General features: G+C 38.9%; 1 protein-coding gene across 1 annotated transcript; it reads right to left on the reverse strand.

Moving 5' to 3' along the window:
* Positions 1-6,055: 6,055 nt before the first annotated feature.
* KDM5D (lysine demethylase 5D) lies at positions 6,056-43,612 on the reverse strand. The gene is made up of 27 exons (XM_023201908.2): positions 43,358-43,612; positions 43,072-43,240; positions 41,858-41,935; positions 40,396-40,518; positions 39,977-40,147; positions 38,204-38,338; positions 34,017-34,146; positions 33,749-33,894; positions 30,996-31,154; positions 30,457-30,576; positions 30,185-30,343; positions 20,083-20,264; positions 19,825-19,987; positions 16,034-16,153; positions 15,718-15,912; positions 15,262-15,443; positions 15,054-15,178; positions 14,789-14,936; positions 10,991-11,087; positions 10,050-10,408; positions 9,493-9,631; positions 8,861-9,040; positions 8,550-8,687; positions 7,766-8,365; positions 7,419-7,488; positions 7,066-7,265; positions 6,056-6,970 (listed from the first exon to the last, which is right to left on the reverse strand). The coding sequence occupies exons 2-27, from the start codon at positions 43,219-43,221 to the stop codon at positions 6,770-6,772; spliced, it is 4,470 nt and encodes a 1,489-aa protein (XP_023057676.1). The 5' UTR covers positions 43,222-43,240; positions 43,358-43,612; the 3' UTR covers positions 6,056-6,769.
* Positions 43,613-54,914: the final 11,302 nt, after the last annotated feature.

Below are 54,914 nucleotides of genomic sequence, written 5' to 3' on the forward strand. Positions count from 1 at the left end.
CCAGGCTTTGGTATCAGGATGATGTTGGCCTCATAAAATGAGTTAGGGAGGATTCCCTCTTTTTCTATTGATTGGAATAGTTTCAGAAGGAATGGTACCAGCTCCTCCTTGTACCTCTGGTAGAATTCAGCTGTGAATCCATCTGGTCAGACATTGGAAGTAGTGCTCATTTTTGCATTTTAGGAACCATTGTAACGCTGGAAGTAACTATAGAATTAGTCTTGTATGCTTTGTATGAAACATTAATAGGCAACATGCTAGACCATTTGGGCTGTTATAAAAACTTACCGTAGACTATGTGGGCTACAAGCAAAAGACATTTATTTTTCACAGTTGTAGATACTGCATTTATTTCTCATAGCTCCAAATACTGGCAACCGCAAGGAGGTGATAAACTTGGTTATCTGTGGAGTGTGAACTTCCTGGTTCACAGTGGATCTTGCTGTGTTCTCACACAGTGGAAGGTACAGGAAACTATCTGGGGTATCTTTATAAGGGTACAAATTTGATTCACAAGAGCTCTGCCCTTATGACCTCACCACCTCCCAATGGTCCCACTACCAGAATGCCATCAAATTAAGGATTAGGCTTCAGCATATGAATTTTGGCGGGGCATAAATATTTAATCTATAGCAGGAGATAATATTTTTAAAGAAGCTGAGGAAACAAATTCAGTACAATCTGGAGTTGAGTATGCTAAGATGAGCTAGAAACTGGAGCAAAAATAGGTGTACAACACAGACATTTTACAAGCCGTGTGCAAATATGTGATGTTTAAAGTCAATAGTTGTTCACTGTATTTCAGTTATCTGCAGGTACTATGCAGAAAATATTTGAGCATAACATGTTTCTGTAACAATAGCATTGTTTCTGTAACAATAGCATTGTGAACTTTACTCACTTGTATCAACCTAAACATTATCCATTCCATAAAATTTCATCAAAATAGCAGTTGAAATATCCCACTTACCCTACCATACAGTTTGATAGCATTCATTTTGAGACTCGAAACTCAACATGACAATATTAAGTGGTAGATGAACAGATCATCAGGGTGGAGCCTTCATAAATGTATTAATCACCTCATGCAAGGGGTGAAGGGAACAAACTTGCTAGTCCTCTTGTCCATCCACCAGCCAGGTGAGGACACAGCATTCAACGTACTGTTGAGAAAGGAGACGGCAACCTTCACCAGACCAACCAGCTGTTGTGCCTTGATCTTGGACTTTCCAGTCTCACCTGTCACTATTAAATTTATGCTGTTTATAGATGACCGTGTGTAAGGCAATTTGTTATAGCAGCAGGAAGAGACAGAGGCAGATATTGGTAAGCAGAGTGAAGTGCTGCTATATGAAACACCTGAAAATACAGAAATATCTTCAAAAGGAATTATAGGGAAGAGACTGGAAAAATATAAAGGAATATGTTGCAGAAAGCCTATTTTGTCATGAACAGACCATGAGGATGACTCTCATGAGGACTCAGAAAAAGAGCTGTAGACACAGCCTCAGTCTTCTTACACGTTATGTAAATGGTTGTGACTGGAAGTCTGGTAGAAATACAGCCAGTGCTAGCATCATGCTGATACCAAATCCTATCAGAGGTACAATAAAAAAACTCAGGCCAACATCCCTGATGAACATAGACACAAAAATCCTCAATAAAATATTGGTAAACCAAATACAGCAGCATACCAAAAGGGTTAACCACCACAACCAAGTCAGCTTCATTCCCAGGATCCCAGGTTGATTCAATATATGCAAATCAAAAATGTAATTCATCACATAAATAGAATCAAAGGCAAAAAACACAGGATTACCTCGACACAGAAAAAGCCTTCAATAAAATTCAACATCCTTTCATATTAGAAACTCAATAAAGTAGGTATTGAAGAAACATACCTCAAAACAGTAGTAACAATTTAAGACAATTCCATAGCCAGTATCAAAGTTTGAAAACCTGTACAAGGTGAGGATGCCCTCTCTCACCACTCCTATTTAACAATGGGAAGTTCTGGCCAGGGCAATCAGGCAAGAGAAAGAAATGAAGAGTGTTCAATTAGGAAGAGTCTGGAATTCAAATTGTCTCACAGTCTCAGGCTAAAAGCTACTTAAACTGATAAGTAACTTCAGCAAAGTCTCAGGATACAAAATCAATGTGAAAATCACAAGCGTTCCTATACACCAACAACAGGCAAACCTAGAGCCAAATCATTAATGAACTCCCATTCACAAATGCTAAAAAGACAGTAAAATGTCTAGGAAAATGGCTAACAAGAGAAATGAAGGATCTCTTCAAGGATAACACAAGCCACTGCTCAAGGAAATCAGAGAGGACACAAACAAATGGAAAAACATTCCATGCTCATGGTTTGGAAGAGTCAGTACCATGATTCTTACTGGGCACATACCGCAAGGAATATAAATTACTCTTTTATACAGATACATGCACATGTATGTTCATTGCAGCACTGTTCAAATAGCAAAGACATGGTAACACAAAAGCCCATCAATGATAGACTAAATAAAAATAATATGGTATATATACACCATGGAATACAATGCAGTCATAGAAAGTACCAGTCATATCCTTTACAGGGACATGGATAAATTTGGAAGCCCTTCTCCTCAGCAAAACGAATGCAGGAACAGAAAATCAAACACTGCATGTTCTCACAAGTGGGAGGTGAATGGTAAGAACACATGGGCGGGGAGGGTGGAATAACATGCATGGGGACCTGTCAGTGGCAAGGGGTTCTGGCATGAGGGAGGGACAGCATCAGGAAGAATGGCTAATGCATGCAGGCTTTAATACCTAGGTGATGGAATGATGCAGGCTTTAATACCTAGGTGCTGCAAACCACCAGGGCACAGGTTTACCTATGTAACAAACGTGCACATCCTGTGCGTGTACCCTAGAACTTAAAAGTTGAAGGAAAAAAGGAAGGTTATATGCAGATAATTTTTTTTTAAAAAAGAAAACCAGTTAATAGGGTGCACAATACCTGAAATTATAAGGCAGTGCAATCATAATATATTCCTCTGATAAGAAAAAAAAAAAAAAAAAAAAATAAAAAAAAAAAACAGTTTTAAGACATAGTCACTATTTCTTCAAACATCTTTAAAAAACTGTCATTGTTTTCCAAATGCTACTACAGTCCCTTTGGTGTTTTTTCACGCTTTCCTGTTTTCCTAAATCCCATTTTCTTTGAAAAAAATAATTAACAAAGAGAGAAAAATAGTATCTTCCATGTATATCATGGCACTATAAGTTGAAAAAATTTAAGTACTTGCATATGTATTATTGTATCGGATTTGCCAACATTTGCTACAGCACTGTAAACTTGGAGGGCAGCAATACTTCTTATTCTTTGAGAGGCTTACAGAGAGCATACCTCTGGCAATGCACCTTGTGAAGTAGGTAGAGTAGAATTTATCAATTCCATTGAGTGAATCCTATGTTACAGGGAAAACAGGAACCATTTTTCTCACTGGCTTATGAAAATCATAGCAATTGGGAGATGAACATCATTATCTTAAGGATGAATGAAAATAGGTAGGAGAATGTCCATCTTAGGAAATAATTAAGAATTTATGAGTGAATTACACTGGCTTTGGAACTTCCTTACAAAGGGTTTATCAAAAAATGTGTATGTCTGTGTTTGTGTGCATTCAAGAGATATATAGAGGACACAGTCAATGTGGCACAGAGTATTAACTGGTACATCTATGTGAAGGACAGAGAGATGTTCACTGTCCTGTTCAAATTATGAAATCTTGAAACTTTTCAAAATAAAAAACTGGGTGAAGAAAAAAATCTGATGGCCAGTTAGATTAATAAAGATTATCTTATGGGAAACTGGAGAAAGGCCACACTTGTTATAAAGTGTCAACGAACTTGGCTGAGTTTTGTGTCCTAGTGTTTCTGAAAGGCAGAAATGAACAGTGATGAAACTAAGATGTGGAAGAAGTAACTAAGCAAACAGTTAAGGGTGTGGCATGGTTCTCTTGATTGCTTACAGTAAAATATGAGGAGAAACAAATTGAAGATGAAATTTGTAATTTAGATTTGGAAAATTCTCAGCTGGGCCATGTTAAGAACAAAAAGGTGTGTTCAGGAGAAACAGGTGTGTGTCCATGGGGACATTTCATAAGATTAGCAGATACAAGGGAGTCAGATGCTATTCTTCATAACAGAATTATCGTAAGACATTTTGGAGTTCTTTGATAATGTCATACCCATCACAGGCCCAGAGTGTTAGTATTTGAAAGCAGTGAGTTTTAAAGGGGAGGCCCAGGGTGCCCTTGGACCTGGGGCTCACTGTGAAGTACTACCCCAAACCTTGATTTCCTGAATTTTGGAGCAGCACTCCTCCGCTCTGTCAGCTGTGGCTGAAATGGGCCCAGGTATGGCACAGGTTTGTGCTATATATATTTACGATGTGAACTGTGAGCAATACATTAAATTTATAAATTGCCCAGTCTGAGATATTTTTTCTCACAGAAGAGCCTAACACAGCTGGCTTACCAGTGGTAAAGTTTTATTACAACTTTTTTAGAACAAGATTAAATTCTTTTTTTCTAAATTAGAATTATCTCAGATAATACTGTATGCCCTGTGAAATTCAGTTTTTGTTGCAGATTTGATGATGTTTCTTAATGAACATGTAACTAACCTCTAATCACAAGGTAAATTCTAGCCTATGTGCAAAAACTTTGTGCTGCATTCTTGTGTATGGTTTCAAAAGTGTCAGAATTGGCCCCTCAAGTCAAATACAGCCTCAATTAGTGGAGGCAACCTAAGAAAGGTGTACAACTGTCCTGACTTTGGATTACCTGCTCACTGCGAAGTATGTGAACAATTTGTGACTTAGAACCTTAGTGAGATTTTTGTAGGCAGAAGTTCTCATCAATGCCTCATCAGAATTTTCCTTTCATAAGTGTCAGAGATTCTGTAATGGCTTGAGAATCATGAATGTTTCTTCCTATTTATGGAGGAGAAGAAAAATAAGTTTAGAAGACAATTCTCCTATGTAGATAAATTATCTTAGGATTTTCTATTTATCTGTTTCCTACAGTGTGGTAAGGTATAGCACATTCTGTTTAGACAGGTGAAGAAATTTCCACTCTACTAGGTCATCATCAAGCATAGCTTTGTTACTGGGAAAGCTAATTACAGTTACCTATGACAGTATCAAAGAAAGAGGTGAAAAGAGTAGACAATAAGGAAGATAGGTATGATTATAGGCATGAGAAATTGCTATGGGAAATCATGTGATCTACACTGACTGAGGTCAGAAGGAACAGATGGAAAAGCAAGAGATTCAATCCAGGATGACAGAATGTGTTCACTAAAAGGGGTTAAGAGAAGTATAATACAGTCTATATTATTAAATTACCAAGAGAAACACAAGAACCATGAATTGATTTAGTAGTATAGTGATATAGTGGTTTCACCTGAAATATGTACGCATCAATCCCACTGAATTCTTACAACAAATGATTTAGATTAGCTATTATATTCACCATATGAAAGAACAGAAAATACTGAGGGAGATAACTTTTGTCAGTGCAAGTCTATCAGATTTAGGACACAAAAGCAACTACACACTTAAAAAGAGAGCTGGGAACTTAATTTGCTAAAACAATCAGAAAAAGAATAAAGTGAGACAAATCTGTCTACTCTATTGCAAGACTTACTATAAAGCGACTGCAACCAAGACATTGTGATCTGGCCACAAGGAATAGACACACAGTTCAACGATGTAACACAACAAATAACTCGGATACTGGCACACCCAAGTCCAGCAAACAGATTTTCAATAAAAAGCACAAAGCAATTAAGTGTAGAACAGGTAAGTTTTCTATTGCTGGTGTTGGGTCAACTGGACATCCTTTGAGAAAACATTAACTTTGGCCTAAGTCTCATGTATGTTTTCTACGTAACATCTACCCTTCCCCACTATTAAAAATTATGTTGACCCATGCTACTGTTGTTTCCTAACCTCAGTCCTTCAGTCTTATACTTTAAGAAGTTTAAATCATATTCACAGTCTCCAAACACACTTAATGTTTTATTTTTAAGAAATCAAATTAAAAATAGACCATAGGTAGAGTCATGAAATTCTTTTTTCTCTATTCTTGTCGATCTTTAGAAGTAATTATGCCATACACTGTTTTCTTTTACAATAAGACTCAACGAGAGAAAAGGAGGTACGATGAAAGTATAAGTTTTGAAGCACCAAAATATTTTACGACAGGGACAAAAAGACAAAAAACAAACAAACAAAAATTGAAGTACAGAAAGACGGTGGTGGGGAAAAAAATAAAGGGGTGCAGCTGGGCTTCCTGAAGATTTGTTTGTCCCTATTCAGATTAGAATGAAACTGGCTTACAAAATCACTCCTGTATGCTAGCAGGAATGTTGCTGGCAAGACATTTCTGAGCATCAGGGTCTGGACTTTAATAACCAACCTTAAGTAACTCTCTAGGAGTGAGGATATCAAATATTGGCAGTGAAAAATCAACAGGCAAGAAGCTCCTTCTGAGGTCCAGGCCAGAAGACAGTAAGACTTACGAAACAAACAAAAACTACCAGAAATGACCTTTGGTGCCACTGTTACAACTCTTGCTCATCATGGCAGGAGAGTTGTAACAAAGGCATTAAAGAAGGACAAGCAGCTGAGGAGCCTGAATCCTTGTGTTGTAAGTTATTTTGGTTTCTTTTCAAGAAAGAGCTGTTGTCTGTGGAAGGTGTCAGGAATATATTTTCACAGTCTGCTTTCTCCTGAAAATGTTCTTTTTTTTTGGCCCTCCTGAGACGTAATCCCTGAGCTCCGAGCCCTTTTTGACTGCAGCTCCTGCTGAACAAGATCCTCAACCTTTCCACCCTGATCCACCTTCTGCCGCCGCCGTCGCCTCTCCAGAGCCTGGCTCCTTGTCTGACTCCCTTGATGTTCAAGCTTTTCCAACTGCAATCATACCCACACAAGCAGAAAAAGGTCAGTACTGGGATCCCTGCCTGCTGGAACCTAATCTCCTGCCCTGCCCATGACCCCCTTCCTACCTCCAGAAGTGTGCGAATTCTGTCCAGGTCTGGAGGCTGTCCAGCCTGCAGCAGCTGCCAGATGCTGTGGTTTTCATCCAGAGTCACCTCAAGCAGGTCCCCTTCCATCATGAGCTCCTCCAGGGAAACCTGGATTGCCTCAGGCAGCTTCAACACAGGGCCAGTCAACTGCGGCAACAGTGAGGACAGTAGCTCCAGGTCTGGGTGGAAGGTGATGGGGTTAGGGGTGCAGGGACAGACTGGGTTAGAGGTCACTCTTGGTCTTATCTTCCATGGCCACAACAGAGCTGACAAATACATGGGTCACTCGGTTATGTGTACCCAAGAGGCTACCCAAACCACACCAGTCTTACCAGAGCCCTTTGCTGGAGCTATGTTCTCAGGAGTGGTCACACTGTCTCCATTCTCCAGCAGCCCTTGGACCTATCAGGGAAAAAAGAATGGGTAACGATAAATGAGCTGATGGATCAGGTCCTATCTTTCCTCCCACAACCCCAAAACTTGGGAGCCTCTACCTCCTGAAGGATTGTAGACCCATGCTTCCAACAGGGAGTGGAGTCTAGGGATCTGGATAGATTTAGAATGGGGCAAAGAGGCTAGGCCAAAGGAGACTGAAAATCAAGGAACAGCGACAAAACTGGAGCCAAGAGGAGGACAGGGGCTAGAAGACCTAAATGTGAGGCCAGCCTGGAAAGCTTACCTTAGTAACAGTGTTGCCACTGCCTCCTCTGATAGGGTCACAGGCAGTGGCTAAAGTGTAGACCGAGGCCTCCTTTGATGTAGGTTTGGCCTGTAGCTGTTGGCGAAGCTCAGTCAGCTGTCCTAACAGAGCAGTCACATCCTCAGAGGCCAGAGCCTTTCTGGCACGGTCTTGCCAGCCAATGGCCCTCTCTGTGAGACACTGAAGAGCCTCACCTTCAGGAAGCCGCACAGGCAGTCTCTGCAGGGCAACCAGCAAGGCTAGGATTGTCTCTAGGCGTGGCCGTCGTGAGCGCATACACAGTGGACACAGGAATTTTGTGTCCCATTCCCACCAGGCCAGCAGTGGAGATGAGGTGAGACTGGGCCTTGGAGAGGTGAGGAGATGGGGCACTGACACACATTGCCCATGGAACCAGTCCTGACAGAGGTCACACTGCAGAGCTCCCACCCCAGCTGGTACCTGCCCACACACACACACAGAAGTCGCAGAGGAGGCCATGAGGGATGGTGTCAGTGGACTGGGCTTGGCTGAGTTGATGCGACGCAGCTGCAGGATACCTTCCTTCTCCTTCTGTTCCCCTTCCTTGAAGGCCACAATCTATCACGTCCAGAAGAGGGGGAAAGTAGGTCAGCAGTCCACCCTCACCCCTGTCTGGCATCCTAATGCCCGGCTCCCAAACCAGAACTGTAACAGGGCTCAGACACCCTATCATCACTGGCTCTCCTCTTTTCAAGGAGACACCTAGAACCCATTTTTTCCCCATCTGGGCCATGCTGCTTACCACAGAGCCTGGGTCTCTGAGGTCCTGAGCAGACAGCCCCAGCAGCTCTGTGTCACACTGGTACAACCCCAGCGCCTTCTCCATCCACCGGCTACGCTTGGTGCTGTCTGAGCCAGCGTCTGCACATGGGCAGAGCACCTAAGGCAGGTAGGCAGACAGAGAGGAAATGCCCAGGCTTCCCTCACCTCCCACACCCTCTCCTTCCTACCCAGGTGCCCCCTAAAAAACCTATGTTCTCATCATACGTGCCATCTCACAGCAGCCAGGCCAGATGCAGAAGAGGGTTGTGGGGTCAGGGTCCCAGACCTCACCTCCAACAGTGTGTAGCAAGAATTCTTCTTGAGAAAGGTCTTGGAGGCCTTCTCTCTCCAGGAATGTGCTGTCAATACCTGCAGCTCTAAATGTCTCAGTTCTTCCAGCCCCACAGGCAGGTCCCGGCCCACGGCCACCAGGCCCTCCAAGTCATCCAGACAGGGGTAGTGGTCACCATTCTGGGATAGGAGAAAAAGAAAGTTCATTTAAATTATGTCAACAATATTGTGTCTAAATTTGTCCTGAGAAATACTGGGTATTGTATTGCATAATCATAGGGCTGAAAATCTGTAGACGTTTTCTGCAAGGGAAAAATGGGATAGAAACTCTTTTCTCTCAGAATTCCTACTTTCATTGGTTCTGAACAAAAATTACACATCGGCAAGTAACTCTGTTGTATCCTGCTTCTTCTGTCCACTTCTATATATCAATAGTCTCTGCTTAGCTCTACACCCATATTCATACTTCTCTTCCCTCCATTCCTATTCTGATATGCTCAGGTCTCTCAAGGAATCCTCCAACTTCCCAACTTCACTTTCCAGCAGAACCCAACTGAGCAAAAACTGTAAGGTATACCGTGACTCTTCTAATTGCTGGCCTGACATAGCAAAGCAAAAATAGTGATCCTCACTTGGATCTCATCCACATCAGCAATCCAAGCTTGTGCCTTAGTCAGAGCTTCTTTGAGAGTCTGGATGTTAGGCAGGTGAACAGGGATGTTTTCTGTCTCACGAATTATGGCTTCCAGTGTGGCTGGTGGATGCTTTTGCCTAAAATTTTTTTGAAAAACAGAAATCTATCACTACATGTTACAGGTATACATGCCCCTTTTTTAAGTCCTATGTTTCCTTGCTAAAAACCCAAGAAACAAAAGTGTGACAGAGTAAGGGAGCCACACTGAGGAACTCTGTAACAGTGCAGGGGGCATGTAGGTCTCTTGTAAGTCACAGGCTGTATCCATTCACCTAACTAAGTCACCCAAGGAATATTTCCCCAATTGTTGCCTTTACAACAGTGAAACATCAACATGACATGTCATATAGATGGGACTAGATGATAGTCCTTTAGAGTTTAGTAGATGCCCAACTGGGAGTCTGCTGCCTAACAGTACCTATAGAAACACTTAGGGTCACCCCAAAACTCAGAGGATTACAGTCAAAATACAGACAGGGAGAGACTACACCCCACCTGGCCTCCAGGCAGAAAAGGGCCTTTTCTTCCCAGCGCTCTGCAATGGTCAGCAGTTCTTGCAGTTCAGCCCGGGCCTTGTCCACAGAAGGGCTGGAGGCTATCTTGGCACCCATAACCAAAAGCCCCTGCATGATGACCAGAGAGCCCCTGTGGGCTGAAGGGGCCAGAGCCTGCTTCACTTCATCTAGCCATTGCGCCTGCTCCACCTGTTGCTGAAGCTGATGGGCTTCAGGCACCTCTACACCCAGCTGCTGCCCCCTCTCCAACAGGGACTGCAATAGCCCTGGACTAGATGGCAGTGTGGCCAGAGCCTCACGAGCCTCAGCTTGGTAGGCCTCTACCTGTTCCAAGACATCCTGCAAAGACATAGGATAAAATGCAGATTCTTTAGCCACACAAATATTCAACAACCTAGATTTGCTCCACTTCTCATCTTCTCTTATAGGCATTTCCTGTTGCTTAACACTTATTCTCAATCATATCCTAAAACATATCCTAAAACATGATCTACTTGATAATAACAAAGGCCCTCTGTTTACCTAGAATGACACTTTTCTCCTTTAATTACCTAAAATTTCTTTTTCCAAGCCCACTTTAATATAATCTTATCCCTCTAGTAAGCTTTCTATAAGACTCTACTGTGTGGAGGGAAATCAAGCAATCAATCAATCAGTCCTCTCCATCGCATTCCCAAGAGCCAGAGTCTTACGCAGGCTCCTATTTAGAGTTTTTAATTATTTCAGTCTGGAAGGAAATATCCTTACATGCTGTAAAGACAGAGATGGTACGGGAACATTCATCTCCACCACTTCCAGGAAAGAACCTGTTATTATGAGAAGGTTGTTTACAATACCTGGGTTCTCAAGCTTTCCTGACATGTCAGACTTCCTGAGTATTTGCTGTTAACAAAAATTCCATCTTCTCAGGCCCCTCCTCACCTTGACATCTCTAATCTGATGCATGGCACAGGGCAGGCTGCCCATCTGCTCAAGAAGGACCCGGAGTTCAGTCAAGGTCAGCGGTGGAGTGTCCATCCTGTAGGAACCAGAAGGAACACCTCGTAAGGGCACATTTCAAAAAATTACAGAATCTTAACATACTTCCTCCCCTTTTGTATTTCACTAATATCCACAAAGGTTTTTTTCTAAGTTCAGTGATATTGACCAGTAAGTTAAGATTTGAAAAAACACCTGTAGGCTTTTGACAGCAGTTAATATAGACTAACTACACATATCAAAGTGAGAGAATCCAGCTTCCTGAGAAAATGTAACAGTAGTAATCTGCTAACACTATGGCTACTTAATATCATGCCCCTATGTTACTAGATGGCTAGCACTATTTGATAGAAGAATATAAATAAATACAAATAGGTGGCAAAAGAAAACAGACATCTGAATGGTCCCCACATAAGTTACATTTTCATTAGTCATCCAGTTAAGAGTTAAAGAATAAGGAAGAGATGTAAAAACAAATAGCCAATAGGATTCAGAAGTAGTAGCTTTCACAGTGACATAAAACATCTATTAAGCCAGAAACTGAAGTACAAATGCAATGGAAGGGTTAGGAAGAAAGGAGGGATAAGTGATGATAAGAATGGTCAGAGTAATAAATCTACTCTAGACAACAAATGAGAGTTCATTACATTAGAAGCGAAACAGTACCACATGGTAAGAACTTTTAAGACTTACTCTTTGGTTCCAACTGTCTACAACACAAAGAAACTGAAGAGGCCAGGAAGTTTAAATGCATGAGGAAAACTTGAGACAGATTAAAATGGAAACCCAACGCATATTATATGGGTATCATGGATTCAATCTGGAAAAGTCTTATCTCTCTTGTACCTGAGTAGGGAAAGGAGTTAACCATAAAAGTGAAATTTCCTCTAAAATTTTAAGTTTCCAAAGGTTTAAAGAAAGGCAGCAATGAGAAAAGAGGTTAAGAACAAGTAGGACTATTTAAGAATATTTGAAATAATGGTCGGGCAGCCCCAAAGATACTTCAGGAAGTATTCCAGGAGGAGACAACGGTTATCATAACAGATACCTTCTACATGTGTCAGTACCCTGAAGACCTTCCACTAGAATAAGATACAGATGGGAGAAGACGGTGATATTTAGAATCTGACTCCATTTAGGTGTAGCCCAATGTGTATCTTTACATCTTAGATTTTAGCAAAAATGCTTAAAATGGAACACAAACCTAAAAACTGTTACAGAACAATGTGAGGACAGACAGTATTTTTGTACAACTCTACGATGCATTTGTGTTTTAAGCTGTTATTAGAAAGGAGTAAAACATTCAAATAGAAATTAAATGTTTATGAAATAAACAATTTACAAAACAGACTCAAAGACCAATGAAAGAGAAAGCCCAGAAATGAGGCTGCACACCTACAACCATCTGATTTTTGACAAAGCTGACAAAAACAAGTAATGGGGAGAGGACTCCCTATTCAGTAAATCCTGTTGAGGTAACTGGCTGAGTCACATGCAGAAAACTGAAATAGGACCCCTGCCTTATACAAATATCAGTTCAAGATGGATTAAAGACATAAATTTAAAACCTGAAACCATAAATGCGCTGGAAGACAATCTGGGCAATGTCATTCCAGAGATAGCTATGGGGAGAGATTTCATTATGAAGATGCCAAAAGCAACTGCGACAATAGCAAAAATTGACAAGTCCAAATTAAAGAGCTCCTGCACAAAGAAACTGTCTACACACAGAGTAAACGGACAACCTACAGAATGGGAGACAGTTTTTCCAAACTATGCATCTGACGAGGGTCTAATATCCAGCATCTATAAAGGAACCTAACCAAATTTACAAGAAGAAAACAACCCCATTACAAAGTGGGCAAAGGACATAAATAGACACTTTTCAAATGGAGACATGCATGCAGCCAACAGATATATGAAAAAAGACTCACCATCAGTGATCATTAGAGAAATGCAAAACAAAACCACAGCGAGGTACCACCTGACAAGACCATTCAGACCGGCAATTATGAAAAAGTCAGGAAATAGTAGGTGTTGGCAAGGTTGCGGAGAAAAAGTAACTCCTACACAGGGTTGCTGGGAGTGTAAAATTAGTTCAACCACTGTGGAAAACAGTGTGGCAATTCCTCAAAGATCTAGAGGCAGAAATACCATTTGACTCAGCTATCCAATTACTGGGTATATACCCAAAGGTATATAAATTGTTCTATCACGAAGACATATGCAAGTGTTATGTTCACTGCAGCATCATTCACAACAGCAAAGACATGAAATCAATCTAAATGGCCATTAATGATAGACGGGATAAAGAAAAAGTGGTACATATCCACCATGGAATTTCCATGCAGATATTATAAAAACAGGATCATGACCTTTGAAGAAACATGGATGAAGCTGGAGGCCATTATCCTTAGCAAACTAACACGGGGAGAGAAAATCAAATACCACATGTTCTCACTGGTATGTGGAAGCTAAATGATGAGAATATATGGATATATGCACAGAAGGAACAGCACATACTGGGGACTATCAGAAGGTGGAGGGTGGGAGGAGGGAGAGGACCAGGAGAAATAACTAAGGGGTACTGGACTTAATACCTGGGTGATAAACTGTGTTAACAAACTCCCATGACACAAGTGTACCTATGTAACAAACCCACACATGTACTCTGAAAAAAAGTTTAAAAGAACATTTACAGTAGCTGTGGCTACTTTGCCACTAAAGAAAGATATCTTTACATAAATTTAACATAGTCAAAGTGTAAAGTGTTTATTAGGTCTACAGTAGTGTACAGTCATATCCAAGATCTTCACATTCTCTTACAAGTCAGTTCCTCACCCCAAGAAACTTCCTGTCTTGCAAGTTTCATTCATGGTAAGTGCCCCATATTTTATGTCTTCCACAGTTAGTTTATTGTATTAATTATATGTTTGGATATTTTGATACACAAATACTCACCACTTGTTACAACTGCCAACAACATTCATTATAGTATCATGCTGTGCCGGTTTGCAGCCTAGGAACAACATGCTCTACCACACAGCCTAGTTGTGTAGGAGGTCACACCATCCAGCTTTATGTAAGTAGACGGTGCGTGTGCAACAATGACAAAATTGCCTAATGACACTTTTCGCCAAACACGTCTCCATCATTAAGTGATGCCTGACTGTACATAATCATTTACTTGATTTTTCAATGTAAAAACTGTATGTACCTATTGTCATATACATTTGGAAACTAACAGTTAAATAAATACCTAGGATTATTTTAACCTCTAAAGTTTTACGTAACTACACAGCCAAAAGTAAATTTTGTGGAAATTCTGATGTCTGCATAATGTTATGAGATTTCCTAAGAAGTAGGAAAAGATTGCAATTTTGCTAGTATATATTTATTTATTGCCACATTGTTTTGTTAGACACTGTTTACTTCAGTAACTTCTAGTTCATATTATACTGTTTTTTGTCCATGTGTTATCTACTCTTTCTCAGTAAAACTTGACAAGTGCTGAGTCTGTGCTTTTCTTTTGTTGTTGTTGTTGTTTTGAGATGGAGTTATGCTCTTGCTGCCCAAGCTGGAGTGCAATGACACCATCGTGGCTCACTGCAACCTCCAACTCTTGGGTTCAAACAATTCTCCTGCCTCAGTCTCAAATGGGATTGTGTGTTTATAGTCTATCTATTTTTGTTATTCATTTTCACATACTCACACAGTTCTTTGCCTTCTCCTCTCACATACCTGGCCACCTGACCACTGACCAGCCCCAGGACTTGAGATATACATGCCTCCACCTCACTAAGGCAGTTCTTCAGTCGCTGAAGCAGCTCACTATTAGGAAACCTCCTCTCACGAGCCTCAGACTCCAGTGCCCTTAGCTCTTCAAAGCCTAGAGACAGTATAAGTTGCAACAGGTAGGCAGTGTTAGCAGAAAAGGAAGGTTGTGAATACCCAAAAGAAAGAAATAAGGCTTACACAAGGGTTCCTTCCATTTCCCATCACTCACTGCGCTTACGGCCATCCTCCACCTCCAAGGCTACTCGCACTTTGTTGGCCCAGGTGTCAAAAGACTCAGCCCGAATCTTCAGCTTATGCAGCATGCTGGGGAGCTCATCCAAGGTGTACCGATACCTAGAGGAAGAAAGCCAGGAAGGGTACACATCTGGCCCAGCTCTGTAACCTCCTCCACGTCCCCACAGTGTTCCCATGCTCACCGTAAATACTGTCGGCTACTAGAGCACTTGCAGAGGTCATTGATGTGGGAAAGGCATACAAGGCCATTGGGGCAGTCGTAGCAGGCCAGGGCTGACAAGAAGCATGTGGTCTTGCACTTGATGCACTGGCGTTCATCATCTGGGAGCAGCTCAAAAGCCTCTCGTTCAGCCTCCGTGACGCCCTGGGGGTGTTCAACCGACATATACTGTAAAGACTAGGGGTAGGGCTGTGGACACCCCACCTCAGCCAACACTGAGCCTTGTTATGGACTCAACCTTGTAAGGATAGCTGAAGAGAAATTGGAAGAAAAAATATAAACACATACAGGCTCTGTCTTTCCATTTCAAAATGCATGACTTAAAGTTTAGGCACACAGTGGTTACTCAATGTTGGTCTGTGTTTCTGTAATGTGGTATATGTGACTAAATCCCTAAGCCCTGCTCTTGACCACCCACCTTCTCCAAAAGGGCCTTTCGTAGACGTCGCTCCTCCTGAACCATAATGAACATCTCCTTGTGCACAGCCACTGCTAGATTGAGATCCAACGTCTCTGGGAAGGCAGCCATCTTGCAGATGAGCTCCTCATGGGAGAAGACACAATAGCGCCGGAGCCGGCGGTAGTGTTCAATGCACTGGCGTCCAGCAGGTAGCTGCAAGTGCGTTCAAGACTGTGTGTGGCTATCTGGAGACCACAATGCTTAGCTTATCCACAATAATCCTTACCCATATTCTTTATACTTTCTACTGCAGGCCCACTGCATGCCCACTCACCCAGTCAGCAGTGCAAAAGTTGACAGCTTCAGCAAAATTGTATCCTTGGTTAAAACCACTGTGGTAAGCACGAGGAAAAGTGATGACAAATTCCCCTGCACATTGGTTTGTGCGGACAACCTAAAAAGGACAAGAAAAACAGAAAGAGGTGTGGGTCAGAACTAATGGGTAAGACGTGAACTCAAAAATGTCTCTAGATGCTGTAATGGATGTAGGAAGAGTGGAAAGGCTCTATCGTCAAGTACGTGCCCTAAAAGAAAAATAACATTGTGATGTTTAGAAGTGGTATTCAGAGAAAAGTACTCAAAGAAATGTGTAATTCAAAAAACAAATATAGAGGGTTCCACAAACAAGTAAAAAGATTCTTTGCTTCTATAATCAAAGAAATGTAAATTTTTAAAGTCATGGAGTTCAGTCACCAAAAACGATGGAATTAGAAACTCCACAACTTTCTCCCTCTACCCAAACAATGATCTAGTGCTGAAATTTTCAGAGCAGTGTAATAAAATTAAAAAAAAAAAAAAAAAAAAAAAAAATCAGGAGAACACTTAATCCATTTTTAAAAGCTTCTCAAATTCGGTACAAGAGTGTCATAATGTAGTAACTTCCCTTCATACACACTTGCCCCCACTCCTATCTCAGCAACTACCTTGGGAAAGCAACCTGACATGCTGGTGCAGCTGGCTGGTGCCAGGAACCATGATGTGAACCTTTTTCCCAGAAAACTAAGGTGGTGTGTTTTGACCTGTCTGGTGGACCTATGTTGATAGATTAAGAAAGATTGGCCAGGCGCAGTGGCTCAAGCCTGTAATCCCAGCACTTTGGGAGGCCGAGACGGGCGGATCACGAGGTCAGGAGATGGAGACCATCCTGGCTAACATGGTGAAACCCTGTCTCTACTAAAAAATACAGAAAACTAGTCGGGCCAGGTGGTGGGCGCCTGTAGTCCCAGCTACTCGGGAGGCTGAGGCAGGAGAATGGCATAAACCCGGGAGGCGGAGCTTGCAGTGAGCTGAGATCCAGCCACTCTACTCCAGCCTGTGCGACAGGGCCAGACTCCATCTCAAAAAAAAAAAAAAAAGAAAGGGTTTGTTACGTTGGTAGATGACCACCAGGCTAATATAAAGCAGAAAAAGAATATAAAATTAAAAGATTACTCAAGTATACAAAGAGTTGCTCACCATCTTTAGTTGTTAGGAAAATGCAAATCAAAACCACAAGATACTATCTCTCACCACACAAGATACTATTTCTTGCCATACAAAAAGAGGCGGAAAATAACACAGTTGGCAAGAATGCAGACATATTGGAACCCTTGTGCATAGCTGGTAAGAATGCAAAACGGCCATGAAACTGCTATGGAAGACAGTAACTAATTTCCTCAAAAAATTAAAACAGAGAACTACCATATGACTGTCCAATACCACTTGTGAGTATATACCCAAAACTCTGAAAGAATCTGAACAAATATTTGCACACAAATGTTCACAGAAGAAATATTCACAATAGCTAAGTGGTGGAAACAACATAAACGTGCTTTAACAGACACATGCATAAGCACAATGTGGTCTGTTCATACAATGCAGTATTATTCAGCCATGGAAAAGGAATGAAACTCTGACACATGACATAGCACAGATGAACTTTGAGAAATCTGATACAAAAGATCACATGTTGTATGATTCCATTTATAGGAAATATGCAGAATAAATTCATAGAAACAGAAAGTAAAATTGTGGTCAAAGGAGAGAAACAGGGATGAATAAGAAATAATGTAATTGTTTTGAGACCTTTCTGGAGTAATAAAAATATTTTAGAATTTAATAGACATGGTGGATGCAAAACACTGTGAATGTACTAAATGAGACCAAATTGTTCAATTTAAGATGGTTCGTTTTGTATTATGTGAATTTCGCCTTTAAAACATATGCCCCAAAAATAATAGTTCAGAAAATTCAGTAATAAAACTACTACTATTGTACATAAAAGCAACAATGACAAAAAATGTTTTGAGAAGACAAGGGGATAACATGATTTTCAGAGTTGAAGCAATACCAAAAGTGTTCAGTTTAAAACACAGGAGGCATACAAAGAAACCAGAAAGCATAGCCTTTCAGTTAAAACAAAAAACCTCTGAGATAGCCCAGGCTTACGTACTTACTAAAGTCTATCAACTCTCTTAAACAGGCTTAAATGTCTTAAGAAGCAATGCAGAAAGGACTAACGTGTATCAGGAGAATAATGTCCCTCCAAATAAGAGTTCCAAGAAAGGTCTTAAAATTACAAAAATGAAACAAGTCAAAATTCTGAAGCTCCCAGTCCCATAGAAAAAGTGAAAAACTCACAAGATGTTTTCAACAGGAGCTTTGAGCAGGCAAAAGAAAGAATCAGAAAACTCTAAGACATGTCAATTGAAATAATTAAATCAGCAGGGGGCAAAAAGAGAAGAATATTAATCAGATCCTAAGAGACGTGTGTAACACCATCAAGTGCACCCAATATATGCAGAATGGGAGTTTCGTAAGAAGAGAAAAAGAAAAAGGTCTAACAGTTGAAACAAAAATGGTTAAACAATTTCCCAATTTGTGGAAAGCCCTGAAAGTCTACCACCAAGAAGCTCAGGGCACTCCAACTAGATAAACTCTAGGAGACACAATATAGTCGAACCAACAGAAGGTAAGACACCAAGATGGAGTTTGAAAGCAGCATGACAGACATGATTCTTCACATATAATGGATGCTTAACAGAATTATCAACAGATTTCTCATAAGTAGTAACGGAGGCCAGAGGCCAGTTGGATGACATGTTTAAAATCATGTAATGGGAGAAATAAATAAATAAATTGATAAGTGAATAAAAATTGTGGAAGTATGTCTCCAAAAGACATGCCTACAGGGAATACAGAAGGACTCTTTCAGGCTGACATGAAAGGATATTACCAAGTAATTCAGAGCTTTATAAAGAAAGCAATATGCCTGGGAAAGGCACCCATAAAAAAAATATAAAAGTCAGTATTACATATATAGCACGAGAGACCAAAAAATATAGTTCAGAACTAGAATCAGAAAGCAAGACAAATCGTGTAATTAGATTGCTTGATGAGCTCTTATCGATATCTTTTTCTTGTGAGACAAGAGGAATACTAGAAAAAAAAAGGTACAAGTTAGAATTCATAAAATGTATAAAATGTCAGGAAAGGAAGAGGGCTTCTGGAGACACAAAGTGCATTTTGTTCAGATGAGAAAACTGAGGAAGATGGCCAAAAAAGTTATAAAAGCTTATAAAGAGTTAACTCAAAGCTTACAGAATTTCAAAGCAGAAAAGGCACAGCATGTTACAAGATAGTGACCCAGTCCGTGTACCATGTACATATTGCCTTCTTATTTTTTAGCAAAAGAAGCTGATATAATTCAATCCTAGAAACACCCAAAACTCTGAAACCAGTCCCTCATCCTTACGTGGGTTTTGCAAAATAAGAATTATATTCAGAAACATTAAGAGAATACCAATCCTCGATTAGGAGGCAGATAAAAAGGCTGGGATCCAAGTTTCAATTTCTATTCTGTTAAGTAATTATCTAATCTCTCTTTTACTTGTTCTCTTAGGTGTCCCAGCTAACGGTAACGATCTGCAACTTGATGTAAGCAAGGGAAGGCAAAGAGGTGTGATGCTAGGCCTAATCTCCACAGCAAAATGGATATGGTTTTACTTCTTCCAGAACTAAGTTCTCTCTCATTCCCTTCTCACCTCAGTGAAGAAAATTAAAATTGTTTTGATCCTCAGTACTCACTGGCACACCATGGGACATCAAAGTGTTGGGATTCATCAGAGTGACAAGCTGGTGTAGGAGGTCAGGCTGGCTATCAAACAGCTCAGGTGTCAGCCTCTTCATCACCTCTTCCAAATGCTCTGCTGCCAGGGAGGGTACACCATACCAGGTCTTCGGTTCACCCCTGCTCAGACAGAGAGAAAACACATCAAGTCTATACACATCCTTGCATATGAAGGCAGTCTTGATATCCATCCCAGTCTTTGGGGTTATGCTCACCAGTGCAGATAGTTAATAGAGTAACTCCAGTGATCCTCAATATGCCAACAAAATGCTGAGAAAACCATTCCCACGTACAGCCAGGGCACCTTCATGCCTGAGATGTCTGCATTGATGTGACAGAGAACAGACTGATCTAGCACTGGCATCACATTCAGGTTCCAACCACTGGTCGCATATTCCTGTTGGGTCAGAGATTTGCCAGAGTGAGTAGGGAGTAGGATAGGGTGAGGAGAGGCAAACTGAGCAAAACATACGTAAGAAGACAACTGCATCTTACAGCATGCTGCCTACTGGTATGCCTGATCATTCAAGAGGTCTATGTTGTAAATTCAGATATAATGCCCAGTTTTGCCACTGTCGACTAACAAAGTGCCAGAGGTCCCAGCCAGAGCAATGAGGCAGGAAAAGAAATTTAAAAAGCATTCAAATTGGAAAAGAAAAAGTTATGTTATTCCTGTTTGAAGATTTATAAGAAAGTCTTAAAGAAAACACTTCTTTTTTAAGAGGATGCTAAGGCCTCCATGAAAACGCTGTTAGAACTAACAAATTCAGTAAATTTGCAGGATACAAAATCAATATAAAAATCAGTTGTGTTTCTATACATTAGTAGAAAATTATCTGAAAGAAAAATAAAATGAAAACTCCATTTGTAACAGCTGAAAAAAAAAATTCCTAACAATAAATTTGAGGAAGTAAAAAAATCACTACAGTGAAAACTATACAAATAATGATGAAGGAAACCGAAGAAGACACAAATAAATTTTAAGATACCTTGTCCTCACAGACTAGAAGAATTAATATTGCTAAAATGTCCACAATATCCAAACTGATCTAGAAATTCAATTTAATCCCTGTCAAAAAACAGCAGCATCCTTCACAGAAATTTTAGAAAAAGCAAGTGATATGGAACCCCAAAGACTCGAAATATCCAAAGCAATATGTGAAACAAAACAATAAACAAAAAAGCTGAGAGTATTCACATTAATTTTATATCACAAAGCTACAGTAACTAAAAGGGCTTAGTACTGCCAATAAAAACAAAACACACAGATACAAGGAAAATAAGCCCAGAAATAAATCTTTGCATTTTCAGTCTAAAGAAGTTCCACAAAGACACCAAGAACACAGAGGAAAGGACAGTCTCTTCAGCATCTATTGTTGGAAAACCTGGATATCCACATGCAGAGAAGGATGAAACTTTACCCCTGTCTTTCACCATGTACAAAAATCAACCCCCAAAGGAGGTAAAAACTTAAATGTAAAATCCAAAATTATGAAACTACTGAAAGAAGATGTAAGAGGAAAGCTCCGTGACATTGATCGTGGCAAGAATCTTCTGGATTAAGACCTCAAAAGCATAAGCAATGAAAGTAAAAACAGACAAATGGTATTACAATAAGCTAAAAAGCTTCTGCACAATGAAGGAAACATCAACAGAATAAAGAAACGACCTACAAAATGGAAGAATATATTTGCAAACTATGGGTCCGATAAAAGGTCAATATCCAAAAAGTAAGAAACTGAACAAATACAACAGAAAAAAAAAAAAAAAACTAAAAAATGAGCAGAAGATAAAGAAAACGAAATACCTTGAAATACAGCTAACCAAGTAGGTAAAAAAATTCTACAAGGAAATCCAGAAAACACTGCTAAAAAAGATCAGAGATAACACAAATAAATAGAAAACCCTTCCACACCCATATATTGAAAGAACCAGTATCATTAAAATGGCGATACCACTCAAAGCAATTTACAGATTCGATGCTATTTCTATCAAACTACCAACATCATTCTTCACAGAACTTGAAAAAAAATTCTGAAATTTATTTGGAACTAATAAAAGAGCCCCAACCAGCCAAAGCAAACCTAAGCCAAAAGACAAAGATACAGACATCACACTATCCAAATTTTCAACTATAATCTGAAGCGACAGTAATTAAAACAGCATGGTACTGTAACAAAGACCAACAAAAAGACAAATGGAACAGAATAGAAAACTCAGAAATAAAGCCATACACGTACTACCATCTGTTATTTGACAAGGCCAACAAAAATAAGCAATGGGAAATAGCTTCCTATTCAATAAATGGTGCTGGAGTAACTGACTAGCCATATGCTGAAGACTGAAGCTGGACATCTGCAGTTCACCATGTGCAAAAATTAACTCAAGGCCAGGTATGATGGCTTACACCTATAATCCCAACACTGTGGGAGGCCAAGGTAGGAGAACAGCTAGAGCCCAGAAGTTTTGAGATCAGCCTGGTCAACATAGTGAGACTCTTGTCTCTACAAAAAAATATTTAAAAATATTAGCCAAGTGTAATTGCTATTAATTTAAAAATAATAACTTTGTAAAACTTTCTATTCTTATAATTTTTTTTGTGTGTGTGTGGCAGCTCCCAGCTACTAGGAAGGCTTAAGTGTGAGGACTGTTTAAGCCCAGAAGTTCTAGGCTGCAGTGAGGTGAGTCATGACTGTGGTACTGCATACCAGCTGTGTGACAGAGAAATCATGTTTCAAAAGAAAATAATTTGGAATGAACCAAAGATTTATTTAAATGTAAAACCTCAAACTAGAGTAATCCTAGGGAAACAGTCTTCTCGACAGTGTCCTTGGCAAAGAATTTCTGGCTAAGCCCCCAAAAGCAAATGCAACAAAAATAGGTAAGTGGAAACTAATTAAGTGAAACAGCTTCCCACAGCAAAAGAAACTGTCAACAGAATAAACAACCTACAGAATGAAGAAGACATTTGCTATACATCTGATAAAAGCCTAACATTCACAATCCATAGCAAACTTACACAATCAACAAACAAACAAAAAATCACCCCATTAAAAATGGGCAAAGGACATCAGCAGACACTCATCTTAAGAATACATACAAGTGGCTAAGAAGCATACAAAAAGATCACGTCCTTTGCTAAGACATGGACAGAGCTGGAGGCCATAATCCTTAGCAAGCTAACACAGGAACAGAAAACCAAATACTGTATGTTCTCTCTTACGAGTAGGCACTAAATTATGAGAGAATTGTAGACATAGAGGGGAACAAGAGACACTGGGATTTTTGGAGGTTGGGAGGTGGGGAGAGGGACAGGATCAAGAAAAATAACTAATGGGTTCTAGACTTAATACCTGAGTAATAAAATAATCTGTACAACAAACCCCCATGACACAAGTTTACCTGTGTAATAAAACTACACTTGTACCCCTGAACTTAAAAGCTTATCCACCATGGTCAAGTCAGTTTCATCCCTGGGATACACAGCTGGTTCAACATAACCAAACCAATAAACACAATCCATCACAGAAGCAGAACTAATGACAAAAACCACAAGAATAATTATCTCAATAAATTCAGAAAAGGCCTTCAACAAAATTCAACACCCCTTCATGCTAAAACTCTCAATTAACCAGGTAGTGATGGAACATATCTCAAAATAATAACAGCTAATATAACAAACCCACAGTCAATGTCACACTGAATGGGCAAAAACTGGAAGCATTCCCTTTGAAAACCAGCACAAGACAAGGATGCCCTCTCTCACCACTCTTATTCAACATAGTATTGAAAGTTCTGGCCAGGGGAGTCAGGTAAGAGAAAGAAATGAAGGGTATTCAATTAGGAAAACAGGAAGTCAAATTGTCTCTGTTTGCAGATGCCATGGTTGTAGATTTAGAAAACCCCATCGTCTCAGCCCAAAATTTCCTTAAGCTGGTAAGCAACTTTATCAGGATACAAAATCAATGTGAAAAAAATCACAAGCATCCCCATACACCAATAACAGACAAACAGAGAGCCAAATCATGAGTGAACCCCCATTCACAATTGCTACAAAGAGAATAAAATACCTAGGATTCCAACTTATAAGGGATGTGAAGGACCTACTCAAGGAGGACTACAAACCACTGATCAAGGAAATCAGAGAGGACACAAACAAATGGAAAAACATTCCATGCTGATGAACAGGAAGAAACAATATCTTGAAAATGGCCATACCACCCAAAGTAACTTACAGATTCAATGCTATACCCATCAAGCTACCACTGACTTTCTTCACAAAACTGGAAAAAACTACTTTCAGTTTCATATAGCAGCAAAAAAGAGCCCGTGTAGCAAAGAGACAATACTAAGCAAAAGGAATGAAGTTGGAGGCATCACGCTACCTGACTTTAAACTATACTACCAGGCTACAGTAAGATAAACAGCATAGTACTGGTACTAAAACAGATATACAGACCAACTGAATAGAACAGAGCCCTCAGAAATAACACCACCCATCTACAACCATCTGATCTTTAATACACCTAACACAAACAAGCAATGGGGAAAGGATTCCCTATTTAATAAACGGTGCTGGGAAAACTGGCTAGCTATATGCAGAAAGCTAAAACTGGATCCCTTCCTTACACCTTATACAAAAATTAACTCAAGATGGATTAAAGACTTAAACATGAGACCTAAAACTATAAAAAACCCTAGAAGAAAACCTAGACAATACCATTCAGGAGACAGGCAAGGACAAAGACTTCAGGACTAAAACACCAAAGCAATGGCAACAAATGCCAAAATTGATAAATGGGATCTAATTAAACTAAAGAGCTTCTGCACAGCAAAAGAAACTATCGTTAGAGTGAAAAGGCAACCTACAGAATGTGAGAAAATGTTTGCAATCTGTCCATGTGACTAAGGGCTAATATACAGAATCTACAAAGAACTTAAACAAATTTACAAGACAAAAACAACCCCATCAAAAAGTGACCAAAAGTTATCAACAGACACTTCTCAAAAGAAGACATTTATGCAGCCAACAAATATATTTTTAGAAAGTCATCATCACTGGTCATTAGAGAAATGCAAATCAAAACCATTAATGAGATACCATCTCATGCCAGTTAGAATGGCAATCATTACAATCAAAAACAACAGATGCAGGACAGGATGTGGAGAAACCCGATTACTTTTACACTGTTGGTGAGAGTATAAATTAGTTCAACTATTGTAGAAGACAGTATGGTGATTTCTCAAGGATCTAAAACTAGAAATACCATTTAATCCAGCAATCCCATTACAGGGTATACACCCAGAGGATTATAAATCATCCTACTATAAAGACACATGCAAACGCATGTTTAATCCAGCACTATTCACAATAGCAAAGACTTGGAATGAACCCAAATGCCCATCAATGATAGACTGGATTTAAAAAAAAGTGGCACATACACACCATGGAATACTATGCAGTCATAAAAAAGGATGAGTCCATGACCTTTGCAGGGACATGGAGGAAGCCGGGAACAGCATTCTCCGCAAACTAACACAAGAACAGAAGGCCAAACACCACATGTTCTCACTCCTAAGTGGGAGTTAAACAATGAGAATACATGGACACAGGGCAGGGAACATCACACACTCAGGTCTGTCAGAGCTGTGGGGCTAGGGGAAGGACAGCAACAGGGAAAATACTTAAGGTAGGTAGATCATGGATTTACAGGTGCAGGAAACCACCATGGCATATGTATACCTATGTAACAAACCTGCATGTTCTGCACATGTACCCAGAACTTAAAAATATAATTAAAACATAAATAAACTACAGAATAATAGGAGAATTTCTGCTCAAATAAAAGGCCACATTATATTTCTCTTAATAATAGTATCATAAGTTCAATATGTTTATTATTTGAAATAATTAACATGACCCAGGAATATATTTGAAAAAAATCCAAAAAAAAAGCTAAATATATAAGCTAAGAAAATTATATGATTATACTTATCTGCAGTATTATAAAACAATACAGTTTCAAAAACTTCTGAATTACAAGTTTAATACATACAGCTTCACTTTTCAACTACATTGTGGTTAGATGTTGAGGAAACACAAAGTACCTCAACATGCTAGATAAGAAAACCTATTTTTTAAATGTTTTGGTTCAGCTGCTTAGAAAATAAGGAAAATCCTCAGAGGATAAAACTAAGAAATAACATGTACAAATAACAGTTCTGAAACTGATGACATCTGGGTCAACCATAAAAGAAAATTTGGAGCTTCCAAAGAAGGTCATATTAGGGTTTTTAACATAAAACTGTGACAGTTCTATTATCCATTGAGCTGTAAAATTGAAGGAGGTGAAAAACATCCTGAAGAAATAGGTATTAAATACCTTCCCTATCTTGGTACCTTTCCCACAAGAAGAAAAGGAAAGATACTCCTAAGAGTTCTTACTTGTCAGCCATCCACACAAGAATTCATATTTACTTGAAAACATAAGTATTCATTTTCACTTGAAAATGCAAAGCTAAAAATTTTTTATATAGTCTTAGGAGAATCCTTGACATTTAACAGAAACAGTCTATTCTGCAGCTTGACATTAAAATCTAGGTTTGTGAAAAAATTCCCATATATATGGTTCAAAGAAACACAAGCTCATCAAAAAACAAAAACAACAACAAAAACATTAATTAAATCAAAGCCATAAAATATGGAAGGGGAGTTGTAAAATGAGTAAAAATTTGCTGAGAAAACCAGCTGTAATTAGTTCTCAGAATATGCTATAATAACGAGGTATTGAAGGTAAAATCAGTTTAATTTAATAAGAGGATAAAAGAAATGTGAAGAAAAAGGTTTTCAACATTAGGAAAGTCTGAAAAATAATCAGAAATTCTAAAGATAAAAATGTAACATTAAAAATTATAAACTAAGTGGTTTAATAGATTAGGTATTTTAAAAACCGGTGCATTTTTAAGTTGTTTTAAGTAAGTTACTTAAAAAACAATAGCAGCAAAAGAATAAAAAAAATTGAAAGATAGGTGGAAAAACATATAGAAGAGACTAATAAGGTTCTAGTTAACAGGATAAAGAAATTACAGACTGTAAAAGTTGATGACCAAGAATTTTTTGGAACTGGTAAAAGCTGAATTCTCAAGTTTGAGAATTCCTATGTATTCCCAGAAATATTAAGTAAAAAGGTCACATTTCATACATCAAGAAAATCTGCAATACACTAAAACAAAGAGATATTATAGCAGTCAAAAAGAAAAAAAACAGAACACACTACTACAAACTAATGTAAGATTCAGAATTGACTTCTGAAAAGCCAAAACAGATTTATATATACAGAGAAATACCTTTATAAGAATAAAGGTAAAACACATATTTAACAAGTCAAAGAAAAACTTACAAATGCCTCTGTTTAAAATTTTTTTTTTTTTTCCCCTTGGCAGAGACTCCCTGTGTCACCCAGGCTGGAATGCAGCGGTGCGATTTCAGCTCACCGTAAGCTCCGCTTCCCAGGTTCATGCCATTCTTCCACCTCAGCCTCCCGAGTAGCTGGGACTACAGGCACCTGCCACGATGCCTGGCTAATTTTGTGTATTTTTAATAGAGACGGGGTTTCACCGTGTTAGCCAGGATGTGCTCAATCTCCTGACCTCATGATCCACCTGCCTTGACTTCCCAAAGTGCTGAGATTACAGGCATGAGCCACTGCACCTGGCCTATTTAAGAAATTTCTAAAAAATTTACTTTAGAAACAAAGAAAAATGGTTCCAAGAATGGCAAACAATCAAAAGAAAAAATGAAGTGTGGATAAATCTGTAGTCAGTATGAAAACAAAAATAATATCCATTTTGTTGCTGAAAAATCTTTAAAAACATGCACAAAAATTTCATGGGTCAGAAGAGAACTGAACAGAAGAGTAACAGTTATATACTCTAATATTACTTGAGAAAAGTAAACAAAATTAAATGTTAGCTTATCTTTAAAACAAAATATTAAAACTAGCATATAAAAGTTGCTAAACTTAGAAGTGGCTAAAATGGAATGAGGCAAAAAAAAAAGGAAAACAGAAAAGGCAGCAGAAACTAAGTTCAAAACAAGACAGCAAAAAATGGATGCAATCATCAGTTATAATAAATGAAAATTAAAAAATAAAAACTCACTGGATTAAAAAAATTGTGCATTATTTACAAGTTAAACATTTAAAGTCTATATATACAGAAAGATAAACTAAATCTAGGAGCCAAAGGAAACTAGCAGGAATGGGACCAACCAGCAGGATAGAGAGACCAAGGTATACAAAGTAATGCTACGTGAAAACATATCATATCCACAAAATTAGGTAACAGTATGTAGTGCTTTGTTATATATATGGACGACTAGTTCCCTCATTAGTTTCAGTGTAACCTGTCAGAATCCTTTTGTAAAACAATTCAGAGTATCTTTCAATTCCACTTCTAAACATAAAACCTAGAAATTGTTGCTTCAGACCATCTGTAAAATAATGCTCATACACTATTAGTAATAGCTAAACACCAGAAGCAATCCAACAGAAAGAAAGGTAAATGAGATGCAATCCCAGCATGCAATGTTACATAATAGTGAAAAAACAGGTAATTTAAAGCTATGAGCAACAACATACATGAATTTTCATAACACAATACTGACAGAAAAAAATCAGAGTGCACACATTAACAAAGCTTGAAAATTAATACCCTTTGTAAAAATACATACATATGTAATCAAACACTACACTCTTTTTTTTTATTATGACAAACCCATGACAGTGGAACATTTGGGTGTTAGTGGAGAGAAAGAAGGAGGTATGACTAGCGGAAAAGTCTGTAGAGAGATATTACATCACAAAACTTCAGTTCTTCTGTTCAAAAGTTAGTTCATGGATATTACTCAATACCAATGCTTTATACTGACAACAGGACTTGTCTGTGGCTTCAAAATACCGCAGTTTTTTTGGGTTGTTTCAAAAAGGGAATTAGAAAAAGACCAATGTCAACAATGGATACTATAGGTGATTCCCTTCTAATTACTTGATTTATAGTTTCAATTCTCAGTAATTTTAACGTACCTCTATTTTAAGAACTATAAACAAAGTATCTGTAAGAAAGACTTTTAAGTACTATGATGCTCAGCTTACACATCTCTTAACAAAAGGACATATTCTGAAAAATATGTCCTTAGGCAATTTTGTCCTTATGTGAACATCATAGAGTATATGCACACAAACCAAGAAGAAACAATCCACTACATACCTATGCTACATAGTATGTAACTATTGCTCCTAGGTTACAAATTAGTGCATCATTATTGTACTGAATATTGTAGGTCACGTAACACAATGGTTTAAGTATCTATGCCTTTAGACATAGAAAAGATATAGTGAAAGTACAGTATTGCTCCTTTTTTAAACTGAAACTGTTATGCAGCATACGACCGACTATGTAATAGCAGTTATATGGATACAGACATCTCCATAAATACAGTATACATACATAAAAATCAAAGTAAGGCTTCCTAAAAATGTTAGTCACAGTTATTAGCTAAGTTTACCCTCAAACCACTTTTTGTTTCTGTCTAGATCAACCTTGTTGTTAGACTAATCTATATACAATGCCAAATACTAATTCTTTTGGTCCTGGCCAACATGGTAAAACAGCAGTTATAATAGGATTAATTTCTCAAATGTTCAAATAATGCATAAGGATGGTTATATTTTAGCTTTTAGACGGTTACATCTCCCCAAATTATGTTACTTCAGGCATTATTTTGTTTTGGTCTCCACTAAGGGAGAAATGCAAATGTGATGAGCCAGAATTTAGGATGGCTATATGGGTTTCTTTGATTAATACAAGAAACTACCATGTAATAAAGAATGATATCAGTGGTTTCTGCATTGCTCCATGTGTTCGACATGAACACAAACTGATAACACTTAATAAAGGCACCTCTTTCTGCCCTTCCAAATATTTCAAGATAAGCTGGTCATAGTGTTTGTTTTTCGTATAAAGGTGGTAAGCTTCCAATATTTAGACTTAAGGAAAGGCAAAGGAACACTATAGCTCTTCATTGATAGTATCAAGATTTCCACTGTTCCTTTTATTTATCCCCATCAGAGTTTTAAGGGAAAAAACATGATGACTGTCCATATTCTGGTTCACTGACAGATCATTCAGTATCATCAAACCTCATCATTATCCCAAATATGTGAAGACAACACTGTGTGGGAGAACCTCTGAAAGTAATTTTACATGCCAAAATGTATTTCCCTAGTTAATGTTAACATGAACTAACAACAGTATTACCTTCTCCTCAGGAGATAAATTTCGTTTGCTATTGCTGACAGGAAAGCCACTGCCAAATTCTTTGGAATGAATATCAGCTCCATATTCAACTGTCACATCTTCATCAATGCTGCTCACCAGCCTCCAGAATTCCTTCTCTACAAGTTCTGTAGGCACCATCTGTGAAAACAAGTGTATTATAGCCCCCTATATGTTGGACCCATGTCTCCAAGAACCAGAGAACTAAGACCACCACAAGAGAATCGCTACAGTCTAGCCCTCAGATCACATACATGTACAGGCATGTTGAAATAGTCAGACTTGAAGGAATCAGCCATTTCACCAAAACTCTGCAAAGTGTACTCCTGGGTAGCCTGTTCAAATCCAAAAGCTTCAGGAGGCTGTTTACACTCCTGAAATAAAATATATTTCAGCAAGTCAAAGGGAATGAAGATCCAAAAAAACAGGAAAGCTAAGGAGAGACAAATTTTTCATGTTATATTCAGTATCTCGCGTGATAATTCTTCATTTTCCTCTTTCCAGATAGGTTTGTTTCATCAGTAGGTATGAAACATTATTTCCTAATCTTTCCTAATACATTTCATGCCATTTGGATTATGTCTCCTTGCCTCTGGTTCACTCAAGTCTCTATTATTCTACAGTTAGTGTGTCCAATCATTCTTGCATAGTAGCTCACTGATAGCTTAATCAAAACCTAACAAAAGTATTAACTTCTAAAAGGGCAGAAACTACCTCCCTAAAATCCAGAAGGTTAGATTACAGAAAATCACCAAGAACCAAAAATAAAGCATCTGTGACAGACAGATCTTACCGCCAAGATACATTTTGGGCACCTCCAGATGCCTCTGGGGATTTCAGGAAGGGGTGGCAACAAGCAGAAGATGTGGTAATTGTCATCACAGCCATCGCAGAAAAGCAGCTTATCACCTTCATCCCCACGGGAGCATATCTGGCAAATATACGAGTCAATCTACAAAAATAATAGCAAAGTAAAAAAATTAGTTGCTTGTTCCATGATATCTTATCCCAGGTTTCCAGAACATTCATGAACACCTATCATTAATCAGTAACTATACAATGTTGTATTTATGAGTTTACTACCTAGTGCAAACTATGACAGGAAACAATTATAGTGTAATACAGTAAGTTAACAAAGAAACCATGGGTGCAAAGTAGACTTTTTATAGAGGTTCAATGGCATAATCAAAAATCATAAAGGTATAAAGCAGCATTGATCATTCAGAGAATTACATACAGTTCTGGCACAGAGGGCAAGTGGAACAAAAAAGGCCAACTGACCGAGTATCCAGTTACACTTATTCCTCTTGTGAAAAGTTTGGGAGATGTCTACTTTCATTCTAAACAGTATCTTAGATTAGGTGATGAATTAAATAGTTATTCACGTAGCATGTCACAGAAGAGAAACATGAAGCAAAGGCTAAATAACTTGATTCTTAGATACAATTGAAAAAAAATCTAGTAATAATTACCAGTTCAAAATGAAAATGCAGTGATAAAGTTTTTAGCAGGATAGTCATATTTTGAAAAAATTACCTTCAACAAGTAGGATGGGCTTTTCTACAAGAATCTAGAAGTAAACTGATCAATAAAGAGAAAATAAAGATAACTCAAGAGCAGAAGAAACTGTGTGAAAGTATGTATTTTTAAATTACATACACACACATAAACATACACACAAATTATGTATGTGTATATATACATGCATATATACACATGTATATGCATGCATCTACACACATGCATATTACAAATCAGAATACTTATAAATATAAGAGGCCAGGTGGGGTAGCTCAGGTTTGTAATCCCAGCACTTTGGGAGGCCAAGGCAGGAGGATTGCCTGAGCTCAGGAGTTCACGACCACCCTGGGCAACAAGCTCAAACCTCATCTCTACTAAAATAAATAAAAAAAAAAAATTAGCAGTGTGTGCCAGTGTGCACCTATAGTCCCAGTTACTTGGGAGGCTGAGGCAGGAGAATTGCTTGAACCTGGAGGCGGAGGTTGCAGTGAGCTGAGAGCGTGCCAGTGCACTTCAGCCTAGGTGATGGTGAGATTTCATCTCAAAAAAAAAAAAAAAAAAGAAAAGAAAAGAAAAAGAAAAAAAGGAAAATTCAACAGAATTATCAGGAAAAGATTTCATAAAATAAAAAACTTTGAAACTTATGAAAGATGCTCAATATAAAAAATTGTAAACCAAGGAAATGCAAATTAAAATTACAATGAAATACTACACATCTTCCAGAATGGCTGAAATGGAAACAAAACTGTCAATTCTAAGTGTTAGTGAGGACAGGTAACCAGAACTGGTATCCAATACTAGCTGATAAACTAGTCAACTATTTTTAAAAATAGTCTGACAATAATCCAATACTGAAAATACACATAGTCTCAATCACAGCAATTCAATCCTGTATATCTAGTTAACAGAAATGTCTACATATGCTACCTAGAAACATATACTTTAATATTCATAGAATTATTTGAAATAGCCAAAAATTGGTAACTACTAAAAGTTGAATGGTAAAACAGATGGAAAAAAAGCTATGCCTAACAAAATTACACTTAATAAAACACAAGAGTATTAACAGAACCATATAAACGATTTTTTGAACCACTAAACGAAGAAGTCAATATATAAAAGGGGTGATTAATTAAAAGTACACAAACAAATAAAACTAATCCAGATATTTTTGTGTATGCATGATATACCAAAATAAAAACAAAAGCAATAGAACTAAGTGAACAACTAGCTGTACGGATAAGAAAGTAGTGATCAATGACTCCCAGACTTCAATCTTGATGATAGGTCTACCTTGTGTCCATAAAATGAAAACTAATGAGACAAGTAGGAACAGGACAGGGGTGGTAAAGATGATCTCCCAAGCATTAGGTGGAAAAGACTAAGAAACACAAGAATTTGCAGCTCCAAGCAGAAGTCTGAGAACAAAATTTCTGAAACCAGCATTTACATAAAGGAAAAGCAAACAAAAAATATCAAAACAGGGTGAAATTAGTTAAAGAGTAAGGAGGAAGGTAGGAATTTTTTTTTTTTTCTTGTAGTGCAGACCTAAATATGTAAGACATTATAAAAATCTTCCAAGTGAGATGTAGAAAGAGTAAAAGAAGATGTAAACATACAAGGGACAAAAGTAAAACAAGATAATAGAAAACCGTCACTACCGTATGAAAGGTGATGCTTTGAGAGTCTGGAGGAATTTGCCAAAAACAAACAGCTCTTTGACATAATTTATATCCGATCACGTTATCTCCTATATTAAGCTGTAGAAGTTCAGAAAATGCTGATAGAGTTGAAAAACAATAGTTTTGTGAAAAGTTTTATCTAAAAAGACACAAAAAATTTGCTTTTGACTTTAGTATCCTGAGTAAGTTTCCTCCCTTTTCTAGCCACTTGTTTCTTCAGATAAAAGGGCTCATAAACAAGCAGAAAGAAGGAAAGAAAAAAGAAAAGTATGATGAAATAATTTTAGGTTCAATCTAATCTTGACAGTTCAAAGTAGAGTATTACAAAATCATGAGTCCTTACAAACTGGGCACTGCTGTGATTCTTTCGTAGCTGCATGGTCATCTTAGTGCAGGGCTCTAGGCTATAGTGCTGCTTAAGCAATGCTGATGACACATTCCCATCTCCACTTCGCTGGTCCTTCACCTTCACAGCCGGGGTGCATGTGACTAAAGAAGTAAAAAAAACTCTGAAAACAATCCTCTCCTGCATCAAGATTACCAAACTACTTCTCACATGAAACTTTGCTATTTTATCCCTCTCACTTCCCCAGCCTATTAAAGTTCCTCACCTTTCTTACGCACAGTCTTATCCTTATCCTTAGCCATAAGGCCCAAGCCCATCATTTTGGGACCTGGCCCATAGATCTGTAACTTCTTTAGCTCTGGATTCTTCTCAATGTCCTCCTCTGTAGGCTCTAGCTGTTCAAAGAAGATTCAAACAATGAAGTCAGCTTTACCTATACAGGCATAAATACTTTATAGGCAAGGTCTAGACAAGTCACATGGACTAAAATCAACTAACAGCTTTCACCCAATTTTGAATGGTTATTAATCACATTTTTACTGTGAGTATGGTATGGTCAGGTAGGAGCAAATGGATAAATCTGGAAAGTAATGAAGTTTCTCAACTTTTTTTCATGTTAGGAAAAAAATGACTACTTCTGGGCTTGCAAGGCTAGTGAAGCTTAAATGTCAGAAGTTTGTATCTTATAGTAAAGACTTTTGTAATCATAAATAAGCCCCCCTCTCCAACTGAGCTGAAGATGCAAACAGTAAGACAGGAAAAATTCTATTCCATTTAGGCTGGTATCATTAGAACCATAACGGCTTTCAGACCACAATATAATCACAAACCTGGGAAAAATGGAAACCCAGTAAGTACCAAAATACAAATCATATGCCATATATATTATATACCATTTTCAGCATTTTTTTAAATGACACTGTAAAATATGTTTTATGAATGTTTAAAATAATGTTATACCTTGAAATTGTGCTCAGTTATATTTTCCATTTATTTTAAAGCTTTATTCTTACGAATTTTCTTTTATATAGAGATTAGTTTTCTATTTATATAAACACACACACATACACACACAGAGAGACACAGTAACATATTTTATGCTTTTCTTTTATTCCCACAGCAATTTCTGCAAGCAGAAACGTATATTGTATTATGTCTATGAGTATACATAGCTTATTAAAATACTGTTCCAGAAATCATTTAATTATACATTGAGGCCATTTCCAACTTTTTGACATCCTGAAGAGCTAAGTAACTAACTGTATTAATCTAACTTTTATTTTGTATACTTTACATTGTTTTGACATTTCTAGGGGACATTGTTGGCTAGGGAGATCAGCTCTTTCAGAGCTGGCTAAACTAAACCGTAACTTTACCATACACACCAAACTACCCCAAGTCCAAACCTGTAACTATTTGCTTTAAGTATCATATACAGCCAGTATTGCCCCTGCTGTAAACCAACTCAGAGCCATGTACCAGAAACCTACTGGCATCCACTGTGCCCCATAGAGCACTGAAATTATTCCAGTAAACTAGCCAATTCTGACATTTACACTGCCCTGCTTTGCCTGTCTCACAGAAATACAAATAAAGGCTGTGATCTGTGCCTTTCAAATTACCTTTTACCTCCTGACTGACTACAGTGGCTGTGTGGTATGCCATACATCTCATTTGGAAAGAAACAGTCAGCAACATTAAACTTTTAGTACTGATCTCTCCATCTCATCATTATTGAATCATGTCTATAAATTAAGACTCAAACACAAATCATTAGTACCCATGTACTTGCTGCATTATTCTTCTCAAAAGATTATTAACAGAAATTAAGCAGAAGGACATAAACATTTAAAATTTTAGTAACTTCAAATTTTAATTTTAATACAACCCTTCACTACTACAAACAGTGCACACAATGCCTTGTTCCTCATATCCTTGACACATTTTGACCTTTTCCTAACCAGTTATGTGAAAGGGGTATGTGGGTACTTCGTATATTTTCAATTTGTAAGAGAGGTGAAACACTTTTGATTTATTATTCATCATGGCTGCTAGAAAAGGGAACTTGAAAATAAGCTCTGATAAAAAATAAAGATTCTATCAGTTTTGTGCTTCTAAAACTTTTAGATGCAATATATAATTTTACACACAAAACATTGTATTATGTACATTATATATTTTACATTAAAGTTACATAATTTCTAACCATCAAATAGTTTTTAAAAGAGCCAATATACATTATATATTTTACATTAATACTACATAAATTATTTCTAACCATCAAATACTTTTTAAAAGAATTAATATTTGCTTGTTTTAGAATAAAGTAATACCACACTACTGTACATTTCGGACAGTCTACTACCTGTTCTTAAATTACAAGCGTGCCTTAAATGGAAAAGATGTGTTAGTCCTCATGTCTCCTTCCTTGCTTTATGCAGAATTTGTAACTTTTTTCTTCATATTTTGGAAATACTATCAATTTTTGTAAACCATACAGTTTTCAATTTTTTGTTTGTTTTGCTTTTGTTTTTGAGAGAGTCTTGCTCAGTCACCCAGGCTGGAGTGCAGTGGCATGATTTTGGCTCACTCTAACCTCTGTCTTCCAGGCTCAAGTGATTCTCATGTCTCAGTCTCCTGAGAAGCTAGGATTACAATTATCTGCCACCACACCCACCTAATTTTCCTATTTTTAGTAGAGATGGGGTTTCACCACATTGGCCAGGTTGGTCTCGAACTGCAGATCTCAGGTAATCCACCCACCCCAGCCTCCCAAAATTCTGTGATTATAGGCATGAGCCGCTGTGCCTGGCCCAACAACTTTTAAAACCTTTCCTGCAAAGTGGACAATGAACTCCCCCTGCCAAAAATGTGCCTAAGGATCCATTTTATCTGAAAAATTTTTAGACCCTTTGCTCGTACTTACAACTTGAGACAAATTTTGCCAGTGTCCTAGTTATTACATGTTCATTTTTCTTATTCAGTTTTTTCCAGACATAGTTCTTACTACAAAGAACTAAAGTACTAATACAGAATCCATCTGCATTTCAATAATCTTAACTAGATAAAACTTCTCACTTCGGTCTAATATCTAATATTATAATATCTCAAAATTTAAATATTGTTAAGAATTATCCAGAAAGCACCTAAGGGTACACAACATTGTCTTAATTTATTTTAAGGTATTTCAGAAATAAAAATATCCAAATCTTATGAAAATGTTGTATATGGAGCAATGAAAACAAGATTTACATAGAAGTTATTAAAAATATAGTTTATATTTTTCATTTTCTGAATATTATGATATTTTAATATCTTAAATATTTCTGGCTAGGAGAGACTGCCCTCCCAGGGTTAGCTACTTCTGCAAATACCAAATGGCTCACCCAGGAGTATGCCTTAATGTGTCTTTAATATATTCACTGACAAATCCAAAGCTAATCCTCATCAATTCAGCCCATACAATTCAGAAGGCAAAGTTCCTCCGCCTTAATTCTAGAGTCAGGCAACTAGGGAATATTGCTGTAGCCTAGAGCCTGCCAAGAGTATTTAAACTAGCCAATCCTAAACTGCTTATCCTGCTCTGTCTTGCCTTTCCCTTGGTAAACCCCATTTAGGCTATGGCCTAGGTTCTTTCCTTGTTCCTGCTCCTTCTGCATGTCCAAGATGGGTTTTCCCCTCTACCACTGTGTAGCATATAGTGACTACCTTGCTAAGGCCTGTGATGATAATAAACTTTGCTTTCCTGAGTCTCTGTGGTCATAGCTACTGACCACATTGAAGACCACAGAATAAAACAAACAGTTAACAATAACTAACTTGTACGGTGTGCTTTGCAAAAATCATTCTAAGGTTCATAGAAATTAATAATACCTTATAAGCAGGCATAGTGGCTAACTTCTTTTTTTTTTTTTGAGGCGGAGTCTCGCTCTGTCGCCCGGACTGGAGTGCAGTGGCCGGATCTCAGCTCACTGCAAGCTCTGCCTCCCGGGTTTATGCCATTCTCCTGCCTCAGCCTCCCGAGTAGCTGGGACTACAGGCGCCCGCCACCTCGCCCGGCTAGTTTTTTTGTATTTTTTTAGTAGAGACGGGGTTTCACCGTGTTAGCCAGGATATAGTGGCTAACTTCTGTAACCCCAGTTACTCCAAAGGCTGTGGAGGCAGAATCATTTAAACCTGGAGGTTCAAGACCAGCCTGGCAACGTGGCAAGATCCCATCGCTTAAAACAATAGCAATACATTTTCTTTCAAAGTGTATAAAATCAAAACTACAAAGACAATATATTATAAACCGTACCTCTGAACAAAATAACCCATAATTCATTTCAATTAAGTTTATCTTGAACCAGGCATATATAAAACAATGCTTTTAGTAATGAATTTTCCCCAGTATCAAGGTCTAGATGAACCTTCTCAGCTACAGAAAGAATAAGAGGAATAACAGTCACTCACATCAGTCTGTAGTCTTTTTGCCCGTCGACTATAGCTGCTGAACTTTGAAGGTTGCACAGACTGTCTAAGGGGGATGCTGTGGGGCTTGTATTCCTTATCTTTTACCTCATTTTCAAACGGGTGTGTGTTACACTGCTAGAGAGAAAAAAATGTAGAATCAGAAATTGACTGTAATTTGTCATTCCTTCAATTACAATTCCAGCAAATAAAGATGTAGTTCTTTCTAAATTACACAGGTCCACTCTGGTTCTTTGGATAGAACACATACCCTGAAAATTCCCATGCCTTTGCTTAGGAATGAGCAGCACAGAACACGAAAGAACGTGGTTTTTGGACTGTCTTGATATCAATTTGGGTTTTAAGGCTTATTCTTTGTGTGCTTTCAGCAAACATACTGAACTTCTCTTTGTGCTTCAATCTCCTGGATGAAAAATGAGTAACAAAAATACTCAATCTGGCTGGGTGTGGTAGCTCAAACCTGTAATCCCAGAACTCTGGGAAGTTGAGGCAAGTGGATCATGGGGTCAAGAGACCAAGACCATTCTGGTCAAATGGTGAATCCCTATCTCAGTAAAACACAAAAGTTAGTAGGGCCTGGGTGACAGAGCAAGACACTGTCTCAAAACACAAAACAAAAATACTGAATCTTTAACAGAATTATGTACACTAAGTAAAACATGTTTATAAACATAAATACACAGTTTTTATAAAATATTTTATTTTAAAGTTTTATGGATAATAAAACCTAAAAACCGGCCAGTCATGGTGGCACACGCCTGTAATCCCAACATTTTGGGAGGCTGAGGCAGGCGGATCACGAAGTCAAAGGATCGAGACCATTTTGGCTAACATGGACAAACACCATCTCTACGAAAAACACAAAAATTAGCTGGGCATGGTCACCCGTCTGTAATCCCAGCTACTTGGGAGGCTGAGGCAGGAGAATCACTTGAACCCAGGAGATGGAGGTTGCAATGAGCTGAGATCGCACTACCGCCTGGCGAGTAAGACGCTGCCTCAAAAAAAAAAAAAAATTAAAAACTTATTACGTAAAATTACCCTGCTAAATCAGTACCCTGAGTTAAATCCAAGTCGTACCAAGCTTTTAACCTAAACTGTCTTTAAGCTACTCAGCCTCATGAAAGCTTAGGAACTTCATTAAGATGATCTTTTTCGGCCAGGCATGGTGGCTCATGCCTGTAATCTCAGCACTTTTGGAGGCCAAGGCAGGCAGGTCATGAGGTCAGGAGATCAAGACCATCCTGGCTAACACAGTGAAACCCTGTCTTTACTAAAAATACAAAAAAATGAGCCAGGCGTGGTGGCAGGCACCTGTAGTTCCAGCTACTGGGGAGGTCGAGGAAGGAGAATGGCGTGAACCCAGGAGGAGCTTGCAGTGAGCCGAGATTCTGCCTGGGCAACAGTGAGACTCCGTTTCAAAAAAAAAAAAAAAAGATGATCTTTTTTATGTAAGATACTTAAAGGTAGGAAATGGTTTTCTCTAACTTCTAGTTTAAGATCTCCATAAAAAGATCTTGGGAACCCATAAGATAGAAAGGTCACTCTAGTTCTTACTTATGTATAGCAGGAATAAAACTATGCCACATAAAGAGGCTGAAAAATATGTTCCAGGGCCAATTCCTGGAACATCTTCACTCTAGAGATTGATAATCTATAGACCCTGACTACTCAGGAGAAAAGTCCAATCCAAAGAGAAAATAATAAAACAAAACAAAATGACATCAGGCCACGAACCAGTTTAAGGGCCCTCACCACATGGTTGGCTCCAGACTGAAATATTTCATAGGGGTAAATAATGCGTTCATAATGTGATCGTAGCAGGGAACCAATGTTTCTGCCTGGTGGATAGTGGAGACGCTGGGCAACTCGAGCCCACCGACGATCCTTGCAAATGGCTTCATACCCACCTTCCTCCATCACAATCTGAAAGTGTAAGAAACAACATGGATGAACTGTGAACAGGATGGAAAGGGCTAAACACAGCAATGAAACTTGACTATGGTGGGCTATGCCCTTCCCCCAACACCAATCATTCTAAGACTCAAAGATTATGTCAAGAAATGCTGCCAGACTCTGTGTTCTTTCCTTTCCTGCCTAGTGTTTCTACCACAGAAGATCTTTGATGCAAGGCTTTTTATTTGTTTCTCCTTTAGAAAGTAGACTACTGTTACCTTACTAAGGCTGTAAAGGTCCAAGATCCTCCGCTCCACATTAGGAATCTTTAATGAGGAGCCTTGAATTTCCCAGAATTTTGCAATCTGATCCAAATAGTTCAATTTCACTCTAGTCTGGGCCTGGGAAAGAGAAGGTCTTATAAGATTGGCATACTCCTTAATCAAACTTCGCTGAGTATGAAGTAAACGAACAAGTATTATTCTATGCTATCCACACTTCTCTACTAATGTGCCGGAGCCCCAGCTTTCCTGTCTTATCTCACCAATGGTGTCCACAAAAAGTTCGCTGATTCTTTAATCTACAAGGAGCTAAGAATGTGCTGTCTTAGAATCAAAATCCTATCTAAATTTAAGGAATTATTCTTGGACTTAAAGGTGGCTTGACCAAAAATATGTAGGCTCCAAGAGTATTTAGACTCAGTATCACCAATAGTCTTAATGTAAACTTAGAATGTACTAATACATAACAGAAAGAAGTAAAATATTTTTCTAGTTCATGTCAAAAATTTGGACACGAAACCAGTTTCTGAATTATTGCTTTCTTACCATAACTCACATGCAGCTTCTAGCTACTGATCATAGTCAAAATTCTAATAGTAAAAGAAAATGACAAATCATTCATAAACTTTCTATACTAAATACTAAACTGTGAAGACTGAGTTGACTGCTTTAAAAAGCAAGCTCTGCCTCTGACATTTTATTAAAGCAGAACATATGCAATACCAGCCTGTTGCTGAATATTTAAAAGATCCTATTTCTTCTCTGAACTCTGCTTCTGTTAAAGAACTAAAAAAAGTTTAGTCACACTGGATGCAGTGGCTCATGCTTGTAAACCCAGCACTTTGGGAGGCCAAGGTGGGCAGATCACCTAATGTCAGGAGTTGAAGACCACAATGGCCAAAACAGTGAAACTCTATCTCTACTAAAAATACAAAAATTAGCGGGGTGTGCTGGTGTGCACCTGTAATCTCAGGCACTTGGGAGGCTGAGCCCAGAAGGTAGAGGCTGCAGTGAGTTGAGATCACGCCACTGCACTGCAGCCTGGGAGACGGTGAAATTCAGCCACAAAAAAAAAAAAAATTCGGTCATAAAGTATGTGAATATGAGAAGACAAAACGGGAAAGGTACTGCCATTTTGGTAGTTCTAACCTGAAACTATTGTACAACAAAATAATGCATCATTCATCCTCAGAAATTTAAAGCCTTTTTTGTGTTCCAGCATTTTAGTGGACCTAAATGGAAGGTACTTTATAGAAAAGTACCTTTATAGAAAGTACCTTTATAGTGGAAGGTACTTTATAGAAAACCTTCTCCAAGATCAATATTCTGGAAAACAATGGAGCTCGGATTCAAATTTAACACATTAGATTTCAAAACCTAAACTATACATTGTTATGAAACTACAATGGTAAGATTAGCGATCAGACTCCTTTAACAAAAGTATGCCTCCCAATCTTACCTCCAGTTCATTTAGTCTTTGGATGCGAGGAGTAAATCTGAAATTGTCAACTTCTACTGCAAAGGGAGGCTGCCAGTCCTAGAAGAAAGTGTAAGAACCTTGTAACTATGGCACAGTTAAGGATGAAGATAGTGAAAACCACAATCATTTTTTCCCACTCTTTTAAAGTCTTTTGGTAACCATTTTTTTTGTACACAAGAGCCTCAAATGATTTCTTCTTCATCATCAAGATTAACTGACAAAAAAAAAAAAAAAAGGAAAAACTGCAAATCCACAACTCTCCTTGGTATCTGTCCTCCGCAACAGACAAAAAAAAAAAAAAAAAAAAAAAAAAACCTCTATAATCTCAAGCCTAGAAAACGACTTCCAAGGAATGACGCACATCTGAACAAAAACTATGCTATTTGGGTTATGAGTCCTTACTAAAATGAAGATAAATGTAAAGCAGATAAAAAATTGTTTCGTCTTTTCAAACCTAAGCCATTATCTCCTCCCACTAACAGCAGTATGAAAAAGTTTCATTCCGAATGCTGAGAAGTGCAAACATCTAACTAAAAACAACGTTGCAACCTGGCTCAATATATGAGAAAAAAGCTGTACGCTCTGAGAAAACTTTTTGACTTCTCTGAATATTTTGTTAGTTGTTTACGACGACAGCACAGGCTCATTTCAGTATACGTTCTTAATTCAGTCAAAGTTCTACAAGGTTCATTCAGTAGTTTGCAGTATAGCAAACCAAGACGGTCTACGTTTACTAACATAAATTTAATTGATGGCAAAGGATACCACATCACTCCCATTCTTTGCTATATTTGTTACATACATCCAAGGTCATATCAAAGAACTAAAACACCAGTCCAAGTTAACTTTGCTCCTGTCACAGATCAAGCACTTCTGATTAAGCTAATTTTTTTTGCGGTTAAGTATAATAAAAGCTTGTGTATGCGTAAACTATATTTAGTAACAGCACAGCGTAAAAATACATGAATCGTACATTTCTGTCCCTACAGCAGTCAGATCTTTAGAACCCCGTGGAACGTGGCGATCTGACACCAATTTTCTGACGCCAACTGGTTCTGGTCAGAAAAGTTAAATGAGAAATTTGGTGCTAAGGGTTTCTGGTCATAAACGTAAATAAAGCCTCGCCAAGGGGTAAACTGCCCCAACCTTCAAACCGAAGTCTGCCTACTCCTAGTTTTGTTTCAAAGACTTACCGCGGGTGGGCGGATTTTGCAGATACCAGCCTTTTCAGCTATAGGCCTTATTTTCGCAATGTAGCCTAGCGGGTCTTGGAATTCAGTCCAGCTAGGCTCAAAAACCGGGCACTCCGGCGGCGGCAGGAACTCGTCACACCCAGGTTCCATGTCGGACTTTAATGCTAAGCTGTAAAATAAGAATCACATTGTCTTTAATGACGAACTGGTTCCTCCTCCTAAAAGGCCTAGGGAAATTTCATTTTCTTTAGAATTTCAGAGTTACTTTAATCCCGTAGCCGCTTACCAATCTCCACGGCCCCTAGTTTTACAACCACCATCTTGACGTCCGAGCCCTGCTGTGTGGGCTACGAATCGTCTCACTCCGCGGATCGATTTTTCCGGCGCTATTTCCAAACCTGTGATACCTTCTGTTCCTTAGATAAAAGCTGAGGACGCAGGAGCGATTTTACCAGTGGAAAACAGCCACGGATCAGTAGCTGGACTGATACTAAACATTACTCTGACGAAACGAAAGAGCAAGATAAAAATAGTATAGCCGGATCTTTTTTTAAAATGGGACCACTGCGCAAATTACGCCTGCGTATTACAGGGAAGGACTGTAAAAGGATCTGGTGAAGTTCAAAGAAGGATTTCTCAGAGAAAATTCCTCCTTTGCGGAAATGTCGGTAGAAACGCATCTTTTTTTATCTGCCGATACAAACCGCCGGCGATCTCTGTTAATGTGAAAGGATTTACTAACATTTTCTGAAGACTCACTGGGTTCTCGGCTGGAGAACTTTCCTATCGCAAGACGTTTAGGAGGCAGGACCCCTGTACGATATATTTATGTTCTTATAAACTTGGCGTTAACAGTGCACTTGAAGTGGGCACATTTGTCGTTGGATTTTTTTAACGAACTCGAGCTTGGATTTTAGGACGGGGTAAAGAAGTGCTAAATGTTTTGAAATAAAACCTTTACCGCACATGATAAACATCCCTTAAAAATTACCTAGGAGCTCCCTAAATTTTAAAACGATCGCAAAGACCTGGACAGATGACAGTAAACCTTCAACATCACTAAACACGCGTGCCATAAATTAAAAGAAACACACCGCTAATGGTCTGTTTTTTGATGTGGAATTATCTATGCTGTTTTTAGGGAAGTTACAATTTATTGCGAGGTTTTATTTCAAAACAAGATGTTATACTTCCTTGCCTCTAATTTTATTTACAATATTTTACACCCCTGTTGAGCAAAAATCACCCTACATTGCCATTCTATTTTTTTAAGAATCAATTAACTACTGTAGTATCTTGTTCTCTGTGTATTTTTGAAAAATACGCAAAAGGTAAGTTTTAAAAATTATCTGGTGGATCTCATTTTGAAGGACACTGCCGGAAATGCTTTAACGTTTGACAGTTTGATCATTATTTCGTATTGTATAATTCTTAGCATTTCCTTTTTTTAACAGTTGATCCATTTCATGTAGATTATCGGCTTCATTACTTTATTATGCTACGTTACATGTATATTCCTGTTTCGAAAGTCACATTACTTAATTTTCTGCTCTCATTTTACCAGTTTTATCTATATACTTTTTTCTATTTAATAAAATTAGTTATAATTTATCCTGTATTATTTCAAATGATTATATCTATTTTTTCACAATTCAAAATAATTCATTATGAAACAGATTTATATTTTATTCATCAGTAAGCAGATATTTCAATTTCTACTTTTAGCTGTTATAAATAATGTTGGTATTAACATTTGTGTACTGGTTTTTGTGTGCATGCTTAATTTCATTTCTCGTGTATATACACCTACTAGTAGAATTGGGTTACATGGGAACTTTGGGTTTAAACTTTTTTCTCCGAAGCATCTGTATCATTTAATTTCCATCAAAAGTGGAAGACCGTTCTAATTTCTCCATGTTCTCACCAATACTGTAATTACATGACTTAGTGATTTGACCATCACAATGTGTATGAGATCTCATTGAGTTTTGAGTTGTACTTCCTGAATTACTAATGGCACAACAGTGTTGACCATCTTTTTGTAAGCTTGTTGGCTTGTTCATGTGCTTTATATACCTTCTTTAGAGAAATGTCTATTCAAGATTTTTGGCTCTTTTCACATTGGTTTGTCTTTTTGTGTTTGGTTATAATTATTCTTATCTGATTCTCTTATCAGATGTTTGATTTGAAAATAATTAATTCTGTCAGCTGGCTTCTCTCTTTCCTAGTAGTAAACTTTAAACAGAAAGGTTTTTAGTTTGATGTTTATCCAGTTTACTTTTTTGTATTGTCACTTGTACTTTCAGTGTTGTCTCTGAGGGGATTGTTGTCTAACCCAAAATCACAAAGATGTACTCTTATACTCTATTCTGGGACCTTTATAAATTTGTTTCTTGTGTTTTTATTAGCTTGCCTATTTCTACAGAGAAATAAGCTGGGGTTTCTACAGACTGGCAAGCTGGGATTGAGACAGAAATGTTGAATCCATGACAAATTTAGGAAATATTTCCATCTAGTTTCCTATACATGGACAAAGCATGTATTTCAATTTATTTAGGTCTTTGGTTTCCTGCAACGAGGTTTTAAAGTTTTTAGTATATTATATATATTAGTATTTAGTATGTATATGTTATATATATATATTTGAAATTAATTTACTTCAGATTATTTTATTCTATTTCTGCTAGTATGAATCAAAGGTTTTAAATATTTCCCCTGTTAAGTGTTTGTTAGTGATATACAGAAATATGATTGATTTGTGTATGTTTATCTTGTGTTCTGCCACCTTTTTAAGTTCAGAGGTACATGTACAGGGTATGATGGTTTATTTTATAAGTTAGCCTGTGTCATGGGGTTGGTTGTACAGATTATTTCATCACTGAAGTATTAAGCCTTATATCTATTAGTTATATGTCTTGCTTCTCTCCCTTCTCCTATGCTGCACCTATCAGGCTTGTGAGCCAAAGCTAAGCCATCTTATCCCCTTTGTCCTGCACATATACATCCAACACCCCACCCCCTTCTCTTAGTGTCTCTAGCCTTTCTCTTCTTTTCTAGGGGGCAAGAACCCCCCAACCCCTTCTCTCCATGTCTCTACCCCTTCTCCTCTTTTCTGGGGGCAAGAACCCCCCGACCCGTTCTCTCCGTGTCTCTACCCCTTCTTTGCTTCTCTAGGGTGCAAGAACCTCCTACCCCTTCTCTCTGTGTCTCTACCGTTTCTCTGCTTTTCTGGGGTGCAAGAACGCCTGACCCCTTCTCTCCATGTCTCTACCCCTTCTCCGCTTTTCTGAAGGGCAAGAACTCACTGACCCCTTCTCTCCGTGTTGCTACCCTCTCTTTTCTCTAGGCTTGCCTCCTTCACTGTGGGCAACCTTCCATCCTCCATTCCTCCCTCTTCTCCCTTAGCCTGTGTTCTCAGGAACTTAAAACCTCTTTAACTCACACCTGACCTAAAACCTAAATGCCTTATTTTCTTCTACAGTGCTGCTTGACGCTAGTACAAACTCGACAGAGATTCCAAATAGCCAGAAAATGTCACTTTCAATTTTTCCATGCTGCAAGATCTAAATAATTCTTGTCGTAAAATGGGCAAACTTAGTCTGAGGTGCCTGATGTCCAGGCATACTTTAACACATGGGTTTCTTTCTAGTCTCTGTTCTCAATGCAACTTGTCCCAAATCTTTCTTTCTTTCCCTCCCACCTGTCCCTTCAGTCCCAACCCCAAGCATTGCTGAGTCTTTCCAGTCTTCCTTTTCTACAGAACCATCTTACCTCTGTCTTCCTTCCAGGCTGCTCCTTGCCAGGCTGAGCAAGGTCCCAATTTTTCTCAGCCTCTGCTCCCTCACCCTATAATCCTTTTATCACCTCCCCTCCTCACACCTGGTCTGGCTTGCAGTTTCCTTCTGTGATGAGCCCTCCCCCACCTGCCCAGCAATTTCTTCTTAAAAAGGTGACTAGAGCTAAAGACATAGTCAAGGTTTATGCTCCTTTTTCTTTATCCGACCTGTCCCAAATTAGTTAGCATTTAGTTTAGGCTCTTTTTCATCAAATATGAAAAACCAAGCCAAGTTCCTGACTCATTTGGCAGCAACCCTGAAACGCTTTACAGCTCTTGGCCCGAAAAGGTCAAAAGGTCGTCTTATTCTCAATATACATTTTATTACCCAATCCTCTCTCAACACTAAATAAAACTCCAAAAATTAGATTCTGGCCCTCAAACCCCATAACAGGACTTAATTAACCTTGTCTTCAAGGTGTGTAATAATAGAGTAAAGGCAGCCAAGTAGCAACATATTTCTAAGACAAACCCCAGTCACATCTCCAGTGCACAAGAACTTCCAAATGCCTGAACCCCAGCAGCAAGGTGTTCCAGGAACTTGCTTCAAGTGTTGGAAATCTGGCCACTAGGCCAAGGAATGCCTGCAGCCCTGGATGCCTCCTAAGCCTTGTCCCATCTCTGCGGGACCTGATGAAGAATCGAACTGTTCAACTTCCCCTGCAGCCACTCCCAGAGCCCCTGGAACTCTGGCAGAAGTCTGACTGACTCCTTCCCAGATCTTCTCAGCTTAGCGGCTGAAGACTGACACTGCCCAATCATCTTGGAAGCCTACAGGACCATCACAGACACTTCGGGTAACTCTCACAGAGGAAGGTAAGTCCGTCCCCTTCTTAATCAATACAGAGGCTACCCATTCCACATTACCTTCTTTTCAAGGGCCTGTTTCCCTTGCCTCCATAACTGTTGTAAGTATTGATAGCCAGGCTTCTAAACCTCTTAAAACTTTCCAACTCTGGTGCCAACTTAGACAATACTCTTTTAAGCACTCCTTTTTAGTTATCCCCAGCTGCCCAGTTCCCTTATTAGGCTGAGACATTTTAACTAAATTATATGCTTCCCTGACTATTCCTGGGCTGCAGCCACACCTCACTGCTGTCTTTTCCCCCAGTTCAAAGCCTCCTTCACATCCTTCCCACCTTAACCCACAACTATAGGATACCTCTACTCCCTCCTTAGTGACAAATCATGCACCCCTTACCATCCCCTTAAAACCTAGTCACCCTTACCCCTCTCAATGCCAATATCCCATCCCACAGCACACTTTGAAATGATTAAAGCCTGTTATCACTAGCCTGCTACAGCATGGCCTTTTAAAGCCTATAAATTCCCCTTACAATTCCCCCATTTTACCTGTCTGAAAACCAGACAAGGCTTACAGGTTAGTTCAGGATGTGTGCCTTTTCAACCAAATTGTTTTGCCAATCCACCCTGTGGTGCCAAACCCGTATACGCTCCTATCCTCTGTACCTCCCTCCACAACCCATTATTCTGTTCTGGATCTCAACATACTTTCTTTACTATTCCTTTGCACACTTCATCCCAGCCTCTTTTCATTTTCACTTGGACTGACTCTGACACCCATCAGGCTCAGCAAATTACCTGGGCTGTAGTGCTGCAAGGCTTCGCAGCCCCCATTACTTCAGTCAAGTCCAAATTTCTTCCTCATCTGTTACCTATCTTGGTATAATTCTATGAAAACGTGTTCTGCCTGCTGATTTTGTCTGGCGAATATTCCAAACCCCAATACCTTCTACAAAACAACAACTCCTTTCCTTCCTAGGCATGGTTAGTAAAGTCAGAAATCTTACACAAGAGCCAAGACCGTGTCCTGTAGCCTTTCTGTCCAAACAGCTTGACTTTACTGTTTTAGCTTAGCCCTCATGTCTTTGTGCAGCAGCTGCTGCTGCCTTAATACTTTTAGAGGCCCTAAAAATCACAAACAGTACTAAACTCGGTCTCTACAGTTCTTATAACTTCCAAAATCTATTTTCTTCCCACCTGACACATATGCTTTCTGCTCACCAGCTCTCCTTCACTGGTTAAGTCTTGTATAATTACCATTGTTCCTGGCCCGGACTTCAATCCAGCCTCCCACATTATTCCTGATACCACACCTGACCCCCATGACTATATCTCTATGATCCACCTGACATTCACTCCATATTTTTTCGTGTTCCTCACCATCAATAGTTCATTGATGGCAGTTCCACCAGGCCTAATCCCCACTCACCAGCAAAGGCAGACTATGCTATAGTATTTTCCACACCTATCATTGAGGCTGCCCTTCTGCCACCCTCCATTACCTCTCAGCAAGCCGAACTTATCGCCTTAACTCAGGCCATCAGTCTTGCAAAAGGACTACACATCAATGTTTGCATTGATTCTAAATATGCCTTCCATGTTCTGCACCATCATGCTGTTACATAGGCTGAAAGAGATTTCCTCACTATGCAAGGATCCTCCATCATTAATGCCTCTTTAATAAAAACTCTGCTCAAGGCTGCTTTACTTCCAAAGGAAGCTGAAGTCATTCACTGCAAGGATCATCAAAAGGCATCAGATCCCATTGCTCTAGGCAATGCTTATGCTGATAAAGTGTCTAGACAAGAAGCTAGCATTCCATTTTCTGTGCCTTCATGGCTAGTTTTTCTCCTTCTCGTTGGTCACTCCCACCTACTACCCCAGTGAAACTTCCACCTATCAGTCTCTTCCCACACAAAGCAAATGGTTCTTAGACCAAAGAAAATATCTCCTTCCAGCCTCACAGGCCCATTCTATTCTGTCGTCATTTCATAACCTCTTCCATGTAGGTTACAAGCCACTAGCCCAACTCTTAGAACCTCTCATTTCCTTTCCATCCTGGAAATCTATCCACAAGGAAATCACTTTTCAGTGTTCCATCTGCTATTCTACTACCCCTCAGGGATTGTTCAGGCCTCCTTCCTTTCCTACATTTCAAGCCCAGGACTGACAAATTGAGTCAGAAAACTAAAATACCTCTTAGTCTAGGTAGACACTTTCACTGGATGGGTAGAGGCCTTTCCCACAGGGTCTGAGAAGATCACTGCAGTTATTTCTTCCTTTATAGGACATAACTCCTTGGTTTGGCCTTCCCACCTCCCTACAGTCTGGTAACAGACCAGCCTTTACTAGTTAAATCACCCAAGCAGTTTCTCAGGCTCTTAGTATTCAGCAAAACTTTCATACCCCTTACAGTTCTTAATCTTCAAGAAAAGTAGAATAGACTAATAGTCTTTTAAAAACACACCTCACCAAGCTCAGCTACCAACTTAAAAAGGACTAGACAAGACTTTTACCACTTGCCTTCTCAGAATTCAGACCTGTCCTCAGAGTGCTACAGGGTAGAGCCCATTTAAGCTCCTGTATAGACGCTCCTTTTTATTAGGCCCCAGTCTCATTCTGACACCAGACCAACTTGGACTGTGCCTCAAAAATCTTAGCACTACTGTGTTCTGTTCTAGTCATACTCCTGTTTACTGTTCTCAACTACTCATAAATGCCCTGCTGTTATTTACATTGCCGGTTTACACTGTTTCTCCAAGACATCACAGCTAATATCTCCTGGTGCTATCCCAAACTGCCACTCTTAACTCCCTCTTTAAGTAAATAAATAATCTTTGCTGGCAGGGATATTGTGAACCTCCTTAGACACTAATTAGATGTCCTGGGTCCTCCCAATTTGTAGTCCTTTAATACCTGTTTTTCTGCTCTTATTCCATTTAGTTTTTCAATTGATACAAAACTGTATCCAGGTCACCACCAATAATTCTGTATGATAAATGTTTCATCTAACAACCCGACAGTATCACCCCTTACCACAAAATCTTCCTTCAGCTTAATCTTTCCAACTCTAGGTTCCGATACAACCCCTAATCCTGCTCGAAGCAGACCTGAGAAACATTGCCCGTTATTTCTCCATACTACACCCCCCTCCCAAATTTTTGCCGCCCAACACTTCAACACTATATTGTTTTATATTTCTTATTAATATAAGAAAACAGGAATGTCAGGCCTCTGAGCCAAAGCTAAGCCATCATATCCCGTGACCATCATATACACATCCAGATGGCTGGTTCCTGCCTTAAATGATGACATTCCACCACAAAAGAAGTGAAAATGGTCTGTTCCTGCCTTAAGTGATGACATTACCTTGTGAAATTCCTTTTCCTGGCTCATCCTGATTCAAAAGCTTCCCCGCTTGAGCACCTCATGACCCCAACCCCTGCCCTCCAGAGAACAATGGCCTTTGGCTGTAATTTTCCTTTACCTACCCAAATCCTTTAAAATGGCCCCACTCCATCTCCCTGCACTGACTGTCTTTTTGGACTCAGCCCGCCTGCACCCAGGTGAAATAAACAGCCTTGTTGCTCACACAAAGCCTGTTTGGTGGTCTCTTCACATGGATGCACATGACACTACCCACCCACTTATAAATGAAAGCATGCAGTATTTGGTTTTCTGTTCTGGCATTTGTTTGCTAAGGGTAATGGTCCCCAGCTGTGTTCTTGCAGAGACGTGATCTGTCCTTTTTTTATGGCTGCGTAGTATTCTCTGGTGTATATTTACCACATTTTCTTTTTCCAGTCTATCACTGATGAGCATTTGGGGTGATTCCATGTCTTTAATTTTGTGGAATAGCTGCAGTGAACATACATATGCTATTATGAATACCTGCAGTGAACATACATATGTATATTTCTTTATAATAGAATGAATTATGTACCCAGTAATGGGATTGGTGGGGTTGAATGATAATTCTGTCTTTAGGTCTTTGAGGAATTGCCATACTGTCTTCCATAATAGTGAACTAATTTACACTCCCACCAACAGTGTAAAAGAATTTCTATTTTTCCAAAACCTCACCTGAATCTGCTACTTTTTGACTTTTTAATAATAGATATTCTGACAGGTTTGGGATAGTATCTCATTTTTGGTTTTGATGCACATTTCTGTAAGGATCACTGATGTTGAGGTTTTTAGAATGTTTGTTGCCTACATGTGTATGTCTTCTTTTGAGAATTGTCTGTTCATATCCTTTGCCCACTTGTTAATGAGGTTCTTTTGTTTTTTCCTTGTAAATTTGTTTAACTTCCTTGTGGCTGCTATATGTTAGACCTTTGTCAGATGCATAGTTTACAGTTTTTTTTCCATTCTGTATGTTGTCTGTTTAATTTGTTGATGGTTTATTTGCTAGTGCCGAAGCTCTTTAATTAGATGTCATTTGTCAATTTTTTCTTTTGTCACAATTACTTTGACATTTTCTTCAAAAAGTCTTTACTTGTGCCTATGTTCTGAATGGTTTTGCCTAGATTTCTTTCTAGGATTCTTATAGTTTGGGATTTTATATTTAAATCTGTAATCCATCTTGAGTTAATTTTTGTATATGGTATAATAAAAATTTCCAGTTTCAATTTTCTGTATATAGCTAGCTAGTTATCAGCACCACTTATTAAATACAGTGTCTTTTTGCCATTGCTTGCTTTTGCCAATTTTCTTCAAAATCAGATAGTTGTAAGTGTGTAGTCTTATTTCTGGGTTTTCTATTCTACTCCTTTGGTCTATATGTCTGTACTTTTATCAGTACCATGATGTTTGGGTTATTGTAGTTCTGTAGTATAGTTTGAAGTTGGGTAGCACGATGCATTTAGTATTGATTATGTTGCTCAAAATTGCCTTGGAAATACAGGCTCTTTTTTGGTTTCACATGAATTTTAAAATAGATTTTTCTGTTCTGTGAAGAATGTTAATGGTAATTTAATGGGTATAGCATTGGATCTATAAGTTGCTTTGGGCAGATGGCCATTTAGTGATATTGATTCCACTTATCTGTGAGCATGGAATGTTTTCCATTTGTTTATGTCATCTCTTAATTATTTGAGCAGTGATTTGTATTAATACTTCTTCCTATACAGGTCTTTCACTTCCCCAGTTAGCTGTACTTGTAGGTGTTTTATTCTTTTTGTGGCTATTGTGAATGAGACTTTGTTCATGACTTGGCTCTTGTCTTTACTATATATGGTGTATAAGAATGCTAATGATTTTTGCACATTGATTTTGTATCTTGAGATTTTGCTTGAGTTGTTTATCAGCTTAAAAAGCTTTGGGGCTGAAATGATGGATTTCTGTACATATAGGACCATATTGTTTGCAAACAGGGATAATTTGACTTCCCCTCTTCCTATTTCAATGTCTTTTTTTCCTTTCTCTGGCCTGATTGCCCAGAAGTTTCAATACTGTATTGGATACAAGTGGTAACAGAGGATATCTTTGTCTTGTACCAGTTTTCAAGGAAAATGAGTCCAGCTTTTGCCTAGTCAGTATGATGTTTGAAGTGGGTTTGTTGTAATGAGTTTTATTACATTATTTTGAGTCATGTTCCTGATATGACCCCAATGAGTTGAGTAGCACTAGGATCCTTAGTCTTGCACTGAATTGGATAAAATGACATGGACACATGTGAGTGGTTTTAAGGAGTGGATACTTTAATAGTCAAGAAAGAAGCAAGGGAGCGGGGGGCGGAGCAAGATGGCCGAATAGGAACAGCTTCAGTCTCCATCTCCCAGCGCGAGCGACACAGAAGTCCGGTGATTTCTGCATTTTCAATTGAGGTACTGCGGTCATCTCACTCGGGAGTGCCGGACAATCGGTGCTGGTCAGCTGCTGCAGCCCGACCAGCGAGAGCTGAAGCAGGGCGAGGCATCACCTCACCTAGGAAGCGCGAGGGGGAAGGGAGTCCCTTTTCCTAGCCAGGGGAACAGAGACACACAACACCTGGAAAATCGGGTAACTCCCACCCCAGTACTGCGCTGTAACACCGGCACACGGGAGATTATATCCCACACCTACACGGGAGGGTCCCACGCCCACGGAGCCTCCCTCCTTGCTAACACAGCAGTCTGCGGCAATCTAACCGCAAGGCAGCAGCGAGGCTGGAGGAGGAGCGCCCGCCATCGCTGAGGCTTAAGTAGGTAAATAAAGCCACTGGGAAGCTCGAACTGGGTGGAGCTCACAGCAGCTCAAGGAAACCTGCCTGTCTCTATAGACTCCGCCTCTGGGGACAGGGCTCAGCTAAAGCGGCAGAGGCCGGTCAAGACATGAACGACTCTGTCTGACAGCTTTGAAGAGAGCAGTGGCTCTCCCAACACGGAGGTTGAGATCTGAGAAGGGGCAATCTGCCTGCTCAAGTGGGTCACTGACCCCTGAGTAGCCTAACTGGGAGACATCCCCCACTAGGGGCAGTCTGACACCCCACACCTCACAGGGTGGAGTACACCCCTGAAAGGAAGCTTCCAAAGCAAGAATCAGACAGGTGCACTCACTGTTCAGCAATATTCTATCTTCTGCAACCTCTGCTGCTGATACCCAGGCAAACAGGGTCTGGAGCGGACCTCAAGCAATCTCCAACAGACCTATAGCTGAGGGTCCTGACTGTCAGAAGGTAAACTATCAAACAGGAAGGACACCTATATGAAAACCCCATCAGTACGTCACCATCATCAAAGACCAGAGACAGATAAAACCACAAAGATGGGGAAAAAGCAGGGCAGAAAAGCTGGAAATTCAAAAAATAACAGTGCATCTCCTCCTGCAAAGGAGCACAGCCCATCGCCAGCAACGGATCAAAGCTGGTCAGAGAATGATTTTGATGAGATGAGAGAAGAAGGCTTCAGTCCATCAAACCTCTCAGAGCTAAAGGAGGAATTACATACCCAGCGCAAAGAAACTAAAAATCTTGAAAAAAGAGTGGAAGAATTGACAGCTAGACTAATTAATGCAGAGAAGGTCATAAACGAAATGACAGAGATGAAAACCATGACACGAGAAATACGTGACAAATGCACAAGCTTCAGTAACCGACTTGATCAACTGGAAGAAAGAGTATCAGTGATGGAGGATCAAATGCATGAAATGAAGCGAGAAGAGAAACCAAAAGAAAAAAGAAGAAAAAGAAATGAACAAAGCCTGCAAGAAGTATGGGATTATG

This window comes from Piliocolobus tephrosceles, chromosome Y (assembly GCF_002776525.5).
Source record: "Piliocolobus tephrosceles isolate RC106 chromosome Y, ASM277652v3, whole genome shotgun sequence".
Lineage (NCBI taxonomy): Eukaryota > Metazoa > Chordata > Mammalia > Primates > Cercopithecidae > Piliocolobus > Piliocolobus tephrosceles.

Bases quoted from the DNA above. Each gene is read 5' to 3' on its own strand.
- KDM5D (XM_023201908.2), bottom strand. From the start codon at position 43,221: ATGGAACCTGGGTGTGACGAGTTCCTGCCGCCGCCGGAGTGCCCGGTT. The intron at 30,577-30,995 runs GTAAGATCTGTC...ATTTTATTTCAG, and splicing joins GCCCAAAATGTATCTTGGCG to GAGTGTAAACAGCCTCCTGA. The intron at 9,041-9,492 runs GTGAGGATCACT...CTCCTATCCCAG, and splicing joins CTGATGTGGATGAGATCCAA to AATGGTGACCACTACCCCTG.